At 42.7% G+C, this 72,089-nt stretch overlaps 1 protein-coding gene across 1 annotated transcript; it reads left to right on the top strand.

Annotated features, from left to right (window-relative positions):
• Positions 1 to 16,483: 16,483 nt before the first annotated feature.
• On the top strand, positions 16,484 to 39,910 carry LOC106587288 (cadherin-11). Its single transcript, XM_082969422.1, is given in 14 exon segments — positions 16,484 to 16,943; positions 19,335 to 19,629; positions 20,356 to 20,475; positions 27,557 to 27,597; positions 27,599 to 27,619; positions 27,621 to 27,689; positions 27,692 to 27,740; positions 30,353 to 30,540; positions 33,462 to 33,715; positions 34,121 to 34,257; positions 34,868 to 34,989; positions 35,169 to 35,286; positions 37,602 to 37,853; positions 38,244 to 39,910. Coding segments are annotated over 14 exon segments (2,403 nt in total). The 5' UTR covers positions 16,484 to 16,703; the 3' UTR covers positions 38,741 to 39,910.
• Positions 39,911 to 72,089: the final 32,179 nt, after the last annotated feature.

Genomic DNA, 72,089 nt, shown 5'->3' with positions numbered 1-72,089 from the left:
ATAAGGCACCTTGAGTTTGACAAAAATCTATTTTGGTTATCGAACTACAGTAAGTGAAGTCGATTAACACCCGGTAACAGAATGATGGTAAGATAATTTCATCATGAGTCCCTGATCTGTACTATACAGAAATGCATAATTGTGAATGCCATTATCTTCATGGTGATGCATCCTGAAAGGTACACACAGGTAGAACATTTTCCTTTGCATGTTGGGGTATTATTATTCTGAGCTCCACCCCCAAACAAGACCACAGAGAGAGGGACGGGTTGTCCAGACAGTTTCACACTCTTGCTTTGACAGAAATAGAAAGAAATCAGTTGTGAGCTGAACACAACAGTATGCCACTGGAAGGGAGGACAGTTGCAGGTGACCCAACAGTGGTTTGTGACTACTATGAATTCCCATTGTAGTCAATTCAGTTGCAGTCAATCTGTTACAGTTTTTTTGGTCAATCTTTCACAGATTTGGTAACTGAATGACACTTAATAAATCACAGACTGGGACATTTTCAGCTTCCAGAAATTGTGTACAGATCCTTGCGACATGGGGCTGTGCATTATCATGCTGAAACGTGAGGTGATGGCGGCAGATGAATGGCACGGCAATGGGCCTCATGACCTCGTCACGGTATCTCTGTGCATTCAAATTGCCATCGATAAAATGCAATTGTGTTTGTTGTCCATACCAGAACCCTACCGGCACCAACATTGACATCAGCAAACTGCTCGCCCACACAATGCCATACACGTGGTCTGCTGTTGTGAGGCTGGTTGGACATACTGCCAAATTCTCTAAAATGACGTTTATGCTAGAGAAATGAACATTCAATTCTCTGGAAACAGCTCTGGGGGACATTCCTGCAGTCAGCATGCCAATTGCACGCTCCCTCAGAACTTGAGTCATCTTTGGCATTGTGTTGTGTGACAATACTGCACATTTTAGAGTGGCCTTTAATTGTCCCCAGCTCAAGGTGCACCTGTGCAATGATCATGCTGTTTAATCAGCTTCTTGATATGCCACACCTGTCAGGTGGATAGATTATCTTTGAAAAGGAGAAATGCTCACTAACAGGGATGTAAACACATTTGTGCAGAACATTTGAGAGAAATAAGCTTTTTGTGAATATGGAACATTTCTGGGATCTTTTATTTTAGCTCATGAAACATGGAACCAACACTTCTTGTGTTTATATTTTTGTTCAGTGTATATATGCCTTAATAAAAATAAATAAATAGACTCTTAGCTTTCATTTCACACCAAATTCTATGGGCTCCTATGAACTTCACATGTTAGTGCTCATGGGGCTTTTTACATGGAAATGCCCATGTCTATAAGAGAGTGAGTTCACTTGTACAAAAAGGCAATTGATTTGACCTTATTAAAATATACAGCTTTGTGGATTCGCTGCAGTACTGTAACATGTTTGAGGGTACATTTATAAATTTTCCAGATTTTTTATGGACATCATGACCATTTCATTGGGTTGGTTGACTGATGCAATGTGATTTTCTTGTCATATGGAATTCACGCTACATCGATAATTAGAAAGCATGGCCGCCACAGAATAAACATGGTTTGATTATAACTGACTTGAATTATGTAGAAACTGTGCTTCATAACATCCCTTGGTGTTTTGAAATCAAAAAGCGTATAAATTGTCTGTGACACCCACTACTCAGATAGCTGTATAGAATTATTGAAAGTCACTTTTCCCACACTGAATAGAATCGGAGGAGACATGTTGTTGCCGCCCACCCCCTCTGTGAGCAACACTAATTTGAGAAACACATGTATTATATATATATTTTAAATAATGTATGATTTAGAAATATTTATCTAAATGAGATGTAGTTATTAGGATTGTGTCCCTGGGTGACCTTATGTCAGAGAGTACCAGAGTCTCTAATCTTAGAAAAGTCCTGCAATGTGAGAAAAAGACAGACAGCATGGCAGCTGTTTTAACTACAAGGCAATGGAGTAGGATGTCAATATCTCCAGCAGAAGGCCTCCCCTCTTAGCTCTACCCCCAGACCCCTGGTCCTAAAGCCAGATCCATCAGAGATATAGGGACTTTTATTTCAGCCTTAACTCCTTCGAATATGCAGATTATTTCTATTCTTCGCAGACACATTTAGGGTGGAGCGTCAGCTCTGTGCACATCCCGCACAGGGACAAAAGCACTTAGCGTCAGGGTTTTCAGCTGCAGGTTACTGGTTCAGCCACGCTACACAATTACTTGTTGTCTTGTTGCCATGGTAGAAGACTGATTTTCTTTTAGTGTTTAGTTTGTCACTATAAATAGATAAACAGCCTCCCTCTGTCTGAATACCTGGTTCTGACTGGTGTTGCTAAATCCATCTCCTTGTTGGGGCGGATTTGCTGGGATCTTTCCTGTGCCACTGCTGTGTTTTATACCCACTAACACTATTGATTGTTACCAGGAGGTTTGAACAAATGTAGGGTAGAAAACTGACAAATCAGTACAAATGGTACAGTTAAAGTAGCAGCCAGATATTTATTTCACTGTGCAAATTAATTGAATTAGCTAAACACCTGATGTAACCAGTTTTCCTTATTTATTTTTTCTTGAAGTGCTACAATTCATTACAAGTTTCCGTATTTCTTGGGACTTAGGGCATTGCAATACTTGCAACAATCCATCATCTAAATCCAAACCTGACAGCAAGGTCAAACGGTGAAATTATGCCTCGATACTCTGATCAACTGGGCATCAAGTTCACCTGGAAAAATTAGAATTCTGTCTGGGTGCCCAAATCAAACCCAAATGTTTGCCAGGCTCCAGTGACACAGATCAAAGCAATATTGATGCTGTCCCAGTGCGAAGGGAAAAAAGAAGTTGAACTCACTTCCTGTGGGATTACCATGGTTCATAAATCCCAAAGGAATCAAACTCAGAGATACAGAAAACAAATGTAAGCCCTTGAGGATTAACAATCTAATTTCTCTGCTTGCAAGAATGAAAAGAGGATTTCCATTCCTCCTTTGATATCTGTCATATTAATAATGTATTAATTTCTGCAATTTATGGGATAAAGTATAGCCCTGTGCATCAGAGCCTAGACAGCTCCGGTCAAAGCGAGCCAGGGCTACATTTCTTTTTTGTCTCCTTTGTGCGTTACATGAAATGGCGGATTGTGTGTAGAGGGTAAATTCCCCTTCAGGCATGTTTTTCCCCCTCCTTCCTTTCCCTGCAGAAAAGAATATCACTTTATATAAAGGGAAAAGGATAAAGCCATGGCCAAGATACAGATACAGTAATGCTGCATTAAATGTCGGATTAAACCCAGAGAATACCTAGCCTAGGGCTCTGGGGCTCCGGGAGACAGACCTGATGATAACGCTATATCGCCTTCCGCCTCACAACACTGCCAAAGGTCACCGCTGTCACAGGCTGCAGAGAACTGGGATTTTATTAACCATGGCCGACTTCTTTAGAGACAGGGGTTAAGGGTGCATACAGATCATTGTCATTGTTGTGTTATCAATGTGTCCATTCATGCTTTGTAGCACGCTGTACTGTGTAAAATACAGTATATTCACTTTTCCTCCCTGTGCCGTATTCAAAAGTAGAGCATGTGTGTTGATTTAGGCCCAGCACATTGTGCTGATCCTGAAATGATGAGAGGCCCTCATCCATTATTGGTCTATGTGTTATAGTTTAAATACCCCCTTTTCATACCTCTGCTCTGAATTGACACAATTATCTTTTGAGGACCTTGATGGAGTTGAACATCTCTGTCAATATCTCATTTTAAATGAGCAGATTTCCTGCCAGTGCTCAATCTTTACAGGATCTTTAGAGACAGGTCACAACACACCATCGTTCATTTTCTCTCCAATTAGTCCCCACAATCATGTGCTATGAGAGGAGAGGGTGATGGGTAATTTCCTCAATGGTGACTCCCACAGGCTTGAGTTGGATATAATTGACTTTAGAATGTGACTCATTAACCTGCGTCTGTGGAATAGATGATATATGGGATTTTTATTCACAAATAGACATATCAGTCCCAGACGTAAAGGATATTGCTAATTAATGGTGGCTGGACTGAACCGCCAAGACCCGGTAAGATTGATAACACGTGGGATCATATTTCCTGTCTTCTATCTTCCTTCCCTTGTTTATTTCCCCTGTTGGCCACTCTGTTGTGTCTAAGAGTTATTATCCTCTTGCTTTGCTCATTTTTAATCACTTTCACTGAATCAGAAGAAGGGATTAAGCCTATCAACTGTTGTTGTTATACTAATGTTTCTTAAGGCGGCTATGGTCCGTTTAGTCAGCAGTGTACGGTTGTAGTAGGACTTGAACAGTCCCATCTCTGTTTGGACAGAAAAAAATCGATACAGTAACATATCACAATATTATTTTTTTGTACGATATGATATCAATATTTGACTCCAAGTATCGATTTGTAAAAAACATACATTACATTGTTTTGCTACTTTAGGTCGAGTTAGCTAACGCTAGTCGGCTGTACAAGCGCCAAAACTCTTGTCTCTCTGCAGCAGATATAGTGAGCAATATGTTTGGAACATTAAATCGCAAAGAAATCGCTGTATTAAATCGCAATACATATAGAATTGTGAGAATCGTGAGAATCGCAATAAATATCGTATCGGCACCTGATAATATCATATTGTGAGGTCCCTGGTAATTCCCAGCCCTAATTTGTATGGGTTATTAAATGGTATAACCTCCGGTAAATAGCCTACATTTTTCATTAGAATAATGACATAAAGAATTTCATCCATGCAATGGCTGCATGTACTTTTAAATGACCACCCGGTACAGCCAGAAGAGGACTGGCCACCTCTTGGAGTCTGGCTCCTCTCTAGGTTTCTTCCTAGGTTCTTGCCTTCTATGGAGTTTTTCCGAGACACTTTGCTTCGGCATCTGCATTGCTTGCTCTTTGTGGTTTTAGGCTGGGTATCTGTAAAGCCCTTTCCCACTGGGCACAGACGTCAGTTCAACGTCTAGTTTTCCGTGGCCGACGTGAGTAAGACATTTTAGCGTGTTAACCCTCGCAAGTCTGTCGGCCAAGATGGCATCCCTAGCCGCGTCCTCAGAGCATGCGCAGAACAGCTGGCTGGAGTGTTTACGGACATATTCAGTCTCTCCCTCACCCAGTCCACTCTCCCCACATGCCTCAAGATGTCCAGCAAAGATAACTGAACTAAATGACTATCGCCCCATAGCACTCACTTCTGTCATCATGAAGTGCTTTGAGAGACTAGTCAAGGATCATATCACCTCTACCTTACCTGACACCCTAGACCCACTTCAATTTGCTTACTGCCCCAATAGATCCACAGACAATGCAATCGCCATCGTACTGCACACTGCCCTATCCCATCTGGACAAGAGGAATACATATGTAAGAATGCTGTTCATTGACCATAGCTCAGCATTCAACACCATAGTACCCTCCAAGCTCATCATTAAGCTCGAGGTCCTGGGTCTGAACCCCGCCCTGTGCAACTGGGTCCTGGACTTCTTGACGGGCCGCCCCCAGGTGGTGAAGGTAGGAAACAACGGCTCCACTTCGCTTATCCTCAACACTGGAGCCCCAACAAGGTTGCGTGCTCAGCCCCCTCTTGTACTCCCTGTTCACCTATGACTGCATGGCCATGCACGCCTCCAACTCAATCATCAAGTTTGCAGATGACACAACAGTAGTAGGCCTGATTACCAACATTGACGAGACAGCCTACAGGAAGGAGGTAAGGGCCCTGGGAGTGTGGTGCCAGGAAAATAACCTCTCACCTAACGTCAACAAAACAAAGGAGCTGATCGTGGACTTCGGGAAACAGCAGAGGGAGCATCCCTCTATACACATCAACGGGACCGCAGTGGAGAAGTTGGAAAGCTTCAAGTTCCTCGGTGTACACATCACTGACAAACTGAAATGGTCCACCCACACATTAAGTGTGGTGAAGAAGGCGCAACAGCGCCTCTTCAACCTCAAGAAGCTGAAGAAATTTGGCTTGGCATCTAAAACCCTCACAAACTTTTACAGCAACCTTCTCGGGCTGTATCACCGCCTGCTACGGCAACTGCTCCGCCCGCAACCGCAGGTCTCGCCAGAGCCTGGTGAGGTCTGCCCAACTCATCACCGGGGGCAAACTACCTGCCCTCCAGGACACCTACGGCACCCGATGTCACAGAAAAGCCCCCAAAAAATCATCAAGGACAACAACCACCTGAGCCACTGCCTGATCACCCCGCTATCATCCAGAAGGTGAGGTCAGTACAGGTGCATCAAAGCTGGGACCGAGAAACTGAAAAACAGCTTCTATCTCAAGGCCATCAGACTGTTAAACAGCCATCACTAATACATTAGAGGCTGCTGTCCTATATACATAGACTTGAAATCACTGGCCACTTTAATAATGGAACACTAGTCACTTTAATAATGTTTACAAATTTTGCATTACTCATCTCATATGTATATACTGTATTCTATCCAATTCTACTGTATCTTAGTCTATGCCGCTCTGACATTGCTCGTCCAAATATTTATATATTCTTAATTCCATTTCTTACTTTAGATGTGTGTGTATTGTGTGTATTGTTGTGCAATTGTTAGATATTAGTTGTTAGATATTACTGCACTGTTGGAGCTAGAAACACAAGCATTTCGCTACACAATAACATCTTCAAAACACGTGTATGTGACACATAAATTCGATTTTTTGATTTACATTTGGTTGAGTTGTCAACTAACGTGAATTCAATGTGAAATCACCATGTCATTGGATTTAGGAAAAATTTGGGTGAGAAAAAGACTAAATGCCCTTAAGTTGATTACTTTTTTAAAATCCAATCAGTTTTCCACGTTGATTCAACGTCATCACATACATTTGTTTGGGTTGAAATGACGTGGAAACAACGTTGATTCAACCAGTTTGTGTCCGTGGGTTGTGACAACTGCTGATGTAAAAAGCCAACAAGGTCAGTGTATTTTATGGGTCAACTGAAATCTGATCCGGAAACTAGTGGTATGCATTCAATTTCCAATCTCTTTCTGTGAATTGACATTGTTGTGTTCATCATCGATAAGGGGAGCTTTGAAGCACTGAAGTGGTCCCTGACATTCTGTGTGCTTTCCCTTTGATTTCTCTTTGCTCATCTTGTTCACTTTGCTCTCTCTCTCTCTCTCTCTCTCTCTCTCTCTCTCTCTCTCTCTCTTCCCTTCACTCTCATCACCTTGACGTCTTCTTTGTTTGTTTAACAACCATGGAGACTGTTTCAGGTCTGCTGCTCTTGTCCATGAAAGAAATCAGTTCAGTGGCTATGAAATTGTGAGTTTAGTAATGTTTTTTTTTTTTCTGCTGCAAAGGCAGATTACCAGCCAGTGGTAGCTAGATGGTTTGTGAGATTCTTTATGGATTCTACTGATACAATATATTGATACATAACCCACAGTGTAGACTATCTTCTATATCATTATTCAACCTGGCAGATTCATTACCACTGACGAATTACTTACTTTTAGCAATGGCTAAAATGACTTATTATGCTGGCTATGACATTAAAACTACACTTTTGATATCATGTATGGTCAGTCCTTGCATCCATAGCTCTGTCAATATATTTGAGTGGTTACATTTTTCAAGCCCCAGCCCTCAGCTTTTACCCGTAAAAAAAGTGGTTGGGAGCTGCTTTGTTATTGTTTCAAATGCGGATTACCTCTTTAATGGGAGATTAGCTTTTCTATCATTATAGAAAATCTAAGTAGGAAAGCTTTCAATCAATTTGTTCAGCAAGGGAAAACATTGCACAGAAGATAATATATATATATATTTTTAATTCAAATTAGTTAAGTTCAAGTATGACAGTTATGAAAAGTAAAGTCTGGTCATACAGCCTGTCTGGTGAAAAGGTGCTCTCCCCCCCAAAATATTTAGGTATTTTTTTCCTTCTGTGCATACACTTTGTGTATGAGGCTTTTCTCCAAACATTTTTGGTCTCCATTTTCCTTCTGGGCATTTCAACACAGAATGAACTAACAAAAATCCCAGACACTCTATTACAGTTTCTCACTTTGCTCCGTTCTTCTCGTGTGTCATCCCCCAGCTATAATGGTTGGGATCTGGGGCTTTGTGTCCTGTCCCATATCCTTAAGAATCTGAAGTATTTTATTTTCCCTTTGCCTCAAATCAATTCCAGACACCGCAGTTTCCTGCTCCCTAGATCAGGCTGGCTGGCTGGACTGGGCCATCTGAAACTCCAGCTACTCCTTAATTTCCAGGAATAGGAGAAGGCTGGGGAGTTTGGGGCTTTGGAAACCGACAGTTCCACTGTTCCACAGTTTGAGTGTAGCTGTAAAAAGACATTATGCTGGCAATTCCTCTTTTTGTAACTATAATACTAGCATCTCCTTGCTAGACAAAAGGGAAAAGACTGGATTTTTTATAAACCTCACACATTTTAATTATGGTTAAATTGTCTTGTGGGTGATTGAATAGCGGAAGAGATGCAGATGTCTTCAATTATTTTTTTTCTTATTTTTTCTATATATCCAGTCATTAACATTCTTGGATACACAGCAATGAGGCATACCAATTAGACTTGCATAATAACCGAAGACATAATTATTATGTTATGGATGTGACACAAAAAGAGAAACCCTGGTTCTTACTAATTGGAGGCACCACCATAGCATGCGTTGCCTTCTGACGTCTGCTGGTTGTCAGTAGTGGAGACCCTTTGTAAAGGTTTTGAGTACATGCCATTTGGTTTCACATTCAGTGGAGAGATTTCAGATTGGTGCTTGCAATTGCAGTCTATTTTGCTATTTCCGATTCAAATTTCTTGTTTCTTTTATGTTTCTTTAATTGTATTCTCAGCTGTTTAAAAAGTATATTTTTGAGCTGAATAGTTATTCAGCATTTTCTTAATGATACAACTCTTTGGTTAATGGTATTGTTGAGCAATTGCAACATCAATTCAGTTTTGCTGACTGTAGTAAATGTTCATTAACTTCTGTGTGCACCTTACCATTTTCGTCATTTACAAAGATAGTCTTTCCTCTGCTTTATTCATTTTAAGTTGGAGATACATTTACTAAATTACAGAGGTTAGGGATACTGGCATGAATAAGTTATCTTTCAGAATTCCTAGATAGGCCTATTATTAATGCTGTTTGTGTTCATATACATAATACAGCGCAATCATGTCTTCTGAGACTAGGATTACTAGTCAATGAACAAACTGATGTGGGTACTTGTAGTTAATAATTACTCCTTAACTTTATGTAGTGACTTAAGAGAGATCAGATCCCCCTACTCCACCAGATACACGCACACACGCATGAACACACATAGTCAGAAGCTGATGTGAAGTGGAACAATCGTGTTTGTCTCGCTGAACCTTATCCTTCCCTTTGTGGTTTGTCTGTGACTGCCCTTTGTTCAGGCTGTGTATGCACTGTACTGTTTCAGCTGTAGCTTCTTGTCCTTCTCTTACTCTCCTCCATCTTGTTTTCCTTCCAGTTTGTTGTAGTCATGAGTGACAGGTGCATCCTACCTTCACACTGCTCTATCAAACCCCTTCCCACCCACACTCCTGTAGCCAGGGATACAGAAGAAGCACTGTGGTTGACTTGTGCAGGGCATCTAACCTTCAGATATTTCAAGGTAACTTAACCTGAGTGCTGAGCCTTGTTTGCCACAGGAAAATGATACTCAGTCATAAACCTTTCAACTTCAAGGGCATGCACTGCCTTCCTGAGCACACCAGAGAGGAAAGAAGCCTAGGGCTGATCTGAAATATCATCACTTTGAGTGCAGCTCCTCTGTGATACATACCTCCTCCGCCATTTCCATCTCCATCCCACAGCCAGCCGTCTCGGTAACGAGACTCCCACCATCGCTTCAAGCTCAGCTGCATCCTCTGCATCCTCTCCCTCACTCTTTTTTTGGTTGCTTTCCCTTACTCTCATAGTGCAAATTACTGGCTGCTATCCATGGAATCAGTCGTTTTCCACGGCTCTTGACATCCCTCTGAGCAACGGCATCGGCAGCAACATGAACAGCAGCATGCAAAGGCTGTAGCAACAGTAACAGTATCTTCTGTGCATGCACTCTTCCTTCACCTGTAGCCGTGACGCGACATTGTGGATGATGGCTTTAGCATATTATTCTGACTCTGTCAGCTCAGAGGGGGAAAAAAGCGGGTGCATCACTCACCTGTTAGAATACTAATGACTTCTTTGGCTCTGAAGTGCATAAAGCCAGACTGGGGTATTTTGTTTGTGAAACACCTACACTGATTAGTCTGTGTAATTGAATGGCAATTAAGAGTCAGGATATGTCCTGGGAGCACAATCGTTTCTTTTCTCTATTTTGTTGCTTTTAAAAGCCACAGGATGCAGCCCACAGTAACCAGACACCAAAGACCACTTCTCCTCCTTGCAGTGGGGCTTCAAAGCCTCTTTCCATGCAGTCGTATTGAGTAGAAAATCGTTTTTTTGTTGTTGTTGTTTATCCTCTTATGTCTTCTTTTAAAGAGTTAAGTCTGTCAAGGCCATGCATGCTATGATATCTTTGTAGATACTAGCAAGTCTTTGTTGTGAGGCATTGATTTACAGAAGCCATATCGTATACAAAAGGTAAAAATAGGACAGTATTTTCAAAGTTGATAAGCTTGTCAGCAGGGTATATGTGACACAAGTGGTCGCTTAGGGCCCCCGGCCGCTAGGGACTCAGTCGTTGTCTCAACTTACTGTTGCGACTTAGAATAGTAGAATACAAAAGGTGCAATTTCGAAATTTGGTTGCGCTTCAGCAGTTTTTCTCTTGTTTTGTCAGTCACTGACAGTCACTAAATTTGAATGTCAGCTAACATTTTTTAGCTTGGTAAGTTAGTCTAGCCAGCTAAATAAACTTGTTGTTATCATGTCCGAATTGAGACTGGGCATGCAGGGCAGGTGCCCAGGGGTCCTGACTGCCAGTGGACCCCCATTGATTTTGTTAGTCACTCTCACTCAGCTATCATTAACATGGCATGCGTTTTGGCAAAAATGTTCTCTACACTCCATGGCAAAATGGGCAGAATTGTGTGAAATGTGTAATAAGATTGCAAAATGTTTGCTCCACCATGGCAAAATGTGTAGAATTGCAGAAAGCTTGCTTTAAAACGGCAACATGTTCTCTACTCCCCATAGCTAAATGTGTAGAATTCCAGGAAATTAACTTTAAAAGAAAAAAAATGTCTCTCTCTAAAATGAATAGGAGAATAGCAGAGAACCTCCTGATCTCAGAGTCCTCTATGGTAATAGTGTTGGAGCAATTACCTGTCAGAGTGAGAAGCAGCATGGTGAAGCTCTGAGGACTACACAAGACTACAGTCCTGATCACTTGATCCTGATCTGCTTATTTCAACACTGTAAGAATAGGTGGTGACGGTGGTGTATTTCTCAATTTTTTTTCTCCAAACAAAGATTTCTATGTGTACAAGGGGTAAGATTCTGAGAAAGCCTGATTCCTAGGAATAGAACCACCACTCAGGCGGATACAGGGGTCATGCTCCAAAATACAGCATTGTTAAAGGGAAACACTCAGCACCTATGGTGTAATATACAGACTGCAGTGCACCTTGTTTTTCCATGAAAGTGGCGTATTACAGAGCATGTGGTTGGCTTAGAGGGGTGGTTGATTTTCATTATGATATGGTCTGTCTAACAATCTGCTGTGATCATATGGCCACTTTGTGTTGAGTGCAAGCATGTTCTTATCCGTATAACCCATACAGTACAGTGCTTGTATCTTTAAAGGATGCATAGCCTACCGTTTAGAGGTGCAATCTTATTCACTGTATTTAACATTTCTTGGAACTTGAATGAAAATACATTTAGCTGTATATTTAATGGTCTTTGTTTTTGTTGTAATGTTCATTATTTTATTCCATATAGATTAGGTAATTATACTGAGAAACCATTCAATATCGCATTCGAGCAGTGCAAAGGTATGTCATTCTTCACACATGCCATTCTTAGAGCAGAAATACCTCCACTCTTTTACATCCCCTCAAGCTGCACAGTAAACCAAGCACTAAACCCTCCTCCACTGCTCCAGTAAGTGCTTCAAAGCTGGTCACGAAAAGGGAAGGCCAGGATGCAGGCAGCACATGGAGAATTAATTCCAAAGCTGCTGCATCCCTCTCAGCAACCCCATTTGTAACGCTAGACTGTAGTCTCTACCTCTCTCTTTCTCCCTCGCTTTCTCTCTCTTCTATCTCTACACCCTCTCTCTCTGTATTTCTCTCTTTCCCTCTATCCCTCACTCTCTCTTTTTTCTCTTTCTTTCTTTCTTTCTTTCTTTCTTTCTTTCTTTCTTTCTTTCTTTCTTTCTTCTCTTTCTTTCTTTCTTTCTTTCTTTCTTTCTTTCTTTCTTTCTTTCTTTCTTCTCTTTCTTTCTCACCATGTTGTTGTCATGTTGTGTTGTTGTCGTAGGTCTCTCTTTATGTAGTGTATCTCTTGTCATGATGTGTGTTTTGTCCTATATTTGTATTTTTAATCCCAGCCCCTGTCCCCGCAGGAGGCCTTTCGCCTTTTGGTAGGCCGTCATTGTAAATAAGAATGTGTTTTTAACTGACTGGCCTAGTAAAGGTTAGCATAGGCAATTCATTGTATAATGACAACACCCAATAAATAAACTGTTTGCCCACACCATTCACACAATCAGTACATGTGCACACTCAATAGACGTACTTTGTGCACACACAATAGTATGACAATACAGTCATAAACACTTGTGAGAACAGACGGTGGAGCCTCCAGGGTTCTGGAAGACAGGGGCATATATCAAATCTGCACAGACATGAATCACCTTTATTGCTTTAAATCAATTCCATCTAGACCTATGTGTGACTGGACTTACAGAATTAAACTGGCACTAGAGAATAAGAGAGAAAGAGAGAGAGAGAAAGAGTGAGGGAGTGGGACAGGGAGAGGGATAGAGAGAAAAAAGCCCCCTTGTTCAATTCCTAAAAGCTTCTATTTTCTTGTACAATTTTAATGGTAGGTAAGCTGAACCCCTCTGCACAGGGAGGTTCAGGTTTGAGCATACAATTCCGTACTCTGTCTGCTGTTAAAATGCATTTGTTTTGCTTGCGATTAAAAAACTATAGCTCCAATAACCATTGGGGAGCGATTGCGCTTCCTACTTAAAAAAAGAAGAACTACAAGAACTATAAACCAGCTATAAAAACCAAACCCCAACCCCCACATGCACCTTCAGAGGCTGAAGAAATGCTTTACTTATTGAGGACATCATTTGACAGGCCCCCTTTCTACTGTGTGAAAATCATGAGATATTTGATTCTTATTATAACCCTAATGAAGCCCTGCATTGAACCAGTAAAATATTTTTTTTGTATGCACTGCTTAATGACATTTCCTTTGAGGACTATGCTTGCTGGTTAGAGTTCAATTATGTAAGAGCCCCACTGAGCTTTTTGGGGTTCCCCTCAATCAAATGGTGTGGGATCTTATGCCTTTTAGAGTCTATTGATGTGTTGGGGCTCAATATTAAACATCAGCATGGAACGAACTCAATTATTACACTTTCCCCTTTGTTCCATTTAAAATAGTCCTATTGGCAGTGCACTAAGACATGTGCTGTTACAGCACCTCAATGAGATACTGAAGACACTTGCTTAATGTCAAAAAGACCGCGCTGAAGAGAGGGAGGATTTTTCTGACCAGTGCCTCTCTCCTGATCTTCTCTTTTCATGGGTGTGATAGTGTGAAGTTACTGGCTACTTTTAGAATAGCGGAGACTTGGAGAAAGACCAGAGGGATTGTTTTAATTGTCCCTCACTGTCAGGTCACTCCATTTCTCCTCAGACATCCCCTCTCCACCAATGTCCATGGCTGGGCTTGAACAGTAGAAATAGAGCCGGAGTCACACACTACAATTAAGGCCAAGGATATTTGTAGCTGGCAATTTAGTTTCTTCTGGAGCACAAGCTATTTTTCCCCTTTATCCCATAACTATTGTCTCTAAGTCTCAGTAATAATTTTGCGCTTACAAGCAGCTGTGGCATTTTCTTACCCCTCATTAAGTTATTTATTCAAGAGGAACATGATACACTTCTTTAGCGTTTTTCTTCATGAATCTTGTTTTGGAGGCAGCTCTGCAGCGTTGTCACTAGCTGGCACAGCCACAAAGTCATAAAATCTGATTTTGAACCTAACCTTAACCCTAACCTTAACCACACTGTTAACCCTAACCTTAAATTAAGACCAAAAAGCACATTTTTGTTTTCATACATTTTTACAATATAGCCAATTTTCACTTTGCAGCTGGTCAATCTTGCGGCAGCTGGTCAATCTTGCGGCAAGTCAATATTAGGAAGGTGTTCCTGATGTTTGGTTTTTTCAGTGTATTTTTCCATATTCACAAATGCTCCCTCACCATTCCATAGTGGTGCTGCATTGAAACATTTAGCTGTCTAGCCATCCACTGGAATACTTAATACATGACTCACAGTCACTATATTACTGAAACAGATGAGAGATTTTGCATCACTGGTGAATCACTTACCATCAATTAGTGACTTTGGACCAGACTACTTATTCAGCACATCTGTCTTAGCCAAGACGGAAGCAAATAGAGATCGATCTGGAGGTGAATCATGTATTAGAACCCTCTTGATTCGTCTTGGAGTGGGGATGCATTTTAAATCAAATGTAGGCAAAGTTGTAGGACTGCAATGTTTTTACATTTTACAGTCATTTAGCAGACGCTCTTATCCAGAGCGACTTACAGGAGCAATTATGGTTAAATTCCTTGCTCAAAGGCACATCAGCAGATTATTCACCTAGTCAGCTCTGGGATTTGAACCAGTAGCCTTTTGGCCACTGGCCCAATGCTAGGCTACCTGCCGCCCCTATGTACCACATGGATATTGTTGCAACATGTTGTGGGTGGAAGCTCACTCTTTCAAGTACCTCTTTAGAGGACCTACCAAGAGAAATACTTAAAAAATACATAAAAAATATGGAGTGGGTTTTCATTTCACCCAAGGTAGACCTACGAAAGGTGTGTGAGTCAAGCTTAAATCCTGTGGAATGTAATGGAATATCCAGCGTTGATTAGATCCTAGTCACGTAATTTCATCATCAAACAAGTAGGAGACTTGTGTCTCAGACTTCTGAGTCGGCTGTTTGAATCTCAACTCATTTCCTTTGATTTGACACAGATTGAAAATAACTGCTTCTGCATAGGAATTTCCGACATGATAGCATAGAGCTGCATTAGCTGTCCATTTTTTTTTAATGTACCTCTGCAGAGTAGGCCTATAGGAGCCATCTGGATTTACTGGAAAGGAATGAATGCCTGTGATTCCCGAAGCATTTAAATGGGAAACACTCCCCTTGAGATGATGGGGCTTCGGAGGCAATAAAACCACTCTTACACACACAGTTTGCTGACATTTTGGTGGCCAGTCAATAATGAAAGAAAGCATAAAATGTATTATTTTTCCAGAGTAGCTGCCAATTTACAGCTGAGACACTGGAAAGCATGAAGCGTTATCAGGCGTTCATTATGGGGGCTGACAGTGGAGAGGTCCAACTGAGTTAGGGTGCCCATTTCCCTACTTCACTGGTGGATGCGCTTTATTTGGACTTTATTTATGAGCTCTGTCACACAAGCTGGAGATTTGTTCTATTTTTTCCTCTTGTCTCCCTCCCTCTCTTCCCTGCTGGACTGTGTGTTTAACTGGTTCCAGTGAGAGGCAGCTTTAAGCAGTGTGTTAAAGCATTATTGTTGTGGTTGGGCTCCCAGCTAGCGTCGTTGCTGAAGTGCTGAGGCTGAAGGTTCTTAGTGGCTCACTGAATGGGAAAATCCCCCGCAGGGCCATTTGTTCCTCTGTCCATCCATGAGCAGCCAAGTAGGAAGTGATGAAAGCCAATCATGGGACTGACAACAACACCTCATCTGGTTAATTGTCGGATGTGTAACATAACCTATTGGCATGTGATAAAGCCTGCTTTTGGTTGCAGTTATGACTGAGGAAACTATTAGACTATTCTCTTTTTAGCTCCATTGTCGCTTTGTTGACCATCAGTGCATGGTCAGGGAATGAAAATTAAGTGATGCATTTTATCCAAATAAGAATTTTCATGGAAACAATTTCACTTTTGCTCTACTCACCTAATGTAATACTACAAGGGACAAAACATAGGCAACGTTTCAATTTGAGAACACCAGTGGCTTGATGTCTAATTAAATAAGAGCAAATGAGTTTACAACCTCTATCACTTAATTAGAGCAAGATACAGAGGCACAAAATGAATTAATATGTCGAGATTTAGAGAGGAGTCAATTAAAACTTTGGTTGGAGTGTGGGCTGACGATAACTACTCTTGTACAGAACTGTTTTGTCCCCTGTGACTGACTCTGTGTATTTTCGTTTCATTTCAGGGCCTACGTTGGGAGGAGAAGAAGGAGGAACTGCATAAAGCAAAACCAAAGGATCCGGTGAGGTTTAGGGCCCAAGTCCCCAGGCTAGTGAGTGAGTGAAGTGAAGCCACCGTCCAGGAAGGACCTCAGAGGAAGGTTTTCCCAGGATTATCTCTGGGTTGTGCCTCTCAGGGGACACAGGCACACGTGCAGGAAGGCCCAGAGGAAGGTCGGAGTAGCGTTGATCAGCAGGCAGCAGGCAGCAGGATGTGGGAGGGACTAGGACTGCAGGTGTTCCTGATGTGCCTGGGCGCTGTGCTGTGCAGCGCTGTGGCCGCCTCGGCACCCCTGGAGCACAGCCACCGCCACCGCCTCTCCCTACACAGGCACCGGGAGAGGACAGGCAAAGAGGGACAGGTCCTACACCGCTCCAAGAGAGGCTGGGTCTGGAACCAGTTCTTTGTCATTGAGGAGTACACAGGGCCAGACCCAGTGTTAGTGGGCAGGGTAAGGTCACTGTTTTACATTCTTAATCATCACCTTCACATCTCTCTTTTCTCTCCCATTCTTTCCCCCTCTCTATCTGTTGACTGCTGAATTAAAGTCACAAGGGGTTTTCATTACCAGCGGAGACCTTGCAATATCCTCAATTTGTTACACAAAAGCAATCAGTGGCCCACTTGATTAAAGGTTATAAATTGGATTTCATTTTTAATATCAAAGCATCCCCCAAAGACACTGACATCTGGGAAACAGGCGATTTATGGGTCCACAGAAATGATGATTACAAATGGGGACCTAAATTTGCCTCTAATTCCAGCAGTGACAGAGATGGTACCTTGTTATTATTGGATTGGAATATCAATCATGACATCAATCAACAACAAAAAGAACATGCATGCAGAACAGGCTTCTATGAAGAATATTTCAAGGAATATAATGAAAATGGGTATATATTGCAAAATTAAAATATCATTCATATATGCGTTTGTGGGAATATACACTGCTCAAAAAAATAAAGGGAACACTAAAATAACACATCCTAGATCTGAATGAATGAAATAATCTTATTAAATACTTTTTTCTTTACATAGTTGAATGTGCTGACAACAAAATCACACAAAAATAATCAATGGTAATCCAATTTATCAACCTATAGAGGTCTGGATTTGGAGTCACACTCAAAATTAAAGTGGAAAACCACACTACAGGCTGATCCAACATTGATGTAATGTCCTTAAAACAAGTCAAAATGAGGCTCAGTAGTGTGTGTGGCCTCCACGTGCTTGTATGACCTCTCTACAATGCCTGGGCATGCTCCTGATGAGGTGACGGATGGTCTCCTGAGGGATCTCCTCCTAGACCTGGACTAAAGCACCCGCCAACTCCTGGACAGTCTGTGGTGCAACTTGGCGTTGGTGGATGGAGAGAGACATGATATCCCAGATGTGCTCAATTGGATTCAGGTTTGGCGAACGGGCGGGCCAGTCCATAGCATCAATGCCTTCCTCTTGCAGGAAATGCTGACACACTCCAGCCACATGAGGTCTAGCACTGTCTTGCATTAGGAGGAACCCAGGGCCAACCGCACCAGCATATGGTCTCACAAGGGGTCTGAGGATCTCATCTCGGTACCTAATGGCAGTCAGGCTACCTCTGGCGAGCACATGGAGGGCTGTGCGGCCCCCCAAAGAAATGCCGCCCCACACCATGACTGACCCACCGCCAAACCGGTCATGCTGGAGGATGTTGCAGGCAGCAGAACGTTCTCCACGGCGTCTCCAGACTCTGTCACGTCTGTCACATGTGCTCAGTGTGAACCTGCTTTCATCTGTGAAGAGCACAGGGTGCCAGTGGCGAATTTGCCAATCTTGGTGTTCTCTGGCAAATGCCAAACGTCCTGCACGGTGTTGGACTGTAAGCACAACCCCCACCTGTGGATGTTGGGCCCTCATACCACCCTCATGGAGTCTGTTTCTGACCGTTTGAGCAGACACATGCACATTTGTGGCCTGCTGTAGGTCATTTTGCAGGGCTCTGGCAGTGCTCCTCCTGCTCCTCCTTGCACAAAGGCGGAGGTAGCGGTCCTGCTGCTGGGTTGTTGCCCTCCTACGCCCTCCTCCACGTCTCCTGATGTACTGGCCTGTCTCCTGGTAGCGCCTCCATGCTCTGGACACTACGCTGACAGACACAGCAAACCTTCTTGCCACAGCTCGCATTGATGTGCCATCCTGGATGAGCTGCACTACCTGAGCCACTTGTGTGGGTTGTAGACTCTGTCTCATGCTACCACTAGAGTGAAAGCACCGCCAGCATTCAAAAGTGACCAAAACATCAGCCAGGAAGCATAGGAACTGAGAAGTGGTCTGTGGTCACCACCTGCAGAACCACTCCTTTATTGGGGGTGTCTTGCTAATTGCCTATAATTTCCACCTGTTGTCTATTCCATTTGCACAACAGCATGTGCAATTTATTGTCAATCAGTGTTGCTTCCTAAGTGGACAGTTTGATTTCACAGAAGTGTGATTGACTTGGAGTTACATTGTGTTGTTTAAGTGTTCCCTTTATTTTTTTGAGCAGTATAGTTCTACGTGTTTTGAATTGCAGAAATGAACCACTCAACTAAGTGACCTGATAAGGTGACAGACCACTAATTGTAATGTTGCTGTGTTGCACCTAATGTTTATCATCAGAGTAAATATAGATTGATTCTCTGTGTTGAAACATATTGGTTTCAAGGCAGTTTTGCATAATCACATTTACATGATTGCCTGGGCTGAATGTGCTTCTCATTATCCATGTTCTTCCTAGTGATCACACTACATGTTGGAATGTAGTATTTTTAAATGGTTTAAAAAAAAAAATTGCTAAAATGTTCTGCTGTCCATTTGTTTCCAGCTGCACTCAGACGTTGACGCTGGAGATGGCAATTGCAAGTACATTCTCTCAGGGGAGGGTGCAGGCACCATTTTTGTCATTGATGACAAGACAGGCAACATCCATGCCACCAAGACACTGGACAGGGAAGAGCAGGCCCAGTACACCCTCACAGCTCAGGCTGTGGACAGGGCCACCAACAAGCCTCTGGAGCCTCCGTCTGAGTTCATAGTCAAGGTCCAGGACATCAATGACAACCCACCTGAGTTCCTACATGGACCATACTACGCCAGGGTGCCTGAAATGTCCAACGTCGGTGAGTCTGGCTGGGGAATGGACCGTGAAGGATTTCCTACCCTCTGTCTAATTCTCCCTTCCTCAGACTGTTTGCCAGTGAACAGCTTGTTTCCCATGCATTATTCAAAATTACTGAAATCTGACCGGGGGAGGCAAAGTTGGAAGTGTTCCTGTTGTTGTTGCGGCTTTGCAATTTCCCTCTTCCTTGTGAGTGTTTTGTGTGTGTGTGTCTGTGTGTGTGTGTGTGTGTGGGGGGGGGGGGGGGGGGGGGGGGGGGGTCACACCTTGCAATACAACATCCTTTATGCTGGCCTGTCACAGAGTAACAATCTGTTACCCTGTGATTCCACCCGCTGACAACCCAAATGGTGCTTCTGGGGCTCAGACTCAGCAGTCTAAACCAGTCCAGCTTCAAATATGTTCAGAAACCATTGTGATGGCAAATTCATTTCAAATACTGGTGAAATGGCTAGGCTTTGTGTGAATCCCAAAACCATGAACACTTAAGGACATTATAACCATAGGAGGGATGCTGACTGCACCACCATTCCAGTTAAGAATAAGTGATTTCTAGAATGGCAAAAACTTCCAGCATCAGGCACTATATAGCAGGAATTTCATTTGAGAAACATAGGATTGGCTCAAGCTAAATGCCATAATGATTTACAAATTGCAGGTCTACTATTATGTTGGGTAAATAAATGGCGTTGAAAATAATAACACCTGCTGTTCTTTTGTCCTCCAGGTACCTCAGTGATGCAGGTAACGGCCACAGATGCTGATGATCCCACCTACGGGAATAGTGCCAGACTGGTGTACAGCATTCTCCAGGGCCAGCCCTACTTCTCAGTGGAACCACAAACAGGTACCCAACCTCTCTGTCCCGCCTTGTTTCATATTCATCTAGATAGCATAACATTATATACAGTTGAAGTCGGAAGTTTACATACGCTTAGGTTGGAGTCATTAAAACTCGTTTTTCAACCACTCCACAAATGTCTTGTTAACAAACTATAGTTTTGGCAAGTCGGTTAGGACATCTACTTTGTGCATGACAGAAGTAATTTTTCCAACAATTGTTTACAGACAGATTATTTCACTTATAATTCACTGTATCACAATTCCAGTGGGTCAGAAGTTTACATACACTAAGTTGACTGTGCCGTTAAACAGCTTGGAAAGTTCCAGAAAATGATGTCATGGCTTTAGAAGCTTCTGTTAGGCTAATTGACATCATTTGAGTCAATTGGAGGTGTACCCTAGGATGTATTTCAAGGCCTACCTTCAAACTCAGTGCCTCTGCTTGACATAATGGGAAAATCAAAAGGAAATCAGCCAAAACCTCAGAAAAAAATTGTAGACCTTCACAAGTCTGGTTCATCCTTGGGAGCAATTTCCAAATGCCTGAAGGTACCACGTTAATCTGTACAAACAATAGTACGCAAGTATAAACACCATGGGACCACGCAGCCGTCATACCACTCAAGAAGGAGACGCGTTCTGTCTCCTAGAGATGAACGTACTTTGGTGCGAAAAGTGCAAATCAATCCCTGAACAACAGCAAAGGACCTTGTGAAGATGCTGGAGGAAACAGGTAGAAAAGTATCTATATCCACAGTAAAAGGAGTCTATCGAAATAACCTGAAAGGCCACTCAGCAAGGAAGAAAACACTGCTCCAAAGCCACCATAAAAAAGCCAGACTACGGTTTGCAACTGCACATGGGGACAAAGATCGTACTTTTTGGAGAAATGTCCTCTGGTCTGATGAAACAAAAATAGAACAGTTTGGCAATAATGACCATCATTATGTTTGGAGGAAAAAGGGGGAGGCTTGCAAGCCGAAGAACAGCATCCCAACCTTGAAGCATAGGGGTGGCAGTATCATGTTGTGGGGGTGCTTTGCTGCAGGATGGACTGGTGCACTTCACAAAATAGATGGCATCATGAGGATGGAAAATTATGTGGATATATTGAAGAAACATCTCAAGACATCAGTCAGGAAGTCAAAGCTTGGTCGCAAATGGGTCTTCCAAATGGACAATTACCCCAAGCATACTTCCAAAGTTGTGGCAAAATGGCTTAAGGACAACAAAGTCAAGGTATTGGAGTGGCCATCACAAAGCCCTGACCTCAGTCTTATAGAACATTTGTGGGCAGAACTGAAAAAGTGTGTGCGAGCAAGGAGACCTACAAACATGACTCAGTTACACCAGTTCTGTCAGGAGGAATGGGCCAAACTTCACCCAGCTTATTGTGGGAAGCTTGTGGAAGGCTACCTGAAACGTTTGACCCAAGTTAAACAATTTCAAGGCAATGCTACCAAATACTAATTGAGTGTATGTACATTTCTGACCCACTGGGAATGTGATGAAAGAAATAAAAGCTGAAATAAATAATTATCTCTGCTATTATTCCGACATTTCACATTCTTAAAATAAAGTGGTGATTCTAACTGACCTAAGACAGGGAATTTTTACTAGGATTAAATGTCAGGAACATAAAAACTGAGTTTAAATGTATTTGGCTAAGGTGTATGTAAACTTCCAACCTCATCTGTATATATATATATATATATATGAGAGAGAGAGAGAGAGAGAGAGAGAGAGAGAGAGAGAGAGGAGAGAGAGAGAGAGAGAGAGAGAGAGAGAGAGAGAGAGAGAGAGAGAGAGAGAGAGAGAGAGAGAGAGAGAGAGAGAGAGAGAGTGTGTGTCGTGGCCAAAAGTTTTGAGAATGACACAAATATTAATTTCCACAAAGTTTGCTGCTTCAGTGTCTTTAGATGTTTTTTTCAGATGTTACTATGGAATACTGAATTATAATTACAAGCATTTCATAAGTGTCAAAGGATTTTATTGACAATTACATGAAGTTGATGCAAAGAGTCAATATTTGCAGTGTGGACCCTTCTTTTTCAAGACCTCTGCAATCCGCCCTGGCATGCTGTCAATTCACTTCTGAGCCACATCCTTACTGATGGCAGCCCATTCTTGCATAATCAATGCTTGGAGTTTGTCAGAATTTGTGGGGTTTTGTTTGTCCACCTGCCTCTTGAGGATTGACCACAAGTTCTCAATGGGATTAAGGTCTGGGGAGTGTCCTGGCCATGGACCCAAAATATCGATGTTTTATTCCCGGAGCCACTTAGTTATCACTTTTGCCTTATGGCAAGGTCCTCCATCATGCTGGAAAAGGCATTGTTCGTCACCAAACTGTTCCTGGATGGTTGGGAGAAGTTGCTCTCGGAGGATGTGTTGGTACCATTCTTTATTCATGGCTGTGTTCTTAGGCAAAATTGTGAGTGAGCCCACTCTGTCACGTCCTGATCATAGTAAGTTGTTATTTTCTTTGGTAGAGTATGTCAGGGCGTGACAGGGGGTGTTTGTCCATTTTTGTATTTCTATGTTTAGTTTCTTGTGTTGTATTTCTAGGTTCGTTTTTGTTTGACATGACCTCCAATTAGAGAAAGCCGGTTGTCGTTGTCTCTAATTGGAGGCCATATTTAAGTTGATGTTTGTCCCACTGGTATTTTGTAGGTGATTCATTTTGTGAGTAGTGTATGACTGCTCTGCGTCACGGCTTTCTTGTTTTTGTATTTCAAGTTTATTGTTTGTTGCATTAGTTTCACGATTTAATAAAAGATGTGGAACTACGTTCACGCTGCGTATTGGTCCGATCCTTCTGAAAGCCCTGACAGAATCACCCACCAACAAAGGACCAAGCAGCGTGGAATGGAGCAGCAGGAGTCATGGACGTGGGAAGAAATCCTGGATGGGAAAGGACCCTGGAGGCAGGCTGGGGAGTATCGCCATCCGAAGGAGGAGATCGAGGCAGCAAGAGCGGAGCGGCGATGCTATGAGGCACTATATCCACCAAGAGGCAAGGACGAGAGGCAGCACCAAAAATGTTTTTTGGGGGGTCACACGGGCAGATTGGCTAAGGCGATTTTAAGACCTGAGCCAACTCCCCGTGCTTACCGTGGGGACCGAGTGACCGAGCAAACACCATGTTATGCGGTGATGCGCACTGTGTCGCCAGTGCGCACTCACAGCCCGGTGTGCTCGGTGCAAGCTCCTCACCATTGCCGTGCTAGAGTTGGCCGTCAGCCAGGTAAAAGTGCGCCAGTTCAGCGTATCTGGTCTCCAGTGCGTCTCTTCGGTCCAGGTTATCCTGCGCCTGCTCTTAGCACGGTATCCCCCTTTCACCAGCACAGCCCAGTTCGTCCTGTGCCGGCGCTCCGCCCTTGCTTGGCTCAAATCACTATTCAGCCAGGACGGGGTGTGCCAGCTCTAAGCTCCAGACCTCCGGTGCGCCTTTGGAGCCCAGTACGTCCTGTGCCTCCTCCTCGCACTCGCCCTGAGGTGCGTGTTACTAGTCTGGCGCCTCCTATGCCAGCTCCACGCATCAGGCCACCAGTGCGCCTGCCCAGTCCGGGGTGTCCTGTTCCTGCTCCCCGCACTTGCCCTGAGGTGCGTGTTACTAGTCTGGCGCCTCCTATGCCAGTCCCACGCATCAGGCCACCAGCAACGCTCCTCAGCCCGGAGCCTCCAGCGACGCTCCTCAGCCCGGAGCCTCCAGCGACGCTCCTCAGCCCGGAGCCTCCAGCGGCGCTACTCAGCCCGGAGCCTTCAGCGGCGGTCTGGTTCCTCCGGACATACAGAAGCGGGCGGATCAGCGGGCGGTGGGGGGTACTACGCCCGGAACCAGAGCCGCCGCCATAGACGTAGTCACCCACCCTACCCTCCCTTTGTGTTGTTTTTTTTTGGGGGGGGGGGGGGGGGTTGTTGTTTAGTTTTTTGTAGGTTTTTTTAGGTGCGGTCGGAGTCCTGACCATAGTAAGTTTGGCTTGGCTGAGAAGAAACCCCACACATGAATGGTCTCAGGATGCTTTACTGTTGGCATGACACAGGACTGATGGTAGCGCTCACCTTGTCTTCTCCGGAAAAGCTTTTTTCCGGATGCCCCAAACAATCGGAAAGGGGATTCATCAGAGAAAATGACTTTACCCCAGTCCTCAGCAGTCCAATCCCTGTACCTTTTGCAGAATATCAGTCTGTCCCTGATGTTTTTCCTGGAGAGAAGTGGCTTCTTTGCTGCCCTTCTTGACACCAGGCCATCCTCCAAAAGTATTCGCCTCACTGTGCGTGCAGATGCACTCACACCTGCCTGCTGCCATTCCTGAGCAATCTCTGTACTGGTGGTGCCCCGATCCCACAGCTGAATCAACTTCAGGAGACGGTCCTGGCGCTTTCTGGACTTTCTTGGGCGCTTTGAAGCCTTCTTCACAACAATTGAACCGCTCTCCTTGAAGTTCTTGATGATCGAATAAATGGTTGATTTAGGTGCAGTTTTACTGGCAGCAATATCCTTGCCCGTGAAGCCCTTTTTGTGCAAAACAATGATGACGGCACATGTTTCCGTGCAGTTAACCTCTATGGGCTAGTGGAATCCCGTGGTGCATTATTCAAATACCTTAGAAATGCTATTACTTCAATTTCTCAAACATATGACTATTTTACACCATTTTAAAGACAAGACTCTCGTTAATCTAACCACACTGTCCGATTTCAAAAAGGCTTTACAACGAAAGCAAAACATTAGATTATGTCAGCAGAGTACCCAGCCAGAAATAATCAGACACCCATTTTTCAAGCTAGCATATAATGTCACATAAACCCAAACCACAGCTAAATGCAGCACTAACCTTTGATGATCTTCATCAGATGACAATCTTAGGACGTTATGTTATACAATACATGCATGTTTTGTTCAATCAAGTTCATATTTATATCAAAAACCAGCTTTTTACATTAGCATGTGACTAGCATGTGACTAGCATTCCCACCGAACACTTCCGGTGAATTTACTAAATTACTCACGATAAACGTTCACAAAAAACATAACAATTATTTTAAGAATTATAGATACAGAACTCCTATATGCACTCGCTATGTCCGATTTTAAAATAGCTTTTCGGTGAAAGCACATTTTGCAATATTCTGAGTAGATAGCCCGGCCATCACAGGCTAGCTATTTTGACACCAACCAAGTGTGGTACTCACCAAACTCCGATTTACTATTAGAAAAGTTTGATTACCTTTGGTGTTCTTCGTCAGAATGCACTCCCAGGACTTCTACTTCAATAACAAATGTTGGTTTGGTCCCAAATAATCCATAGTTATATCCAAATAGCGGCGTTTTGTTTGTGCGTTCAAGACACTATCCGAGGGGTAAATAAGGGTCACGCGCCCGACGCGTTTCGTGACAAAAAAATTCTAAATATTCCATTACCGTACTTCGAAGTATGTCAACCGCTGTTTAAAATCAATTTTTATGCCATTTTTCTCGTAAAAAAGCGATAATATTCTGACCGGGAGTGGTGGTTTTCGTTCAAAGAGAGAGAAAGTAAACATGGAGTGGATTTGGATTTGGATTTCAGCCATGGGCTGCAAAGCCACGATTCAGCTTTCTGGCGCCTTCTGATAGCCTATGGGAGCGTTAGAAAATGTCACGTCATGCCAGAGATCCCCTGTTTTTGTTAGAGATGATCAATAAGGCCATGAAATGGTCAGAGAGAGCGCTTCCTGTTTGGAATCTTCTCAGGTTTTTGGCCTGCCAAATGAGTTCTGTTATACTCACAGACACCATTCAAACAGTTTTAGAAACTTTAGGATGTTTTCTATCCAAATCAAACAATTATATGCATATTCTAGTTACTGGGCAGGAGTAGTAACCAGATTAAATCGGGTACGTTTTTTATCCGGCCGTGCAAATACTGCCCCCTAGCCCCAACAGGTTAACCATGGTTGACAGACGAAGAACAATGATTCCAAGCAATGATTCCTTTTGAAGCTTCCAGTCTGTTATTCGAACTCAATCAGCATGACAGAGTGATCTCCAGCCTTGTCCTCGTCAACACTCACACCTGTGTTAACGAGAGAATCACTGACATGATGTCAGCTGGTCCTTTTGTGGCAGGGCTGAAATGCAGTGGAAATGTTTTTTGGGGATTCAGTTCATTTGCATGGGAAAGAGGGACTTTGCAATTAATTGCAGTTCATCTGATCACTCTTCATAACATTCTGGAGTATATCCAAATTGCCATCATACAAACTGAGGCAGCAGACTTTGTGAAAATTAATATTTGTGTCATTCTCAAAACTTTTGGCCACGACTGTATGTCTCATATCAAAACTGTCATGTATTTAAATGTATCTTATGGTAATCTGTCAATTCTCAGATTTTGTAACCGTGCCAAGTAAGGGGCGTTGAGGATTAGCCCTGTCGTGCTTTGGGATTTCTCCAAGGCAAAGTCTGAGTGTACCTGTCCTTTGCCAAACAGAATTAACTCACGGCCAGATTAGGCAAGCAATATCCTGGTTGAACTCTAAATATCCTGGGAGCCAAAGTACCCCCAGCCAAACAGGAAGATCTCAGAGTGAGAGAGAGATCGGAGAGAGAAAATCCTGCTAATAAACCAAAGCTGGATATTTCACTGGATCCTGTCCAATGCTCACATTTCTAATTTGTTTTTGGCTTATCTGTGTTTCATGCACAGGCTCATCTAAATATCACCAGAGAACAACCATTCCCATCATATTCTCCTGTGATGTGAGAAGCGCCCAGTTTCCTCACAGAAAAATAAATAAATAAACAACCTGGCTTAAAAAACAGTTCCTCACTGTTGTTCTGAGCATTGATCTGCAGTTTCCAATGAAACAAGTCACTTCTTTTTCCCTTTTACATATCACACTAATTACCCCAATATTAGAAAAGGAGCCTGATGAATGAGATGGCGATGGCACTTGTCACAATGTGATCTCATGTTTCAGTGATGACCCATCATGCCCTGCTCCTCCCAGTAGGCCTTGCAGAGTAGTAGGCTGCTGAAAGGTCACAGGCAGGTCCCTCTTGAATTAAAGCCATTTTCCTCCTCTCCTGTCCCCAGGGATAATCCGGACAGCTCTGCCCAACATGGACAGGGAAGCGGCGGCAGGAATATGACGTCGTCAATACAAGCCAAGGACATGGGGGGACACATGGGGGGACTGTCAGGGACAACAGAAGTGAAAATCAACCCTGACGGACAGTCAACGACAACCCACCGAAGTTCCCCTCAGAGTAAGTGAAGAGTCCTGTTCTCTCTTTCTTTCACTTTTTCAGTGTTTTTTTATTTTCTGTTTTCTTAAGCTGACTGAGACCCTGAGATGGTCTCTCTTTCCCGTCGTCACTGTCCCTCTCTGCTGAGGTACGAGCAGCATCATCCAAGAGGGACAGGTCTGCTTTTAGCCAGTCTAGCGCTCTCCCAGATCCTCAAGCCTCAGGCTGACATATTAGCATTGACACTTGAAAATATGGATCGCTGCTGGCCCCAGAGGCCATGCAACACACGTTTCTTTACAGGGTATAGATGTTAAAGGGGAAATATTAAAACTTAATTATTAAACGGTTTCATTGCGCTCATAGGAGATGTGATGACAGCAAGTATCTTAAGCGCGATAAAGGAGTTGTGAAATATTAACAGTGTTAGTGTCAGTATTTCTGTTCAACAGAGAGGGGGAATGGAGGGGAATTCTTGTAGCTCTAAACCGTGAGCTAAACACAGATTAATGTCTCATATTGTAGAAATGGCCTACATCAATTTCCCCCTACTTCTTGAGAGTAGAGCCTAAAGATTTGTCCCAGAGAGACCCCACTCTTTCCCCTACTATCAGCACTGCGGCTCGGATGTAGCCCTGCTAACAGTGGCTCTTGGATGGAAAATTAGCTACATATTTGGGGTAAACTAGTCCTGGGTGCGATGAGAAACTTCTAGAACTGAGTCATTGGGCTGACTCAACCACGTGTTAATAATGTCAACTATTTCCCAGATGATGAAAACTGGAACATTGTTCAATAAGTAATGATGTACTTTTTGAGATGACATACACATCAGTAATTGCCATATTGTTCAGCCTATGATATTATGTTAATATTTATTTCCAGGTCAGAGCCATTTTAGACTGGGAGGATTCTGTAACGTTCTCATGAAAATATCCCATAGTTTTTCTATGTAGTCTGATTGAAGTAGCAGCCCTTTATATCATCAGGCCATTTTTAAAAGGCTCCTTCCCATGCCAGAGTTATTTTTAAATGCAGCTGAAGCGTTTGGCTCTGAACACTTCAATAGGTGGAGCAGATAGGGCGGAGAGGGCATATGGCCCTACTGCTCTGGCTCGGTGCCACAGGCAGGTTGTATGCACCCCTGTAGACACACATGCAAATACAAAACACTGTCTGCTCACTGACTGCTCATTGCTGGCCAGCTGACCTCCACAGTTATCTCTTGTGCTCCATCTCTCCTCTCTCTCTCTCTCTCTCTCTCTCTCCTCTCTCTCTCTCTCTCTCTCTTCTCTCTCTCTCTCTCATCTCTCTCTCTCTCTCTCTCTCTCTCTCTCTCTTCTCTCTCTCTCTCTCTCTCTCTCTCTCTCTCTCTCTCTCTCTCTCTCTCTCTCTCTCTCTCTCTCTCTCTCTCTCTCTCTCTCTCTCTCTCTCTCTCTCTCTCTCTCTCTCTCTCTCTCTCCTCTCTCTCTCTCTCCTCTCTCTCCTCTCTCTCTCTCTCTCTCTCTCTCTCTCTCTCTCTCTCTCTCTCTCTCTCTCTCGTTAATTAAGTGTAAATTGCAGAACAGTTATAGACACACTGTTTTTCGAAGATGGACCACGACATGTACTTACGATGTAAGACTTCTCTTAAAAACACTGTAGAATGCACAGTAAAATACTACAAATGTGTTTTACAGCATTAAAAGTGAATGGTAAACACCAGCTAACTCCAACTGTAAATCGCCATATTGGTATTGTTGCATCATCGTTTGGAGAGTTTAGGAATTCCTGAATTTACTGAGACCATGACCTCAGCGTGCATTAATGAGCATACGTTTCTGGTGTCAAACCATATATGAAAACATGATACCCATTTTGAAAGCTGAGAAACAGCCCTTTCAAATGATATGAAATGTGATAGGACCACATCAATGAAATGGTAATCAGTCAAGAAAAAACACCTGTGAAAATGTGTATCTTATATGCTTTTTTCCCCAAACAACTGCCATTGAAGATAGAAAAAAACTTTGAGCATATTTAGTCGTTCTTATATTTTGTAAAGATTGATTATCTGAAATCAGAATACTAATATATTGTAGGGATATTGTAAAGTAAGAATTTGTTCCCTGTTGAGGACAGACGTTCCGCTAGCGGAATCCCGTTCCGCCTGCGGAACCCCTAGCCAACAGCCAATGGCATCGCACAGCGCGAAATACAAAACCAACTAACCAATCAAAATTTTACTGGAATTATAAAATGTTACAAGAAAAAGGCATATAATAACAAGAATTGGCTTTTACAACTTTTACAACTTTTACAACAACTTCTTCTAACATACATTCCCCAAGCCTATAGCCTAATACAGGAAGAGATGGGGATTGACCAGTGACAATCTGAGCTACTTGGTGAAGACTAGGAGCCTCTTTACTAGTACCTAGCTATGTACTGTATAGTCGGTGCATGTATCTAACTATATACAGCTGCCCCACGGTGACAAGGATAGGCAGGGCCTCATTTAAAACAAGATTACATGAATGCAGTGGAAAGTTGGGTGAATGCTATTCTGTACCTCGGAGTAAGTCAAAGCAGGCATCAGGCATCGACTACAAGTGTGAATTATATATTTTTTATTTGTAACAGTTTCTATTGTTTCTCCCTACAGGTGTATACGCCATGTCCGTTTCAGAGGACAAGGTTTCAGGTGAGGAGGTAGGCCGTCTGAAGGCTAAAGATCCAGATCTGGGGGAGAATGGACTTGTGTCATATCGTTTCATCGAGGGCGATGGGATGACTGTGTTTGAGATCACCACCGACACTGACACCCGTGAGGGTGTTATCAAACTGAGAAAGGTGAGAAGGGAGTGAAGGGGATTTACTATTCCATAAAAATGATGGAAGATTGAAAGGAATGTGTGAGACAGTGTATAGAGTCATCTGCATTGAATCACCTTTTTTGTTACTGCCCTTTCACTAACGTTCTGAGGACTAAAATGATAGCCTCAATACTTGACATTACTTGATACACCTGTGTGTGTCTGTGCGTGTTTGAATATGCAAAGGTGGCTATATGCAATTTCTGTGTGGTAGAGAGAGAAAGAGAGGGAAAAATAGAAAGAGAGTGTGTGCCTGTGTGTGAGACTGAAGCACACACTGAGCAGTGGAGAGAGAGAGAGAGGAGTGATTTTTCACCGTTCCACTCTGTGATTGCAATGACACCGCCTCAGTTTCTTATTACGAGCATTGACTTTCATGGCTGGTTCTCTGGGAGAGGAATCTCATCTATGCAGTCTGACTGTGGGTCGGCTGCTAGCGTGGCGCTGCAGCTCTGCTGTGCTCCAGGGCTGGGATTATGCCGACATTTACCAACCTGGGGAGGTCAGCCTTGCACTGCACTGTACCGCGCCTGGGCTGCCTCTGGGTGATCACTGGCACCATTGCGCCTGGAGCTGCCTGCCTGCCATGGTTAGGCTTAGCCGGGCCTCCAGAGTAGAGAGAGAGATGCGCTGCTTCCCTCCCTAGTCCCTACGCAGCAGTAGCAGCAGCCTAGACGGAACATTGCCACCTGGTGGTGCTTTATTATTTAAAATCCCTCGACTGTCTTTCACAGCACAGGCTCCCTCATACTCAGAGATCAGCAGCAATCTCACTCACACTCCTCTCTACTCCTCTCCAAAAAGAACACAACTGAGAGAGGGAGGCCTTTGCATGCGTGTATGAGAAGTAATCATATTTTCTCAAGGGTTTACGCAAGCTGGGTAATTTTGTCAGTTCAGTGGAGTGTGAGTACCAGTGTGTAGTCTATGTGCTGAAAAATGGCACTGTTCTATTAATCATGCCTGAGGATTATACCAGGTAAGCCACAACAGCGGCCATTGAAATGCGGAAAACGGCCATGTAAACAACTTCCTCTCTGGCCGGATGAACCCAAGTGGGATCAGACATCGCTGCTCAGTGCAGATCCCTTTAATTTCCATAACAGAGAGGGGCACCAATCATAATAAGTCTTATGAACACCGGATAATAGAAATTGTAGCTGGGGAAAGTGGAAGAATTGAATCAGGGGAAATAATGGCTTGACGCTGAGTAGAGAGGGTGGTGGTGGGTGGGTTGTAATTCTTAACAGTGTTTGACTATCACAAATACCAGGACCCAGGTCCCAAACGAGAACATTCTGCCTGCTGATCAGGCTGGGTGTGGTGTGTGTGGAGCTGGGTGGTGGGGTGGGGGGGGGGAGAGACGACGACAATACAGCGTGCCGACAACAATCAGTTTGATGCAGCCCTGCTCTTCTCAATAACATAATGCCTCCACTATACACCTCTCGGGAAATCATCACCTTTTGCTCTTCAAAGCATGTTGAAAATTAAAGTCGAAATTACTGTCGGAATTGCCAGAGTTTTAATCAAGTATTCTGTTTCAACTTCGGGCTACCAGGCGCAGGCTGAATGCTAAGAGGAAGTCTGGCATTATTGTGAATATTATCTACCGCTGATTAGTTTCAGCCAGAAAATTATTAAGTGCCAAAATAAAAGAACCGAGTGAGTGAGAAAGAGAGAGAGGGGGGAGAGATTGAGAGGACGGAGGGAGACAGAAAGAAAAGGAGAGAGGAGGGAGAAAGAGAGAGAGGGAGACAGAGAGAGATAGAGGGGGAGGAAAAGAGTGAGACAGAGAGGACCACAGCTTCAGGAGACAACGTCAGTGAGGAACATTCACCGACCTGTTAAAGGAAATAACTGGGTCATGGCTGTTCCCACCGCTGGCAGCTTCATTAAAGACATGCAATAAATACTGAAGGATGAACAAAAAAACTGAGATAGGAAAACGACTTCAAATCAATCACCATACAGGCAGAGAGAGATAAAGTGTGTGTGTGTGTGTGTGTGTGTGTGTGTGTGTGTGTGTGTGTGTGTGTGTGTGTGTGTGTGTGTGTGTGTGTGTGTGTGTGTGTGTGTGTGTGTGTGTGTGTGTGTGTGTGTGTGTGCGCATCCTGGTATGCTGCCCCCTCAACTCCGGTCGGTACTTTAAAGTCTCACTTGGTAATTTGTGGGAGTGATGGCTGCCGGGTGAGACAGGGTAATAAGAAAACAGGTGGATGTGTGAAAGCAGTAGGAGGCAGGGTGAGGAGGGATGAGGGTTGTTCACACTAAATGGCCATTAACTATATTTGAGCATAATTGATTTGGGAGTGTCTTTCCATTTCCTTGCAATTAAATGAACTGGTGGTGATTGAGGCTATGACTTAGATACGCCATTCAACTGAAGGGCCATCTTACGTATAAGGACTGAGCAAAGAATGTCTTTGTGTTGTCTCGTGCTGACGTTGACCACAACCACTGTCTTATTTTACAACAACACCCTCTAGCTAGCATCTCAACTTCATTCTGACAGTTGATTTGACACTCATAGAAAAAAGGCATCCAAATAGGTTCTTCGGCTGTCCCCATAGAAGAACCCTTTTTGGTTCCAGTTAGAACCCTTTTTGGTTCCAGGTAGAATCCTTTTGCAGTAGAAAGGGTTCTACATGGAACCCCAAATTGTTCTACCTGCAACCAAAAAGGATTCTTCAAAGGGTTCTCCTATTGGGACAACTGAAGAACCCTCTAAAGTTCTAGATAGCAGTGTACAGCTACAGTAAATCATTTTTATGATGCAGTAATTGTATTATAGAAAAAACTACGTTGAGACAACCTTCTCCTTATTGGCCCATGATTTAAAATGATCATATAGTTTAAATGTATTATTATTAAATCCACGCTGCTCCCTCTTTCCAGCCTGTGGACTTTGAGACTAAGAGGGCATACACCCTGAGAGTAGAGGCATCCAACACACACTTGGACCCCCGTTTCATCGCCTGGGGCCCCTACAAAGACACAGCCACGGTTAAGGTTATGGTGGAGGACGCAGACGAGCCGCCTGCTTTCATGGCAACTAGCTACAGCTACGAGGTGGAGGAGAATGCCCCTGATGGGACCGTGGTGGGCCGTGTACACGCTAAAGACACAGACGTGGCCAACAACCCTGTGAGGTAGGCTACTTGGAACACTCTCTCTCACTCTCTCTGTTACTCATTTGTGTTTGCTTTTAGCGGCGCTGTCTGATTATCAACCCCACCCAGTCTCATAGTGTTATAATACATCCTTTCTGTTTTAAATTGACAATTTTATGTTGACGCGTAGATGATTTCAGTTTCAAAGGCCTCATCTCGTCAACATAAAATACTGCAGGGCCCTAGTCAATCAGTAAACAAAATAAATATCCAATATTATTTCCTGCTCTGCGGGAACAAATATTTAAATTAATATGCCGTTTTTTTGTTCAAACTATAAACATTGTTCCATCGAAGACATTAATACAAACAATGCAAAACATGCATTCCTACAGCACAATAATAATTGAATATGTGTTTACTTATCACTACTGTTCACTGCAGGTACATGATTCCCCGCTACACGGACGTGGAACAGTTCTTCAGTGTCGGCCCAGAGGATGGCATCATCAAGACCACCAGACCGCTGGACCGGGAGACACTACCCTGGCACAACATCTCTGTCAGCGCCACTGAGATTGGTACGCCACCATCCACCTCGGGTTTCAAATTAGAGAGTAGCTGTGAATACCAGAGATGCCATGCCTCCCAATTCAGGAAATGTTGTGTTCTCCCCCCCGGCTCTTATGTCGTCCTAGAGCCGCCACCCCTCAAGATGTTTTTAGAGAAGATTACCACAAAGTGCCTTTCAAAAAGTGAAATGAGTAGCTAGAGACTACTACAAAACATCCACATCCCCCAAATCAGAAATAAACATCTTTAAGTTGCTGTTCTCTGCCTGTGTGATTCTACACCACATTATTATGTCTGGTTTTGAAGTATATCTGTCTCAAATATTTCCATCTCTCCTATCAGGGATAATTTGATGCATCAAAAATGTATGTCTGGAACTTTAGAAATCAAGCAGTTCTGTTGTATTATGCACGACACTCGTCTGACAGCATCATTTCCAAGCATTCAACAACCTACATAATTTCTTATACAATAAACAGGGTCATACTGTGCTGTCTTCTCATTGTGTTTGCAGTGAATTTCAGAGGGAGCTGGTTTTGTTTTTCTAGCAAGCCAAATCCCATGAATGCGCACTGAATCACTAACTTGTTTGTTATTCATTTTTGTCATTCTGCACAGGGGGACATCACCAAGATACAAAAGTACGTGTCAACATCAAAGTCAAAGATGTGAATGACAACGCCCCTGAGTTTGCCACACAGAACGAAATCCTTGTGTGTGAAAATGTCTCCCCTGGCAAAGTAAGTCTAATCATTTACAATGTATATTGTACTTTTTCCCAAGTCACATTTAGAAAAGACAGATCTTTATGCATACTAGTAACCATCATGTGCAAAAATATATTTCTATTATATTGAATATGTTCAGTGTTTTGGTGGACTCTGTCTGTACTAACTCCTGTGGGTGTTGTTCAACTCAGCTCATAGAGACAGTCAGTGCAGTGGACAAGGATGAGATGGTCCACCGACAGTACTTCCACTTCAGCATCGCCCCAGAGGCTGTCAACAACCAGAACTTCTCCCTGAAAGACAACAGAGGTGGGTGGCTCAAGCATTCTATTTCCAGTGAGAAGAGCGACTTCTGTTTGGACACTTTTACTGTCTTTATAGTGGCTAGTCGGCACTCCAGTACTCCAGTCAGTGAGATAGAAAACCACTGGGTATTTTTCCTTCTTTACATCAATTCAAGTTTCTCTACATCCAGATGGGAAGTGATTCAGCAGATCTTTGTACACTGAAGTTTGATTTGAAGCTAGATCCCATAGAGCTCCCCACTTATTAATTACCACTGGTGTCTCTCTGGCGTCCTAGCCTCTACATCGGTGAACTGCTGCATCTAGGAGACTGAGCCTGTTGGATCAGTTTGCAGAGTTTGCGATTGCATTAGCTATCCCTACATCACACTCTGTCTGATCAGCCAGAGGAGTGGAGAGGTGTGTGTGTGTGTGTGTGTGTGTGTGTGTGTGTGTGTGTGTGTGTGTGTGTGTGTGTGTGTGTGTGTGTGTGTGTGTGTGTGTGTGTGTGTGTGTGTGTGTGTGTGTGTGTGTGTGTGTGTGTGTGTGTGTGTGTGTGAGTGAGAACCTCTCCTTCTGCCTGCCGTATTTGGGGGGCTGGCTGGCTGGTGACTCATCCCAGCTGTCCTTAAACTCAAAGCCCCTTCCAGTCTGCCAGTCACAGTGATGGAGCGGCTGGTTAGGCGAGCTGATCAGAGAGAGTACCTGTTACATTCCATTTCAACAGATGAGGCACAGTGGTATTTATCCCCAGAGGATGCCATCTCTCATCAGAGGAGAATTACTCATCATGGGGATAGCGTTCATCAGCCTTGTTTATAAACTCCTGGATTAAAGATAATGAGAAGCAAAAGTTAATCACAGAGTTTTGACTCCATAAAAATACTTGATTAGACTTGCTTATATCCATAGAGATTGCTCAGGACCATGTGACAAAGCTATTGTAATGACTATGATGGAGACATTCAACAGCTGCTGCGGGTAGTTCAGTCAGCATTGCCATCTTTGAACAGGCAATTACATGACACTTCTCTTAATGACATGCATCCATCAATATTTTCTTCTACAAACTTAAGCCAACTTAAGCTCTTTTTTCATCCTCTGCCATTGCTTTAATACTCGTCCCGACCGTGCCGTAATCACAAGCTACTTCCAAGCATCTCTCCTTCTGTGATGGAGGAGAATGAATGAGGGGGAATGAATGTGTTAATTGCAGTTTAATGGGATATTTTTTTTTATCCCCAGATAAAGTCATATCAGACTGTTCCAAGAAGTGCTGCAGTGACTATACTGCAGCCAGCATGGCAAGGGATGGCTCTCTACCCGTTTGATCTGCTTTAATGAGAGTCAAAATGAGTGCTTTTCAGCAGTGTTTTCAAAAATCCCACAATATGAACAGAACAGATTACAGCCCCTCCGATTTGTTGGGTTTAAAGCATCCAAAGCATCCTTTGAAATGGACAGCTTTCCAATCTAAATGTATCAATGTATTTTCTCGTGATTTTCAGAGTTTGCAGTGTCTGTCTGAGACAGCAGGGGCTATTTCGTTTTTTCTTGCGCTATCATAACTGCAGATGTAAAAACATTTGCTAGTATAATTTTATGAAGAAAATGTTCCTCAAAAGTGGCTTCTTATGAAGTGCTTCTTTCAGCCACACTACCTTGTAGGATATTTAAGTTCTCATGGCTTTAGACTGTGTTCTACCTCAACCCTTAAAAGATACTCTACCAAGGCAATGATAACCTTTCTTAGTATGATGTAGACCTATAATGAATAGCGCAGGATTCATAGAGCCCTTCCTAGAACCCTTCCATTCTGTATGCACAATAGCCTTGTCATGAGAAACCTTTTCTGAAAAGGGTATAGTGTGCTGAGGACACCGCTGTGAGAGAGGGAGGGAAAATGACTAAAGCCACAAGCACTTAAACGAACTCGCTCCATCTCTGTTCTGAAAGCGACCTTGCACTGAGTCAGGAGAGTGCACTTGGCATCCTTCCACCTTCACCCAGCCCCAAATAAAACCAATACAGCTACCTCCACGCAAGCTTTGATTACACTTCCAAAAGCTAATAAATGTTCACAATAATGTAATATCTTGAAATTCACAGCTCATTGCTTTTCCCCCGCGGCTACACGTCTGCCTTCTGCCTTCTGAACTCATTGGATGAGTAAAACTCTTCGGTTATAACTATGATCGTGTTAAGCAGTCTGTACACTACTGGAAATACCCCCCCCCCCCCCCCCCCCTACACCCCACCCCACCCCCCCAGCGGAGATATTTAAAGGACCCTCTTTTCTCTGTACTTATTCTACTTCGGCTCCTCTCTTGTTCCCCACAGACAGCACAGCCAGCATATATGTGACCCGGAGGGGCTTCAGCCGGATGACCCAGGATGTCTACTTCCTTCCCATTGAGATCAACGACAACGGCATCCCTCCCATGAGCAGCACCAACACGCTGACCATACGAGTGTGCAGCTGTGACAGTAAGGACACCATCCTGTCCTGCAACGTGGAGCCTTACATCCTGCCTGCAGGCCTCAGCACCGGAGCTCTCATCGCCATACTAGCCTGTATCGTCATTCTCCTGGGTGAGCATCAGCACTAAAGAAAACATCAACTTGCATTCAATCTGTTGTTGATCTAATATTTAACTCATGTTTGATCTTTTTTCCCATCCTGAGTGGTGCTTATCCTTAATGTTTTCAGAATAGTTTAAAGTATTTATGGAACAGATGCTTGACAGAATATTAATAGTGTGCGTTTTGATTATTTACACAGGCTCAATTAATTATTTAGCTTGCAATTAACACTGTTTAAAAAATGTCAGACAGATTCATACCACCTGTAATACTGTATATTTTTGCACTTCTAATCCAAATGATCTGGCTAATTAGGCAATGTTAAATGCGAAAGGTATTTTAAGAGCTGTAAGAGCTAGAGCTTGTATGATTGGCTGACTGATATGTTTCTCATGGCAGCGATCGTGGTGCTGTTCGTGGCCCTGCGTCGTCAGAAGAAGGAGCCGCTCATTGTCTTTGAGGAGGAAGACATCCGTGAGAACATCATCACCTATGACGATGAAGGCGGTGGAGAGGAGGACACAGAGGCCTTCGACATTGCTACGCTACAGAACCCTGACGGTGCCAACGGCTTCCTACCCCGTAAGGACATCAAGCCTGAGCTCCAGTACCCAATGAGGCCTGGCGGGCGCCCCGTGGCCAACAGTGTGGATGTGGATGATTTCATCAAGACCCGCATAAACGACGCGGACAACGACCCCACGGCCCCTCCCTATGACTCCATCCAGATCTATGGCTACGAGGGCCGGGGCTCCATCGCAGGATCCCTCAGCTCCTTGGAGTCGGTGACTACAGATTCAGACCTAGACTACGACTACCTCCAAAGCTGGGGCCCACGCTTCAAGAAGCTGGCCGACCTTTACGGCACCAAAGACTCTGCCGATGACAACTCTTAACGTTCACCCATTTCCCTGACCACCTCCTTGCACCCTTTCTCCAACCTTCCACTGACTTTGTGTGGTGCTTGAAGTTTACTATAAGTATACCACAAGCATTTTTATTTATAGTAAACTTTGTTATTTGTACGTGTAAAGTATACTTGCAGTATACTAGATACCTGTTGGGGATGTTTGGTAAGGAAGGACAGAGGGTATTGAGGAGGTGGAGACAAAAGAGCGAGAGAGAGAGAGAAATATAAAACACATTAAAAACATTTAATAAAAACACCTCTGTGGGATGTACTGGTGTGTATGGAAAATTAAGACATGCTTAATGTTTGTGGTGAGAGATCAAATAACACTCGGTATTTCAATTTTTTATTCATTTTGTAGGTTACTACGGTTTGGGGTTGGAATGTGGGTCACAGAGAGACATGTAATTGTTGATACTGTGAATGAGCTCACAAAGAGGAGAATAAAAAATTGTTGCCTTATATCAATGAAAAAAACAATGAGAAAACAACAAAAGCAAACTGAGACTGGTCGCTCGTGTAGCACCTCCATCTTCCTGAGGAAGATGAATTCAACAAAAACAGAGACAGTCCTTTTTCACAAATCCAGTGAAAATTCCCCCCTTTCAGCCCAATTTCACCAATGATAAATCACAAGGAAAGACCTGTGAGCTCAAAAATCGCCTTAAGTAATGGACACTCTTGCATCACAGTGCATTTTTTGCAACTTGAAAAATATATCCTAAAGCAAGCTAAAGTACATATAACGTATGTACAGTACAATGTGCAAATATGTCTCTTGAGGATCAAACGTGCGCCTATTGGTTCTTGTAAATCTCATTTTTTATTATGATGTTATTATGATTATTATGATTTTTTTGTTCTCTTCATTTTTTAAATATTTTTTGGGGGCGTATGTTTTTCTCCCTTGTTGAGAAAATAGCAATCTGTCCTGTCGTAGTGAATGACGCCTAATTTCTATGTCGAATTTATGGTACCTATTTGTACAATTTTAAAAGTTCTTATTTTAGTACACATGCAGATATCAGTATTTCAACATGTAAGAAAAATGTTACGGCATCACACTTATATTTTATGAACATTGTACTGTTGCTTTATTATGTGCTTCTATCTAAGAAGCGAAAAACTTTGAAATAAATGCTTTTTATAAAACGAATGATGGTGTTAATAAATCTGTAAGAGCAAAAGAGCAATCTGTTCTTTCCCTAGAGGTGATCTATGTTATGATATTGAACGGTGTCTACTGGATGATGCTGGGAGGACTTAGAGTAATAAAGGAGTTCAATATACAGTCGCAAATGGTGCCACAGAACAACCAGTGACACCATGAATATGCACACACACGCACACACACTACACACACACTGCCCACACACACACACTGCACATTCATGTATGGAGCTTTTCACTAGTATGGACCCAGGATGTCAGTGTTCCCATTGACCATTTCCTGAGATTAACGTATCTCTCCCAGGGATGCTCCAAGCGAATTTATTCAACCTCTCCAAGGGATGCTTCCCAGCTAAAGGTCAATGTGCACTTTAACACTAGAAAAGCCAGGCCTGGAAGGACTCCACTTTGAGCCATTTTGACAGCAACATTCTAACTGTCTAATATGTACATTTCATATACAGTGCCTTCCGAAAGTATTCACACCTCTTGACTTTTCCAAATGTTGTTGTGTTACAGTCTAAATTTAAAATGGATTACATTTAGATTATTTGTCACTGGTCTACATGATACACCATAACGTCAAAGTGGAATGAAGTTTTTTTTATGTTTAGAAATTAATTACAAATGAAAAGCTGAAATGTCTTGAGTCAATAAGTATCAACCCCTTTGTTATGGCAAGCCTAAATAAGTTTAGGGGTAAAACGTCTTAACAAATCACATGAGCTGCATGGACTCTGTGTACAGTACAATAGTGCTTAAAATGATTTTTTTTAATGACTGATGTACCTCATCACTGTACCCCACACATATAATTATATGAAAGCTCCCTCAGTCGAGCAGTGAATTTCTAACACAGATTCAACCACAAAGACCAATGAGGTTTTCCAACGCCTCGCAAAGAAGGGCATCTATCTATATTTTATGTCCTGAATACAAAGTGTTATGTTTGGGGCAAATCCAAGACAACACATCACTGAGTACCACTCTTCAGATTTTCAAGCATGGTGGTGGCTGCATCATGTCATGGGTATGCTTGTCAATGGCAAGGATGAGGGAGTTTTTTTATGATAAAAATAAATGGAATAGAGCTAAGCACAGGTCAAATCCTAGAGGAAAACCTGGTTCAGTCTTCTTTCCAACAGACACTGGGAGACAAATGTATCTTTCATTAGGACAATAACCTAAAACCAAATATAACTGGAGTTGCATTCCAAGACAACATTGAATGTTTCTGAGTGCCTATGTCACAGGGGTCGTAGAATGGAGACCAAGACGCAGCGTGGATAGGGCTCATTTTCAATCTTTTAATGAAGACACTTAACAAAATAACATTTACATTTACATTTAAGTCATTTAGCAGACGCTCTTATCCAGAGCGACTTACAAATTGGTGCATTCACCTTATGATATCCAGTGGAACAACCACTTTAGGGGGGGGGGGGGGGGGTAGAAGGATTACTTAATCCTATCCCAGGTATTCCTTAAAGAGGTGGGGTTTCAGGTGTCTCCGGAAGGTGGTGATTGACTCCGCTGTCCTGGCGTCGTGAGGGAGCTTGTTCCACCATTGGGGTGCCAGAGCAGCAAACAGTTTTGACTGGGCTGAGCGGGAACTGTGCTTCCGCAGAGGTAGGGAGGCGAGCAGGCCAGAGGTGGATGAACGCAGTGCCCTTCTTTGGGTGTAGGGACTGATCAGAGCCTGAAGGTACGGAGGTGCCGTAGGCAAGCACCATGGTCTTGTAGCAGATGCGAGTTTCAACTGGAAGCCAGTGGAGTGTGCGGAGGAGCGGGGTGACGTGAGAGAACTTGGGAAGGTTGAACACCAGACGGGCTGCGGCGTTCTGGATGAGTTGTAGGAGTTTGATGGCACAGGCAGGGAGCCCCGCCAACAGCGAGTTGAAGTAATCCAGACGGGAGATGACAAGTGCCTGGATTAGGACCTGCGTAGGCTGAGATGAACTCTGCCTTGTTGGCCGAAGACCAGCAGTTCCAGAGGCCGGAGACCTGGAACTCCACGTGGGTCGTGCACGCTGGGACCACCAGGTTAGAGTGGCAGCGTGCACGACCCACACAGTTTAGAGTGGCAGCGCGCACGACCTACACAGTCTCGTCAGGTACTTAGACTAGAACAGAAAACAACTACCCACAACCCCAAAGGAAAAACAGGCTGCCTAAGTATGGCTTTCAATCAGAGACAACGAAAGACACCTGCCTCTGATTGGAAACCATACCCGGCCAAACGTGAAAACCAGCACATAGAAATAGACAACTAGAACAAACCCACATAGAAACAGAAAACCCAAAATACATACAAAACAAACCCCCCTCCCACGCCCTGACCATACTACTATGGCAAATGACCTCTTTCACTGGTCAGGACGTGACAGCCTAGTTACCGTTTTAACTTAAATTGTCTGGAAAATCTATTGCAAGACTTGAAAATGGCTGTCTAGCAACAATCAACAACCAACTTGACAGAGCTTGAATAATTTTTTTAAATAATAATTTGCAAATATTGTACAATACAGGTGTGCAAAAATCTTAGAGACTTACCCAGAAAGAGTTAGATCTCTAATCACTGCCAAAGGTGTTTCTATCATGTATTAACTCGGGGGTTGAATAATTATTAAAGCAAAATATATTAGTGTTATATTTTTTATCATTGTTTTATAAGAGTAACATTTTTCTTAGACTTTGAAATTACAGAGTATTTTGCGTAGATTGTTGACAAAAAAGGACAATTGAATACATCTTTATCCCACTTTGTAACACACCAAATGTGGAAAAAGTCAAGGGGTGTGAATACTTTCTGAAAGCACTGTAGAACAATGTCCTGGTGTAGAGAAGAGTAGGCAGGAGGCAGTTGTAGATTTACAACTACTGAATTTATTTAAGCACCATAGATCAAAACGGGACGAAACCCAAATGCTGTTGTGCTCAAAATATATCTTCATAAACAAAAAGGCACAGGGCGAATCCAAAGTACAAAATATAAAGTACTCAGGGAATTGTAGGAGAGATTTCTCTCAGAAAAACAAGTAACATTTACAATGACCGACAAAGACAAATGGCAGAGTGAGTATAAATACAGTGACAGAGTGGGGATTGGAACCAGGTGTGTGTAATGATGACGAGACAAGTCCGGGGTTGATGAGTGAAGGGCATTTGCCAGCAGTAGGTTCGGAAGCAGTTAGAAGGCCGGCGACGCAGAACGCCTGAGCCGAACAGGAGGGGAAGCGAAAGATAAGGCTGGTGTGACAAACACAAATAATCCTTTGGTTGTGTTTATGAAGGTCTTGGGTAACAATAGAATACACTTTTTTTTCTTCAAAGAACACAAAAGTATTTTCATTAGTTTATATTACCATGTGTGGAGCACAAGGAGCAGCAGTTATTCTTGGAAATATATTTTGCTTTGATTAGTGCTTTTTGAGGTCGGTTCGGTTTCAGTTAGATAATTAAAATAATATTCTGGCTTGTGATTTCGGTTCCGATAATTATTTTTGAACATTAAAATCATTATGAAATAATGACATTAAAATGATTTTAAAGCTTTTTATTGAAAATTCCAAAGCCAATAATAGTGAACATTCCAATGCCAAACCATTTAAAATATCCATTGTCTATGAAATAAACATTTTCAGTGGGGTTAAATTTTTTTATTTTATTACTTAATATTTTTCATTCCTTTAGTCATCCTATTTAGCTAGGCTAGCCAAGCTTAAGCATGCAGTAGAGTTGTCTGAAAAAATAATTTGACTAGTTCTTCAAAGTAGATAAGACATACTTTCACTATCCCTCTCGTAGTTGTGTACATTCCTCTCATGTCGTCTATGCGGTCTCTGTGTATCTAACCTAATGTATCAGGTGTAAAAGTGTGTCCATCTCTGTCTGAGTTTTTATTTATTTTAATAATTTTCTACATTGTAGAATAATAGTGAAGACATCAAAACTATGAGAACACATATGGAATCGTATAGTAACCAAACAAAGTGTTAAATAAATCAAAATACAGTGTGGAGAACAAGTATTTCATACACTGCTGATTTTGCAGGTTTTTGTACTTACAAAGCATGTAGAGGTCTGTAATTTTTATCATAGGTACACTTCAACTGTGAGAGATGGAATCTAAAACAAAAATCCAGAAAATCACATTGTATGATTTTTAAGTAATTCATTTGCATTTTATTGCATGACATAAGTATAATGCATTTGAGCCAATCAGTTGTTATGACAAGGTAGGGGTGGGATACAGAAGATAGCCCTATTTGGTAAAAGACCAAGTCCATATTATGTCAAGAACAGCTCAAATAAGCAAAGAGAAATGAGTCAATCATTAATTTAAGACATGAAAGTCAGTCAATACGGAACATTTCAAGAACTTTCTTCAAGTGCAGTCACAAAAACCATCAGGCGTTCTTATGAAACTGGCTCTCATGAGGACCGCCACAGGAAAGGAAGACCCAGAGTTACCTCTGCTGCAGAGGATAACTTCATTAGAGTTAACGGCACCTCAGATTGCAGCCCAAATAAATGCTTCATAGAGTTCGAGTAAAAGACACATCTCAACATCAATTGCTCAGAGGAGACTGCGTGAATCAGGTCGAATTGCTGCAAAGAAACCACCAAAGGACACCATAAGAGGAAGAGACTTGCTTGGGCCAAGAAACACAAGCTATGGACATTAAACTGGTGGAAATCTGTCCTTTGGTCGGATGAGTCCAAATGTGAGATTTTTGGTTCCAACCGCCCTGTCTTAGTGAGACGCAGAGCAGGTGAACGGATGATCTTCGCATGTGTTGTTCCCCCATGAAGCACGGAGGAGGAGGTGTGATGGTGTGGGTGTGCTTTGCTGGTGATACTGTCAGTGATGTATTTAGAATTCAAGGCGCACTTAACCAGCATGGCTTCATAGCATTTTGCAGCAATACGCCATCCCATCTGGTTTGTGCTTAGTGGGACTATCATTTGTTTTTCAACAGGACAATGACCCAAAACACCTCCAGGCTGTGTAAGGGCTATTTGGCTAAGAAGGAGAGTGATAGAGTGCTGCATCAGATGATCTGGCCTCCACAATCACCCAACCTCAACCCAATTGAGATGGTTTGGGATGAGTTGGACTGCAGAGTGAAGGAAAAGCAGCCAACAAGTGCTAAGCATATGTGGGAACTCCTTCAAGACTGTTGGAAAAGCATTCCTCATGAAGCTGGTTGAGAGAATGCCAAGAGTGGGCAAAGCTATCATCAAGGCAAAGGGTGGCTACTTTGAAGAATATAAAATGTATTTTGATTTGTTTCACAGTTTTTTGGTTTCTACATGATTCCAAATGTGTTATTGCATAGTTTTGTTGTCTTCACTATTATTCTACAATGTAGAAAATAGTCCAAATAAAGAAAAACCCTTGAATGAGTAGGTGTGTCCAAACTTTTGACTGGTACTGTATGTGTGTTAAATAGACTTATTCAGGAAAGGACAGAGGGGGCATGACTTTAAAAATGGCAGATATTTCTATTTTAAATGCTTTGGCAGGCAAAATGACTGCCTCTGCGTATTTAGTGTTAAAAAACTATGGCGAAGAGAGAGGGAATAAAATGTAACTTCCCTCCACCTGAATGAGGCTTACGACCAATTTCCCCTGGGAGGTACCTGGAGGTAAACAGAAGGATACTCAACCTCCTTCCCTTACTTGAGTCTCAAACTCCTACCCCTCCCCTACCTGAGTCTGGAGGGAGCCTGGGAATCAGCCTCTGGTGGAGGGGCAACACACTGAGAAACATTCAGTTAATCTCACATGGACCATGCTAAAGTGAGTGAGAAAAGCACTGTGTGAGCCTTTTGACCTCTGAATTACTGTAGTTATACACTCTAACGTGTGCACTTCAATATCATGGTTGTTTGGGATAAATAGATATATTTCCCCAGTGCTATCATTGTCATTGGGCTATGCGTTACAATCTTAAAGCTACAATATGTAACTTTTTGGGCAACCTGACCAAATCCACATAGAAATGAGAGTTATAGATCTGTCATTCTTGTTGACGCCAGGTCTAAGAAGCTGTAGACCAGTTCTATGTGCACTATTTCTATGCTTCCCGTTCTAAAATGTTGTTTTTGCGTGTTTTATTTTCGGTTTTGTATACCAGCTTCAAACAGCTTAAAATACTATATTTTTGGTTATGGAAAATATATTTCACAGCGGTTTAGATGGTACAATGATTCTCTACACAATGACTGCTTGTTTTGTCACATAAACTGAAATGAGGCAAACTATTGGCATAACAATTTCTGCATATTGCACCTTTAAGTGTGCAAGATTACCTTTGACCCATTTTCTTTTAAGAGCAAAAACAAGGCCAGCATTTCAAGCTGTATCCAAAATGAAGACAGCAGCAGAGTAAATTTAATCAGGGTGATATTGCTTTCGTCATGTTTGCTTTAAGCCTTAACCACAGTCATCTTGTCAGAGCGGATGATAACATGAGAGTAATCTGAAATGTACAAGCGGCATGAGGCAGCATCCCTGGTTTACTGATCGGCAATATCTTCAATGAAATTACAATTTGTGTAATTCTGACCCTCGGATGAATGTCAATCACTTTCTTGTGTTTATTATCCCTATAATGCGTTAGCCTTACACGAAAGAGACTGATTAACCCTTGTTTTTAAAATGCAGATGCCAGTGTATCCTCAGTGTTTCAGGATGTCAACCCTGTTTAAATCCGAAGAGTAACGTCCCATATCTGTTCAAGCAGCAATGCTGTTGGACCTGAGAAATAACATGTTTAGAAGAAAGACTACAGGTCAGCATGCTGTACCAAGATTACATTACATTACAGGTAGATACAGCTACTGTTAAGCATAATATGTATATGTCTGGATAAATATACATATCACCATGCGGCCCGTAAACTTCATGTGATGTATGAGAGAGAGGTGTATGGATCAGGTGTCAGAGTGTATGGATGTGGCAGGGCAGAGTAGGCAGCTGGTCTTACTCACAGGTCTGTGGGTGGCCCTGCCAACGGTGTGCCCCCTCTCACCATCTCTCTAGGCTGAGGAGAGTCCCTAGCTGAACTCTCTTTCCATTAACCAAGCCACTGAGGTGATTATCCTGCACACCCAAGCCCCTGGAGGGCCTCTCTAATTCCTCTGTCAGGGATTGGGCTGCTGCTTTGACCTCCCTCTCTCCTCCACGCGCCAGAGAGGGAGGAGATGATGCACTCCAGCAGGCTGCAGGGTTTTCTCTTATCTCTGGGATCCACAAAAAAGTGTCAGATTCTTCCTCTGGAAGCATGAATCAATAGTTCCTTTCTGACACTGGTGCTGTAGACATTAAGTGTTGGTCCCAAACACCTCCCAAGGCTGGAGGAATAGGAGGGAAAGGGAGTTTGGAAAGTATCCAATTATCTAGTTATCTAGTTTTGTGGCTACACTTGTTTTGTGGGGTGTGCGTGCGTGCCTCTGTGTGTGTGAATTCTCAATTGAAAGCAGTGGAGGTGAATGTGAAAACACCCCTCTTTGTCAAGTACAGTATGTAGTTATATGTTTAGGACATCCAAATGTGTGTCAAGAACCAGTGAGTTTGGGGAATTAGAGAAAACTTCTAACTCTGTACTGCAGGGGTCAGGGGACAGCGCTCTGTGCAGTCCCACAATTTACCTTTTATATCTGGTCAGATGTGGGAGATTGTAGACAAGAGGGCGAGGGACTCCTTGTTTTATCATTACAGACTAGGAATGCAACCTGTTTGTCTCATCTTTACAGTTGTCCCTGGCTGCAGATCAGAGTAATAAATTATGCACAACCAACATGACAGCAACATGAAATCTGACCAAGGCAAAGGACTCAGTCTGTGTGTAATTGCTCACAGATAATTATGCATTATACCGTAGCTGAGTAACCTCAGACTTGGAACATAACACTGACTGTCAGCTGATTGTTTTATTGTCTCTCTTTATTCATTTCTTCTCTGTGTTGATTTGGTGTTCCATGCCATTATATGGTGCCATGATCATGTGTTTTTTGTGTGAAACAGGAGTGCTTGAGTAAATCCCTCTGTACCTTCAGCTTCAATTGTTTTCAACATTATACCTTGCAGTTAGAGGGGAGCATGGCCGCCGACTAGTGCAGCAAATGACTTTAACCTCAACCAGACCACAATAGACTATAGAATGGAAGCTTGCAAATATTTGATAAAAGTGTATAAATATGACATTTGATGTTAGCTATACCCCACCCCCCCAAAAAAAAAATTAGGCCATGTTAGGCCATGTGGCAACATTTTAAATTGCCAGCTTGCTTGTTAGCTAGGTTGTGTAGCTAACTAGCTAGCTGCCAACGTTGAAAATGGACAAACTAAGTACATTTGCATATACATATAGTACTTTTAATTTTAAAAATGTTGTCTTTATTAAGGTCTGCTGGGGCAGATATTATGGTTAAAACAATGTTTTCTGAATGACATAGGCCATGAGTTCTGTATTACTATCCAAGTCTGTACCCAAACAATTAGAGCTTCTACTTCTAAAAAGTCACCTTTCCAGAAACAAGTCTCTCACTGTTGCCGCTTGCTATAGACCTCCCTCTGCCCCCAATGTGCCCTCGATACCATATGTGAATTGATTGCCCCCCATCTATCTTCTGAGCTCGTGCTACTAGGTGACCTAAACTGGGACATGCTTAACACCCCGGCCATCCTACAATCTAAGCTTGATGCCCTCAATCTCACACAAATGATCAATGAACCTACCAGGTACAACCCCAAATCTGTAAACACGGGCACCCTCATAGATATCATCCTAACTAACTCGCCCTCCAAATACCTCTGCTGTTTTCAATCAAGATCTCAGCGATCACTGCCTCATTGCCTGCATCCGTAATGGGTCTGCGACCAAACGACCACCCCTCATCACTGTCAAACGCTCCCTAAAACACTTCTGCGAGCAGGCCTTTCTAATCGACCTGGCCGGGGTATACTGGAATGACATTGACCTCATCCCATCAGTAGATGATGCCTGGCTATTCTTTAGAAGTGCCTTCCTCACCATCTTAAATAAGCATGCCCCACTCAAAAAATGTAGAACTAGGAATAGATATTGTCCTTGGTTCACTCCAGTCCTGTCTGCCCTTGACCAGCACAAAAACATCCTGTGGCGTTCTGCATTAGCATTGAATAGCCCCCGTGATATGCAACTTTTCAGGGAAGTTAGGAACAAATATACACAGGCAGTTAGAAAAGCTAAGACTAGCTTTTTCAAACAGAATTTTGCATCCTGTATTACTAACTCCAAAAAGTTCTGGGACACTGTAAAGTCCATGGAGAATAAGAGCACGTCCTCCCAGCTGCCCACTGCTCTGAGGCTAGGAAACACTGTTACCACCGATAAATCCACTATAATTGAGAATTTCTTTAAGCATTTCTCTACGGCTGGCCATGCTTTCCACCTGGCTACCCCTACTCCAGTCAACAGCCCGGCACCCTCCACAGCAACCCGCCAATGCCCCCACCATTTCTCCTTCACCCAAATCCAGATAGCTGATGTTCTGAAAGAGCTGCAAAATCTGGACCCATACAAATCAGCTGGGCTAGACAATCTGGGCCCTCTCTTTCTAAAATGATCTGCCGAAATTGTTGCAACCCCTATTACTAGCCTGTTCAACCTCTCTTTCGTATCGTCTGAGATTCCCAAAGATTGGAAAGCTGCCACGGTCATCCCCCTCTTCAACGGGGGTGACACTCTAGACCCAAACTGCTACAGACCTATATCTATCCTACCCTGTCTTTCTAAGGTCTTCGAAAGCCAAGTTAACAAACAGATTACCGACCATTTCAAATCCCACCGTACCTTCTCCGCTATGCAATCTGGTTTCAGAGCTGGTCATGGGTGCACCTCAGCCACGCTCAAGGTCCTAAATGACATCATAACCACCAACGATAAGAGACATTACTGTGCAGCCGTATTCATTGACCTGGCCAAGGCATTCGACTCTGTCAATCACCACATTCTTATTGGCAGACTCGAGAGCCTTGGTTTCTCAAATGATTGCCTCGCCTGGTTTACCAACTACTTCTCTGATAGAGTTCAGTGTGTCAAATCGGATGGCCTGCGTCCGGAAACTCTGGCAGTCTCTATGGGTGTGCCACAGGGTTCAATTCTCGGGCTGACTCTCTTCTCTGTATACATCAATGATGTTGCTCTTGCTGCTGCTGATTCTCTGATCCACCTCTTCGCAGACGACACCATTCTGTATACTTCTGGCCCCTCTTTGGACACTGTGATAACTAACCTCCAGACGAGCTTCAATGCCATACAACTCTCCTTCCGTGGCCTCCAACTGCTCTTAAACACAAGTAAAACTAAATGCATGCTATTCAATTGATCACTGTCCGCACCTGCTCGCCCGTCCAGCATCACTACTCTGGACGGCTCTGATTTAGAATACGTGGACAACTACAAATACCTGGGTGTCTGGTTAGACTGTAAACTCTCCTTCGAGACTCACATTAAGTATCTCCAATCCAAAATTAAATCTAGAATCGTCTTCCTATATCGCAACAAAGCATCCTTCACTCATGCTGCCAAACATACCCTCGTAAAACTGACCATCCTACCGATCCTCGACTTCGGTGATGTCATCTATAAAATAGCCTCCAACACTCTACTCAACAAACTGGATGTAGTCTATCACAGTGCCATCCGTTTTGTCACCAAAGCCCCATACACTACCCACCATTGCGACCTGTGCGCTCTCGTTGGTTGGCCCTCGCTTCATACTCGTCGCCAAACCCACTGGCTAATGGTTATCTACAAGTCTCTGCTAGGTAAAGCCCCACCTTATCTCAGCTCACTGGTCACCATAGCAGCACCCACTCGTAGCACGTGCTCCAGCGGGTATATCTCACTGGTCACCCCCAAAGCCAATTCCTCCTTTGGTCATCTTTCCTTCCAGTTCTCTGCTGCCAATAACTGGAACGACCTGCAAAAATCTCTGAAGCTGGAGACTCCTATCTCCCTCACTAGCTTTAAGCACCAGCTGTCAGAGCAGCTCACAGATCACTGCACCTGTACATAGCCCATCCGTAAACAGCCCATCTATCTACCTACCTCATCCCCATACTGTATTTATTTATTTATTTATCTTGCTCCTTTGCACCCCAGTATCTCTACTTGCACATTCATCTTCTGCACAGCTACCATTCCAGTGTTTAATTGCTCTATTGTAATTACTCCGCCACCATGGACTATTTATTGCCTTAACTTACCTCATTTGCACTCACTGTATATAGACTTTTTGTTTTCTTTTGTTCTACTGTATTATTGACTGTATGTTTTGTTTATTCCATGTGTAACTATGTGTTGTTGTATGTGTCGAAGTTTCTATGCTTTATCTTGGCCAGGTCGCAGTTGCAAATGAGAACTTGTTCTCAACTAGCCTACCTGGTTAAATAAAAAAATTAAATAAAAAAAAATGACATAGGGAGATTCTAAATTGGATTTGCTTGACTCCTCGTGTCCTCTCCTCCTTATGAAAAAGGTCAAAGGTAATTGAGGAGAGGAGGCAAAGTAGAGGAAATGTGGAAACCAATGCTCTTGTATGAAATGAGTCTCTCCTTCTACACGTCAGGCACATTTACAAAATATATCTGTAAAGTGGTTCAAAAGAAATGTAGCTGGTAGCAGAGATAAAATGTAAGTAGAATATTGTTTTTAAACATGTGCATGGTTTTCTCTCTATCATACATATGGTGATAATTTATCGGTTGCTGGGTCATGTAGGAGACCACGATGGAGGAGTCGAGGAGAGGAATTCATTAATTCTCCTAACCTGATATGTTAAGTATCCTAACCTGATACATTCATTTTCCTAACCTTCTGCTTTAGTTCTCCTAACATGCCACCTCTACCCGTACTCCATCTAGCCAAAACCGGAGAGGACAGACTTTTCCCAATTGAGAATCTCCCGACAGACCAACCCCATGGACAATCGGCAAAGTAAGTTCAAATATAATTTTATTCAACATTTGTTTCAGACAAGGGACGTTTAGGTTAAGGTGTTTTGCTACAGTATGCTTTATAGTCAATGGAAAGCATCGCCACAGCGGGTCTAAGGCCTCATATGTTTGCCATTGTCGCGTCGGGGATAACAGTTGTTGACAACTGTAGCATTTAACTAAGCCTAACCCTAGCCCTTTTCTTAACCTTAACCTCATTCTCCTAATCTGCTACTTTAATTATCCTAATCTGCTGCGTTAATTCTCCTAACCTCTGGCATTAATTACCCTAACTTGCGGCGTTAGTTCTCCCAACCTGCTACATAAAGTCACTTCTGTCCGTAGCTGGGTTATGCTTAGCTAAAATGTTCCAGCTGTCTACAAACCATCAGTATCACCAAACCGGTTGTAAGAAGGTTAATTGCTTATTTTTATTTTGACCAGAAATTGCATCCTCTAACAAAAATTGTTAAGTAATGTCCCTTCTTATGCCACTTGTTAAACAATTGTCACGTCTTGATACGTCAATGAACTCTATTAATATATTTTTGCAAATAATTATCTAATTACCACAAATTAAGCTTCTATTAACTTTAAAGATTGACTTTAAAGTATGTCCACGGCCAACACTTTTCTGGTCTACAACAGTTGACGTGCAGGTGTCGGTCTTCACCTCAAAATGTAGAACTTTGTTGTGTACTGTAAAAGCTACTGCATGAAAATGTGGGAGGAAAAATAAATAAATAAAAGCTGGACATGCCTGGTGATTTATTGGACGTCAGAGGAAACTAGCAATAGTTTAGCTTCCATAATTCACACCAGGATCCTAACAAAGCTTCAGGGTCATGTTGCTTTTCTGGTCCATGTCCCTCACCCAAATAGGAAATGGGAATACATATTTTGCTTCAACAGTTTGTCTCCTTTTCCAAATTCATACCATACACCTGGGACTCCTGAAAGAGCAGGTAGTGTTCATGCCGGCATTGCTGCCTTAATCCTACTGACTTTAAAAAAATAAAATACAAACTATTCTAATTACATTTCAGTCATTTAGCAGACACTCTTATCCAGAGTGACTTACAGGACCAATTAGGCTTAAGTGCCTTGCTCAAGGGCCCATCAATACATTTTTCACATAGTCAGCTCAGGGATTTGAACCAGCAACCTTTAGGCTACTGGCCCAGTGCTCTTAACCACTAGGCTACCTGCCACCCTAATCTAATCAAATATTCAGAATAAACTCAGAATATTCAGAATATTCAGAATAATTCAGAATCAATCATGTGTGTTAACTTTTGTGCTATTGAAGTTACCTGCCTAGCTTAGCATTTAAGGTAAAAATGAGATCAAAATATGCATTGCATGTGTTTATTGATTACCTCCACTTGTTTACATCACAGTTATTGATTACTGCCCTGTGGGCCTTTAGAATACAGGGATATTGGTATTACTAAAAAAATAATACTTGAGTTGGCATTAGAAAGTTGTAAAAGTAGCTCTTGATATTGTTATTTTGTCGTGTAATATGTTGGAGAGTTTGTGTCTGACATATATAAGTACTTTCAGTTCCATGTGAGCATGCACATTCGGAACTAGCAGGTAAAGCTACTATATGTGGCAGCAACTGGCAAGGGAGCATGTAAGTAGGCCAGCCTAATACCTAGTATGTAAGATTAGTAAAAAAAAAGATTAAAAAAAAAAGCTTCAGAATTATTTTAGTACCTACACAGGAGAGCCTGTAGGAAAACAATTAGGATTCTTTTGCCACTTTGATTAACATTTTACTTCTATTTTTTTTTGTCTCTCAGGCTTAACTCACTAGAGGTATAGCTAATTAAAACATATATCTTTTCAACTCTTAATAAGTAGGTTCACTGTGCATGCTGATGTAGTGGAGCTTGTTCCATATATCTGATTTGACTAGATTTGGCTGCATTAGCTAATAAGGTACTGTTGTAAGTTTATGATACAGGTATACACAGTAAGATGTTTTGGCTTTAACTCTAGAGTTTCATTAGATACTGCATCTCATTAAAAAAGAAATATGATAACTTTGTGATTATGTAATTCCTCACAGTAGACCCTACATACTTTACCTTTTTGCTTAACAGTGCCTTACAGTAGACTCTACCTGGCAGTGGAAAAATATGCGTTCTCTGGAAAATAATGCAGTGCGTGGAACACACCTTCCACATTGTTCATTATTTTCCATAGAACGCATATATATAGTCCCGAGTTGATTATCCCTTTTATACCATAGCCATAATTTAACACATTTGCCACTAGAAATGTGTTCATTAGCCTGTAAAAATGTGTTCAACATCCACGGAAGTAGCTAGCTAGCAAGTTTACTAGATAGCTACAGTAGTTGCCATGGTAACCAAACAAACAGACTTGCTAATTTAGCTAACCAATCCATCAGACCTAGCTTGCCATTATGGAAATCGAATTCAACAGTGGTGATAATGTTTTCAATTTAACTTTTTCTTTCAAAAGCAGCTCGTTATAGGGAAATAATGCCCGCTCCAGAATGGGGGGGGGGGGGGGGGGGGGTAAACTTGTAAACTTGATCTACACTATAAAAAGCATCTAGACATTATCTCATATTTCTTTTAGACTAACATTTCTGCAATTCTGCAACTCGCTGTTGGCTGGGCTCCCTGCCTGTGCCATTAAACCCCTACAACTCATCCAGAACGCCGCAGCCCGTCTGGTGTTCAACCTTCCCAAGTTCTCTCACGTCACCCCGCTCCTCCGCTCTCTCCACTGGCTTCCAGTTGAAGCTCGCATCCGCTACAAGACCATGGTGATTGCCTACGGAGCTGTGAAGGGAACGGCACCTCCATACCTTCAGGCTCTGATCAGGCCCTACACCCAAACAAGGGCACTGCGTTCATCCACCTCTGGCCTGCTGGCCCCCCTACCTCTGAGGAAGCACAGTTCCCGCTCAGCCCAGTCAAAACTGTTCGCTGCTCTGGCACCCCAATGGTGGAACAAGCTCCCTCACGACGCCAGGACAGCGGAGTCAATCACCACCTTCCGGAGACACCTGAAACCCCACCTCTTTAAGGAATACCTAGGATAGGATAAAGTAATCCTTCTAACCCCCCCCCCCCCCTTAAAAGATTTAGATGCACTATTGTAAAGTGGTTGTTCCACTGGATATCATAAGGTGAATGCACCAATTTGTAAGTCGCTCTGCATAAGAGCGTCTGCTAAATGACTTAAATGTAAATGTAAACATTTAGTTTTCAAGAGCGGAGATTTGTATAAACCTTGCTGTCTGTCTCTGACATTTGCAACAATGTTCCAATATTCACATTTGATCTCCTGCTGTTCCATAGTAATGAACGTGTCGGGAGTTGTGACGAGACACACAGGCAGCTTTTCTCAGCCAGTTGAAATCATGAATCAGCTGGCATCATTTTTATGGATATATACAAAAAAAGGTACATTGAGAAAAGGTACAACTAAACAAAGTGTAGCTAGTTTGCAGTCTCTTCAGCTTCTGTTTGAAGTGATTGTGTTACTATACTGCAACTTTGTTGTTGGCTAGCTCCTCTGAACAACAGTATCCTGACGAGTGAGCACATTTTCTGAGAGGCAAAATCGCACCGCATTAGCTCATTGTTATGGATGAATCCAAATAAATGTCACTAGATTACAGCTTAAACAAATGCAAATGCAGCTACTTTATTCTGGCTGAAATGTTTGACATGCTTGTAAATTAGCCGTAGTTGGCTAGCTAGCAAGCAAGGGAAAAGAATGTTGCCAGCCAGTATGGCAATGGAACATTTATAAAGAACGGCCATAGATACACAACAAAAAGACTGAACGACTGAGTCGCGTCTCTGGCAACAGAACCGAAAGAACGAACGACCAGCCGGCTTGGGTAGCAACCATAGATTTGTGTCGGGACTATATCTTGTGGAAGGATGAAATAGTATGAATACATTAATTAAATACAATTTTTTATGACATATGGAAATCATTATTTGAATTAGTTGGTAACCCGTTGTATTAAAGTGATAATGCCCTTATTTTAAACCAGTAGATATCATAATTTGCATACTACTGCTGTGAACTTGTGTCTCTAAGGTGGAGGCCAATAGTCCCAATTGTAACCTCATTTCTATATGGCTGTTTAAAATTACCACACATAATTAGGTTAATTAAAACAAGAGTTCTATTATTTCCTTCAACTTTAAGATAGATACAGCATTCTGCTTTTCAATTATATCAAAGGCACAACCTTTGTGGTTCAAGGACAGCCAATATGATACATTATCTGTACCTGTCTATGTGTGTGAAACTAAAATAACCTTAGCTTCAGCTGTGGATGTCTGACACCTGTATCTCTATCCTGTCCTGTTACAGTGCTGTCTTATCTTCATGAACAATGCGGTCCTTTTTCAAATATATCAAAATGATATCCTTACCCCTCTCATGCTCACACTCTATCGTTGGTGCATGATCATCCAGGTAGGCAACAAACTAAACGTTTGGACAAAGCCATCATGGTGGTCATCTTTGACTCTTACACTTTTCTAGAGAACAATTCACTAGAACTGTTTGTGAGAGACCACTACAGCCTACAGGTTACCATGAGGATGTGTTAACAATGGAGAGACAGGAAATCAGACCCCACTGTCAGAGCGCTACTGTTTAATCAAGTGCTCAAGCACACGACGCAGTCAGGAAGTGTTCTTATCCACAATGACATCTAATCACACCCTGAGGTAGTGATGGTGGTGATGCAGAGAGTGTACAGGCAGCTGGAGCAGTGCTCTCGACTCAGTAGGCAGGATCGGATCGCTCACTGTCATCCAATAAAAATGGTCTGAAATCCTCTCCTAATCCATTAAAGATGTAGTGGTGCATCACATAGTAGTTAAAGCGTAAGACTAATCACGTCAAGTAAAACGTAATCACGTCTGTTAAAGGGACTCTCTCCAATCCTTGTAGAGTAGGTAGCCTATTGTCAACTCAAATGGTTGCTTGGGACTGTTGTGAATCAGTGCTCAAAAGTAGAGTGGGTTGTTGCAGATCAAGACAAATATATGCAAATCATAAACAAATCTTGAACTATACTTCAGTTAAGCCTATCTCGCCAGTATGTTTCAGGCACTTAGTCTTTAAAAAAAAAGTGTTTTACTTTTTTTTATTGAATATCCAAAACATACAATATACTTGCAATGAAGCCGCTCAACAACTACACCACACCAGTCATCCAACAGACTCCCATTCAGAGCGACACACAGAAGCATCCAGGGTCAATGCCCTGCTCAAGGGCACGTTGACAGATCTCCCTCCAAGATCCCTCCCACAGTTCCCAAATAGCTGTCCCTCAACCATTCGAGACCCCTCCCACAGTCCCCCCAAGAAGATAAAAAATAAATAAAAAATAGAAAATACAATTAATTCCATTCCCCACCCCCAAGAACCCCCCAATGCACCAACAACTGAGGAAAAATGAACCAAAAGAGAAAAAAGAAAATGACAGAAAACAACAATGCAAAAAAACAAGACATCAAGGACAACTAAAATCATAACAGCAATGCCAATTGTATATTTTTGTGTGCATGTCTGGCACTATTACATGTATGTGTGTTTTGGTATGTGTTTATTTGAATGAGAGTGTGTGTATATGCATGTGTACAAACAGTTGCATGGCATCAGCCTCAGGCAAACTGGCATTAGTTGTTAAAACACTGCCCCTCAGTGTCATTCAAACATACTTTTTATTATGTTTTATTTTACATTATTTTTTACTTTTATCTTTGATCATCATTCTATCTCCCGCACAGAAACTCCACTCCCACTTGTCTCCATTTCCACATTCAGGCACTTTGTTGCCTTTTCTATTTCTTAACCAGACCCTTAGCTTTCTGTATGTAGCCTATGCACTCTGCAGAATGTGGCATGACAACAGAGTACCAATAAAGTGGTTGAAGAGGAAGTATGGGTGTTGGGGGTCCCAGGCTGCACCTTTCAGTCCCACAGCAGAAAACTGTAGCTTTTTCTAATTCGACTACAGTGCATGAGTAGGTTTTCTATCAAGAAGGAACAAGAATCATATCTGGAAAATTCCCTTCCACTTAAAAAATCAATTGAGGGTTTGATTCTGAAACAAATCAATTCATACCATTATTTTTCTGAGGATAAATATTGTTGCTATGTTTAGGAGTATACAATAGCTGTTAATTAAAATAAATCACTTTTATGAGATGTTTTCTGTAATCAGGACGAGACGGAATGATTTACAGAGTGTATTGTATAATGTAGATGAATTACTTCGCTTTATGAAATTGTAGTTTGTATAACCTGATGGAGATATGGAGCAACATATCTAGCATAGACGATCCAGGTGGGAATTATGATCCAGAATAGGAGCCCATGCCCTGGTCAAAGCTATCCCACATGTGATATAATAGCTCATTGTGGGGTATCGTGGTGAAGTAAGCCACCATCTGTATGGACTGCAGTAAGGAACCCTCTCCCATTGGCACCAGGTTGTCACAGCTCTGGCTAGGGTGCAACTCATCAGAGGCCTGGCACCCAGTTTGGGTACAGATGAAGGCTCCTCTACAGATGTGGGCCCAATCAATAACTGGATTATTACATCATCCACGTAACTGTGACCTGAATATAAATTAACACAACTACTTCAACCATTGCTCTTATAAATATAACTAAACACCTCACCAACACTAGATATACACTTACATATACTGTACTGTAACAAATCATGACTTATTTATCTATACTGACAAAACACCAGACACACATATGCATATCAGGATTGGTCATGTTCACAACTGTGCTGTGTGCTCCTTGATGACTGATGTTGCTATGCAATGCCAGCTAGACCATGTTGATCAAGGAAATCCACAGGCATGAAAAGACATGTTAGTGATCTCAACCGTTCAGTTCCTCAGCGAATATCATTGTTAGCATATGTGAATTTTGCTCAATTTCTGGTTAATCAGATTTATTCCCTCTCTAAAGCTGAGATAAGAGACTAGAACTTATCATTTGGTATTTGCCAGTGGCCATCTTGGTAATACAGCTTGAAACCTGGAGCAGCTGTGTATCTAGAGGCCTAGAGGAGGCCATATATATTATCTCTAGGATTTGGAGATCCAGGAACCCTGTATACCAGGTTTCCTCTTCATCATTTATTTTGTTCACATCTATTTAATCATGCTAAGCCCACCCTTGTAGATAACAACAAAGATAAAGGTAGAAGAGGGACTTATGTGGGGAAGGACTTCAGAGTGGGGCCACACAACAGTGATTCATTGTGGAGAGTCAAAGCTCCCTTTCACTGAAAGAAAATCCTCTATCTTCACTACAGGCAGTTAGAGGTAATCACCAGGGTTTTCACTCTCCTCATGGTGACTTACATCTGCATTCAGGTTCCACCCCTCTACCATAATGCAATATCTCAGACAAATGGATTGAAGTCATTTATTATATGGTCATGCTCCACAAGTTTAATTAGAACGTTACAATCAACTCAGTCTCGTCAAAGAATTATGATGTGTTATTCAAACTAATGAGATAGTTTACCATCTACTCAAACATAATATGCGAATATTGTTTTTGGTGCAGTCGAATAGAAGCCTTTTACCATGTCAAGTTTGTGTAGTTTTCAGAATTATTGCCGATATTCAGTCGTGTAATGTTATTGTCTTGCCCTGAAGAAAAAGGTGGAACATTGTAGCCATTTGCCATCCTCTGGAACATCTGTGATTACTGGGTCATCACCTTAATTAACATGAAAAATAAAGTTGAGAATGTAAACATTATATTTTCGAGGACGGGTGAATTAATGGATGTTGAAATCAAAAACCAAACAATTGAAAGCAAAATGTATAGAATTGTAAACAAAAATAAGACATCAAAAGCAAAACCCCAAACTTGTAAGCCCATAATTTTAAAGTGAGAGCAAAATGTTATGACAAATGATAAAAACATATATATATTTGAAAACGAATGCAAAAATCGTTTTCGGTTAAACTTTCCCAACAATCAATCCTAATGAATTCATTTTGCCTACGCTCTTGCCTGCATGTACTACCTTTTGGTTACCCTACTTGTATCTTTGCTTTTGATGTCTGTTTCTTTGCTTTCACTGCCAGTCTTCTCGATTGTGAGGTTTGGCAGAGTTTAGAGGGAGGTGTAGACAATGAGTCTCCATTGGCCCGCTAGTTTTGGAGTGACGGTTCATCTTAACCCAATCAATGAACATGATAGACTTTTTTCAATTGCCTACTTAAGTAGACGGTCTGATGTCACCACTACATGCCAAATCTTCCCCCCTGTGCCCGCATGTTCTGAACATGTCGGACCAGTTACCAACACCTGCGCTGAACGTTGTGCAACAGGTAATTCATATGGTTACCTAAGTAGTTAGAAGGGTCAGAGCCAGTGACACATCAAATCATTGATTGGGTTAAGATGAACCGTCACTCCAAAACTAGTAGACCAATGGAGACTCATTGTCTACGCCTCCCTTTAAACCCCGCCCTTCATGGAAAAATTATGCCAAAACTCCCAATCGAAAAGACTAGCAGTGAAACCAAAGAAACACACATCGAAAACAAAGATATGAGTAGCGTAACCAAAAGGTAGTACATGCAGGAATGAGCATAGGGAAAATGTATTCAATAGGATTGTTTGCTGGGAAAGTTTAACCAAAAACGATTTTTGCATACGTTTTCAAATATATACATTTTTTTATCATAGAGTTTTGCTCTCGCTTTAAAATTATTTGCTTACAAGTTTTGGGGTTTTGCTTTTGATGTCTTATTTTTGTTTACAATTCTATACATTTAGCTTTCAATTGTTTGGTTTTTGATTTCAACATCCATTATTTCACCCATCCTCGAAAATATAATGTTTACATCCTCAACTGTATTTTTCATGTTCACAATTTATTTTATTTTGAATTCAATACATATGGCGTGAAATTGACCCTATACTTTTTTATGTTAGATGAACTCGTCTGTGACTGACGCGGTATCAGTTTGATAGGCAAAAGCAGAACGGAAGCGTCCGTACTATTTGCATTTCATTCAAATGCAATCCCAAAATGATAAATATATAGAATGGACCATATACAACAACAAAAATTGCTATTAAGTTTTTAACCTCTTGAGTTTATAATTGTAGATTGAACAGTAAGAGGAGTTCAGAGGTATTCTAACATAAACAAGGCTGGGTCAACCACTTTGTCAGATAAAAGCACTTGAGGGGTTGAAAACATCAAAATCCTCCTTTGAATACCAGTGAGGATTAATGGACAGAGTGCATTCACAAAGTCCTTGCTGCACCATGGAATACAAGGACACGGTGTTCCCTAAGTGAATGGGTTGTGCTTGAACAATTCACTTTGTTGTTTTTCTCCACCCACGACAAGCATTTGCAACTAAACACATTCACCTTCAATTGAAAAAGGGCCATAGTTTGCATTCAACACATGACTTCTCCTTACTCAACAAATCTTTTACTACTTCCTCTAGCTTGCTGTTCATAGTTGATTCTCTGCCCATTTTGTGCTAATATTTGTGCCTTGCCAATTATCGGTGCCCAAATAGATTTCTGAGCACCCTATTTCATACATGGTTTAATAACAATGATTAATGTCCAGGGTAGATAATCAATCTCTTCCAAATTTCATCAGTTTCTATGTAGTAAAAAAATGCATTAAAGGTTAATGCTGCCCTTATCTGGTTTAATTCATTACACGGCTGACTCAAGGTAATTTACGGAACAACAAAACAGGGCATGGAGCCAATTTTGTCGCAAATTAAACAGTTTACGAACTGTGCTTTAATGTCCATAACACAGTGCTTCACTCATATTTTGCTTTTCAAAGTCACTCTGACAAGCATTCTTCATAAATTATGGTTTTCTTGCCATGCATTTATGCTGATTACAGATCCAGTTAGAATGTGAAATGCTACAGATTTTGGTGCATTTTGGAGAAAAATACATTACGAGGACGTGACAGTATCCGACTCTAATATCATAACCTCAGGAATAACCTTTTGTCCTCAACCAGCCCCAACTAAACTGTCCCTTGGAGAATTGTGATACATTTTCTATCAATATCCCAATGTACTAGTGTAGCCATCGTGGTAATCCACTATATGCAAAGCCCTAGTGATTATTCCGCCACAGTCCTTCCATTATTATTCTTGTCTAGTCTGCACTGAAATTAAGCTGCTGTCTCTACAATGAGCTTAGGTGGAATTACATTTGCAAACAAAAACGAGATACTGTATTAGAAATTATTTACTATGGGCAGCCATAAAAAAAAAACGTTTTATTTGAAAATTCTGTGCTTAGATGTTCTCACAAAAGAATGCATTGGGGTTCTAATCAAAATTTGGTGACGTGTAGGTCACATTCCACATTCATAGCTAGGGTGACTATTCTCTTGGAGAGCTACTGGGTGTTCACACTTTAGTTGTAACCATACCCCAATTCGCCTTATGGTACTAATCAGCTGAATCAGGACAACAATCCCTAATTTACAGTATCAGAAAACAGATTGAATTTCTGTCCTTTTAATACTCTTTCACCATTGCAGAATTCAATTGAAAATATGGAGATGATCTTTGACTTTGGGACTAGCAAAGGAACAATGAAGTTTGCTGGTGATTAGCGCTAGCAATGCATTTAAAACCATTAGTTGAACTAAATCCAGCTATCATAAATAGCATGCAGAATAAAGAAAGATACAGCATAATTGATTTCAGGCTACCTAATCTGACCCAGGTGCTAATGACTTAAACAAAGCTGTTGTATGACATGATGAAATTAGTATTTTTTTCTAAAAAGCAATTTTCATCACTGAGCAGTTCCATACTTTCCATTGTCCGACAGGCTTTCCTCACCTCCGACATGTCAAAGAAAAAGTTGTTATCCCTTTCTCCAGGGGCCAGGGTTCAGCCATCTTACAGTGTGAGACAGCAATGGAGATTCTACACATTTGTTGAAATTGAAAAGCAGCTGTGCTATTGCTGTGCTATTGCTATGCTATTGCTGTGCTATTGCTGTGTGTGCTATTGTGTTTCCAATCTGGGTGTATAATCTAGCAGCGTCTGGTGATCAAACCACCTCAATGGAACTTTGAAGGGACTTGGTACGTAGGCATTGACCGATCCAAAATCTTTTGAAGCAAAAAGAAAAGGTTTAGCTTTACAATGCCAGTTTCAAACAAAGTGCCCACCAGCCCATTGAGCTAATCTGTGTTTATTGATGTGACAGGGGGAGTATTGTGACACACCCTTATTTCACCACCACCCATCTTCTGAATATGAACAGCGTTTCCCATTAGAGGGGTCTGCGACCTAATTTATTCACTAATGCTGCTAGATGTCCTTTTCTTCTCAGGGTTAAAATGATTTGTACACAGAGGCATTGGCTAGCAAGGTTCTTTCATCCCCCATTGTATTGGAACTCAGCCATCTATTCCTAATTAGTTGGGTCTTTGTATATCCCTTTGAAATGCTAGTCAGATGGAAAATCCCTACATAATAAGAAATTGTAGACAAAAAAGGAGAGATTTAGGAATAAGACCAGGTTTATGATGGTTTTCACGCTCAAATAATCAGCAATGTTTCAGAGAGATCGTGACGGAGTAAATGCTTGGGCAGCTGGGGGACTCCGTTGTGCCATTGTTGAACATCGTTTTTCTATCCTGGACAAACGTTTCTTCAAATGACTAACTTTAATTATAAACTACACCCAAGTCCATCTGTGAAATGGTTTCCAATCTGATTAGACTAAGGAACTATCGTTGGTGGTAAAGCATCATGGTTCCATTTTCCTCATCTAAATGCAGAGATCTCTGCAAAATGTAACTCATAAATGTGCTACTACTGTATGCTATTTTAGTCCTGCATATCACTGATTCACAAACCATCTTTAAACCACTGATTAGGCTAAACAGTTTGTAAAACATAGAAAAATATTTGTACTCTTTACAAACCCTTTAATAGGTAAACCCTTTTGCTGATGAGCCTTTATTTGCTTATTTTCAGGTCATATAGTGTGGATTATTTTGATAAATTAAGCATCAAACATATACATGTTTAAAGGGAAAAGGGATAATTGACACATTTTTCTGGTGAAAGCTTTAAAACTTCCTCAAATCATAGTCTCTGTTGTAGCATTAAGATGGAGTGATGACTTTGTGAAAAAATTGTCAGATTTATGGACACTTGCAAACTGAAGAAGGGGACCTCAATCACAGTGAAAAGGTGTTGAGAGCCAGACGGAGAGTAAGAATGTTTCTGGATGACATTCACCAAGAGTATAAGTGGATGATGGCCCACCTCGTCTATTGAGTTATGAACCTTTAGACAGCAAAGACAAAAAAAAGAAGAAATGTAAGAACATGTTTTATTGTCCAGCTTTGGCTTTAAGTACACAGGACATACTGATACAGATGGATATTGTAGTTGAACATCCCCTTCAAAAATAGAACATTTTAAGAGTTTCCAATACAAGCTTGTGTTTATTTTGCTGTTGACCTTCTGGTGTATTTGGAAGAGAGGTCGTCACTGGAGAGCTGAGAATAGTGGATCTAAAGAGCACTTATTCATATCTGCTACATTTTGCATTCAGTTCAAGAGTGGTTTAGAAGCAATTTTTCATGGCAGTCAAATCTGAATAATAACTGTCCCTGGTGAAAACATATAATTACCACAACCTTGTGGACCAACAAAAGGGTAAACTACTTATCCTAAACCTTTCAATGGAACATTATATGACTTTGAAACTTCCTCAGTTCAATACAATTGAATGATTTGAAATCATTTAATGAGAGTGAGATATTAGACTTGTTCAAGATATTGGCTTTGTACTTCGGACATCAAGCTCTAAAGCGGGGAAAGAGAATTTGAAAAAGGAAATATTAAATAGAACATTTCACCACAGCTCATACTAATACTGAAGCCATTTTATGGAATCTTCTTGACTGTATAATGACTTGGGTGTTTTTAAATGGAATAGCTCATCCCCTTCATTGTCAGTGTGAAGAGGTTATTTTCACTGTTTAGCAGATCCTAGAATGTCATGTGATATGTGTTGCTCTGCAGCCATTATTTACAGTAAGGTTGCTGTCTGAGACGTGTTTGATTTGAAAAACAGCACTGTAGAGGATAATGGAGAAGTGAGATTCATTTAACTTCAAAGCCCCCACATAATAATTTATGTGTGTTTGATGCAAATATATGCCTTTGATTTTAGTAATTACTGCATCCAAGACAGCAAAGGGAGAAAAAAACACAATTGATCTTCAAATTAAGAAAATGGCTTTTAAGATTCATAAATGTCTAGAAAGGTTCTGTTCTATTCTCATAGCTGTGACACATGAGCATACCATTCTGAACTGCAATTATTACATTTCTTTATCTGATCTGATAGCTTCAAAAAGGCTAAACAAGTTAGAACAAGTTAGACAAATCTATATACCAGCCCCCACTCATTCAGACTGTCACGTCCTGACCAGCAGAGGGAGTGATTGTATTAGTTTTGATCAGGGCGTGGCAGAGGGTTTGTGTTGTGTATGTATTTCTATGTTCTGTCTAGTTTAGTTTTTCTATGTTTAGGATTGGGTGTTGGACTCTCAATTGGAGGCAGGTGTTTCTAGTTGCCTCTGATTGAGAGTCCTATATAGAGGTGTGTGTTTGGTTTGGTTATTTTGTGGGTAGTTGTTTTTGCATTGCGCTGTATGTAAGTGCCTAACCTGTAAAACTGTCGGTCTGTCGTTCTCTTTTGTTTATTGTTTTTCCGTGTTCACGTTTAGTTAATAAATTATCATGATAAACACGCAACCCGCTGCGCCTTGGTCTTCTCTCCAGTACGACAGCCGTGAAGGAACTACCCACCATACCAGGACCAAGCAGCGGAGGATATCTGGCGAGGACCGGGGAACACGGCTGGTAAAGGAGCCCGAGAGGCAGCCCCAATATTTTTTTTTGGGGGGTACAAGGGCAGTTTGGCGGGGCAAGGATGGAGCCCCAGGCCAGCTCCCCGTACCCTTTTTAGACAGAGACGAACTGGACAGGTCCCGTGCTTTGGGGTGATGGGTACGGTGGCGAGGCCGAGCATTTTCAGGGCAGTATGCGCAGTACCAGCACCCCGCATGTGCCAGGGGAAAGTGGGCATCCAGCTAGTAGGGGTGATGCCAGTCCTGCGCTCAAGACCGCCAGTGCGCCTCTACGGTCCAGTGTTTCCTGCTACACGCACGAGCCTTGAGGTGCGTCAGCCCAGTCTGACTCGGCCTGTTCCTGCTCCCCGCACTAGCCCTAAGGTGCATGTGTGCCCAGACTGGCACATCCTGTACCAGCCCAACCTCGCCAGTCTGGTGCCGCCAGAGCCGCCCGCCAGTCAGGAGCTGCCAGAGCCGCCCGCCAGTCAGGAGCTGCCAGAGCAGCCTGCCAGTCAGGAGCTGCCAGAGCCGCCCGCCAGTCAGGAGCCGCCAGAGCCGCCCGCCAGTCAGGAGCCGTCAGAGCCGCCCGCCAGTCAGGAGCCGTCAGAGCCGCCCGCCAGTCAGGAGCCGCCAGAGCGGCCCGTCTGCCCGGAGCCGCCAGAGCGGCCCTTCTGCCCGGAGCCGCCAGAGCGGCCCGTCTGCCCGGAGCTGCCAGAGCGGCCCGTCTGCCCGGAGCTGCCAGAGCGGCCCGTCTGCCCGGAGCTGCCAGAGCGGCCCGTCTGCCCGGAGCTGCCAGAGCGGCCCGTCTGCCCGGAGCTGCCAGAGGGGCCCGCCGTGCCGGATCTGCCAGAGTGGTCCGCCGCGCCGGATCTGCCAGAGTGGCCCGCCGCGCCGGATCTGCCAGAGTGGCCCGCGCGCCGGATCTGCCAGAGTGGCCCGCCAGCCGGGCGCAGCCATCGCCGCCCGCCTGCCGGGTGCAGCCAGAGACACCCGCCAGCTGGTCGCGGCAAGAATCACCCGTCAGTCGGGCGAGGTCAGGGGCGCCACTTAAGTGGACTACGTCAGGGATGGAGCGGAGTCCACGTCCCGCACCTGAGCCGCCTCCCATATAGGTGGGTTGGGGAGGGGGGGTGTAGCACTGTGCCGTCGTTGACGGCAGCCACCCTCCCTTCCCTCCCTTTTTGTTTAGGGGATTTTTCTGTTTATTTTGGGGTTTTCTGTGTTTTTCTTTTGAGGTGCATTCAGGGTCTGCACCTTTAGGGGGGGGGGGGGTACTGTCACGTCCTGACCAGCAGAGGGAGTAATTGTATTAGTTTTGGTCAGGGCGTGGCAGAGAGTTTGTGTTGTGTATGTATTTCTATGTTCTGTCTAGTTTAGTTTTTCTATGTTTAGGATTGGGTGTTGGACTCTCAATTGGAGGCAGGTGTTTCTAGTTGCCTCTGATTGAGAGTCCTATATAGAGGTGTGTGTTTGGTTTGATTATTTTGTGGGTAGTTGTTTTTGCATTGCGCTGTATGTAAGTACCTAGCCTGTAAAACTGTCGGTCTGTCGTTCTCTTTTGTTTATTGTTTTTCCGTGTTCACGTTTAGTTAATAAATTATCATGATGAACACGCAACCCGCTGCGCCTTGGTCTTCTCTCCAGTACGACAGCGGTGACACAGACTGACCACTGGGAAATGAATTCCTGTCTAGTGAGGAATACTGGTTGATCCGTATGGTAACACCCAGGTTACTACATACTAACTAAACATTGTGAAGTCCCCACGGATCAGATCACACCTGAATAAGGCATATCAGTGACGTGTGGCCTGTGCAGATCCCTTTTGCTGAATTGGAACATACCCTTACTCTGGAGTTCCAGTATGTTTTGGCCAGCATGTACAGGTAACTAACAAAATAAAGGAAACACCAACATAGGGTGTCTTAATAGGGCCACCAGAACAGCTTCAATGCGCCTTGCATAGATTCTACAAGTGTCTGGAACTCTTTTGGAGGGATGCAACACCATTCTTCCATGAGACATTCCATCATGTGGTATTTTGTTGATGGTGGTGTAAAACGCTGTCTCAGACGCCGCTCCAGAATCTCCCATGCGTGTTCAATTGGGATGAGATCTGGTGACTGAGAGACACATGCACACACGCATGCGAACGCACACACACACACACACACACACACACACACACACACACACACACACACACACACACACACACACACACACACACACACACACACACACACACACACACACACACACACACACACACACAGATACACTTTAAACCACCTATGCTCCTTTGAGACCCCTCAAAGTCACTGAGATCTCTTTTTCTAGCCATGGTAGCCATAATAATGGGAAACTTGGCATTTCTGTACATGACCCTAAGCATGATGGGATGTTAATTGCTAAATTTACTCAGGAACCACACCTGTGTGGAAACACCTGCTTTCAATATACTTTGTATCCCTCATTTACTCAAGTGTTTCCTTTATTTTGGCAGATATCTGTAGATAGTGTGCCAAAACAGCAGTTGTGTCAACTAAGATGCCATGGAGATCGGTTAAAGCTGTCCCTACTGCGGTAGCCTATATTTTGCAGTATATGTTGCAACCCTTGGTTTCCTCAGGCCTCAAATCCTTTGAATCATACTGAGCAATCTATGGATTGCTAAAATTTTGCAGGTGTACTATGTAGAAAGTATGTGTTGCAGTCTGTGAGTACAACAAGACATACATTGATGAGTTAATCACTTTGCACTTCTATTTCCATCTTTCTCCATCCCAACCCTCTCATTCCTCAGTGAAACGCTAATAGCTGATTTTGTTTTTGATGATTCAAGACCACGTTGTAAATTGTGAATATAGGACTGCAGTCTTTTTTTTCTTTTCTTTTTTTACTGAGCTTTCTTTTTATTTTAGAGTGAAGGTTTGAAGTCCTTTAAGAACCTTTGAATGGAAACTTTTGAAAATGGACAGCCCTTCATGCCGATTACACCAAAAGACCACTGCCATTCATATGAGATTTATATTTCAGACATACAGTACATAAGGTAAAAGACTTGCAGAAGGCACAATGATTGAAATTCATAGAGCATTCAACATCCAACTATGTCTACAATTCCAAAGTTATTGCTTGGAGGAAAAGCACTTTAATGCTAGCTGTTACTCACACACCAAGGCACCTGTAACACTTTTCAGAGCTCAAGAGATTTGGCACATACTTAAATATTTCAAATAACTTTTCCTATAGCTACTTCTTTTCCTCTTCAGGGTGAAACTGTATGCTTTTAGTGGTTAAAATACTAATTATGCCAGCAACAACAACCATAGTATATGGAAAAACATTGATATGCATCTGAAAAGTTGACCCAGTAACATACAGATAGATGTAGGATCTTAATTTGATAACTTTTTTGTTACTGAGAATGTTCCTGCCCAGCAGAAAATGCAAACTTGTGTATTCAAAGTTTAAAAAGGTGTCATAAGCGTTGTAATGATCGGACCAAACTGCAGCGGGGATGTGAATCATCTTCTTGATTTATTAAAGAAATTAACACTGAACAAAAGAACGATGAAAAACAGTCCTTAAGGTACATAGACTATACATGGAACAACCACCCACAAACACATGAGAAAATAAACCCACTTAAATATGGCCTCCAATTAGAAGCAACGACAACCAACTGCTTCTAATTGGAGGTCGTTCCCAAAACTAACATAGAAATAGACAAACTAGAAAACCCACATAGAAATAGAAAACAGAACATAAACCAAAAACCCCGAAACACACTAAACAAACACACCCCTGCCACGTCCAGACCAAACTACAATAACAAATAACCCCTTTTACTGGTCAGGACGTGACAGTACCCCCCCCCCAAAGTTGCAGATTCCGGATGCACCTGAAACAAAAACGAACAAAACAATAACCCCAAAATAAAGGGAGGGAAGGGAAGGTGGCCACCGTCTCCGACGGTTCCTATGCTACACCCTCCCTTCCCAAACCTCCCCCCACGGAGGTGGCTCTGGCTCCGAGCTTAATCCCCACTCTAACCTGTCCACCCCTGCTGAAGGCTCAGGGCTGTAGCCCACCGCTTAAGGCTCTGGGCTGAGGGGCGACTCTGGCTGCGCCGGACTGGCGGGCGACTCTGGCTGCGCCGGACTGGCGGGCGACTCTGGCTGTGCCGGATGACTGGCTGCGCCGGACTGGCGGCCGTCTCTGTCGGTTCCGGACTGTGGGCCGTCGCCGGAAGCTCTAGACGGGGCACTGTCGCCGGAATCTCTAGACGGGGCACTGTCGCCGGAAGCTCTAAACGGGGACTGCGCACTGAAGGCCTGAGGCGTGGGACTGGCTTTGGAGGCGCCAGACTAGTGACACGCACCACAGGGCTAGTGCGAGGAGCAGGAACAGGACGTACTGGACTAGGCAGGCGCACTAAAGGCCTGGTGCGTGGGGCTGGCTTTGGAGGCGCCAGACTAGGGACGCACACCACAGGGCTAGTGCGAGGAGCAGGAACTGGATACATGGGGCCTTGACTATGCACTGGAGGTCTGGAGCGCACAGCCTGCACAACCTGTCCTGGCTGGATTTTTTTCTGTAGCCCGGCACGGGATGAGTACTGGCACATGGCGAACTGGGCTGTGCTGAGGCAAGATGGCTGCCGTGCGTAGAGCAGGGTCAGGGTAGCCTGGGCCCAGGAGACGCACTGGTGGCCAGATGTATTGCGCAGGCATACTTCTCCCTGGCTGGATGCCCACTCTAGCACGGCACCAGCGGGGGGCTGGTATCGCTTGCACCGGACTGTGCGTGCGGATGGGCGAGACCTTGCACTCTTCCGCATAGAACGGTGCTCTCACCGCCAAACGCTCCCCATAATAAGCACGGGGAGTTGGCTCAGGTCTATTGCCTGACTTAGCCAATCTTCCTGTGTGCCCCCCCCCCCACCAATTTTTTTTGGTGGGGGCTGCCTCTCAGGCTTCCTTGCCAGCCGCGTTCCTGCATAACGTTCCCGTTCCTCTCCAGCCTTCCTCCATGGTCCTTCTCCAGCTAGTGTCTCCTCCCAGGTCCATGACTCCTTATACTCCTCCTGCTGCTCCTTCCTCCGCTGCTTGGTCCTCTTATGGTGGGTGGTTCTGTCATAAGTGTCGTAATGATCGGACCAAACTGCAGCGGGGATGTGAATCATCTTCTTGATTTATTAAAGAAATGAACACTGAACAAAAGCATGACGAAAAACAGTTCTGTAAGGTACATAGACTATACATGGAACAACCACCCACAAACACATGAGAAAATAAACCCACTTAAATATGGCCTCCAATTAGAAGCAACGACAACCAGCTCCTTCTAATTGGAGGTCGTTCCCAAAACTAACATAGGAATAGACAAACTAGAAAACCCACATAGAAATAGAAAACATAGAACATAAACCAAAAACCCCAAAACACACTAAACAAACACACCCCTGCCACGTCCTGACCAAACTACAATAACAAATAACCCATTTTACTGGTCAGGCTGTGACAAAAGGCTTCTAAAGTTTGTAATTTCCATTTAAAATGTCAGACTTGATTTGCCCTAACGAAAAATATGTCCATTAATTACAATCCACCTAAGAATTCACATTTCCTGTTGCTGCTAAATTATTTTCCTGCTGTAGAAAACTGGGTCAAAATAAGATCCTACATCTGTAGGCTACATGGCACTTTGAGATCTTAATGTAACACCATTGATGAATGATATACTTTTTCTCACGTCAGAAAATAAATGAAGGTGGAAATATTTCACTCTCGTATTACATGTTCGCAATTCAAATATGCATGAGAAAGATTATGGCTTTTTAGATTGCTCATTGACCCCCATTACCTTTGCACACCATTAATGCAATTCTGGCAGAAAAAGTAATGGATCTTGGGATCGATCAATCTTTTTGATCGATCCCAAGAAAGGGTCATTCTAGTGACATTTAACCATATAACGTATAACAAGGCAAAGCAAAAAGGCTCATGTTTCAAACACACTTGATGTTGATGATCCCCTTACTTTTAATTGCTACATTAAATTAATTGCTATATTATTATACCCACATTATATTATACACATGGATACATTTCTTTCAATTTGTGCATGTTGGATGTTTGGGTCTGTAAAAATGGCATACAACCTGGTAGATGTGGTCCTTCATCTTCTGAGCCCTCAAAGCCCATTTCAGTAAAG

This window comes from Salmo salar, chromosome 26 (assembly GCF_965601325.2).
Source record: "Salmo salar chromosome 26, fSalSal1, whole genome shotgun sequence".
NCBI lineage: Eukaryota > Metazoa > Chordata > Actinopteri > Salmoniformes > Salmonidae > Salmo > Salmo salar.
The sequence above is the reverse complement of the archived record's forward strand: the minus strand, read 5'-3'. Positions and strand labels throughout refer to the sequence as shown.